The following is a 62,449-nucleotide window of genomic DNA, read 5'->3' on the forward strand; positions in this document are numbered from 1 at the left end:
GAGACGGGTTGGAGTCCCGCGTCTAATTGTCCGGGTTGGAGTCCCGAGACGGGGTTGGAGTCCCGCGTCTAATTGTTGGAGTTGGAGTCACGAGACGGGGTTGGAGTCCCGCATCTAATTGTCCGGGTTGGAGTCCCGCGTCTAATTGTCCGGGTTGGAGTCACGAGACGGGGTTGGAGTCCCGCATCCAATTGTCTCCGTAGTCTGCGTAGTGCGGAAGAAGTTCGTAACTATTGTCACAAACGAGGACACTGGAAGGTCAACTGTCATTTGTTGAAGCCTCAGCCTAATCGGGCTGCATATGGTTCTCATGCTGAAGGCGTTGGGCTAGCCGCACCCATCGCTCAAGTCAACACTCCTGGCTATTTTTGCTTGCAAGTAAAAGACTCTGATCCCGAGAGTTTGGATCCCTACCGGCCATTTATCCATGAAGGTGTAGTGTCGTTGGTAGGAAGTGAGATGAAGGTGCCAGTGACAATTCTAAGGGACACAGGGGCGGTGGACTCTTTCATTCTGTCAGGAGTACTTGCCTTGTCCGGGGAGTCTGATACAGGGGACCTTGTTCCTGTTCGTGGTATGAGTTTGGATGTCATGTTGGTTCCCGTACACAAAGTAGTGCTCTGTTGTAGTTTGTTCCAGGGTGAGGCTAAGCTGGCGGTGCGCCCAGCATTCCCAGTCCAGGGCATTGCTGTCATCCTGGGAAACGATCTGGTTGGTGCACGTGTCTGGGCAGATGTACCTCCGCCTGTGGTACAACCTGTGCCACTGCTGAGTGTAGACCCACGTGAACGTGATGTCCCTGAAGTGTTCACGACCTGCGCGGTAATGCCGACTAGGGCAGCTATAAAACCTGTGTCTCAGTCAGAGAAGGGAAATGTGGCAGCGAAATTCTCGCTGCCTCTGTCTAACCTTTCTCTGTCTAACTTTTCTCTGTCAACAGCTCTCAGTGATCTGCTTGCAGAGCAGCAGGCTGACCCCTCCCTGAAGAAGCTGTTACAACAGGTTCAACAGAGTTTCAGACTGAGGGAGAGCGACTTATTTAGACACATATGAAGGTCAGTGAAGTGTGGGTGACTTTATCCTTATCAAAAAGTTCACTTTAAGGTATCAAGGTCAATACGGCATTCTCAGATAAAAACTAGACACACATTAAATGAATAGAGACGTGATGATACACAGCTATTCCTCACGTTGAGCAACAGCAACATCCTATTGTTGATGGTATTTGGTTTGTTTAGGTCATGAGGAGGGGAAAGTATTTACACTCTTTAAACCCACAAAAGAGACACTAAAGTTTCCCTGGAAAGCATTTCAATTCACATCATCATGGTGTTGTATGATTCCCAAACTAATCTGCAAGGGCATTTGTGTTGTCTCTGTGTTTTTCTTACGCTCGCAACTGCTGACAGATGAATTTGATTCTGTGGTCTCTGCCACAGAAAGCAGCCACTGCTTTGTTAACTGCATTTTTTTTTACAGCTCATGCTCACAAATTGCATTATCAAATACTGTCCAACTCAGAAATGTGACAGACGGGATATAATCTCCACCCGAATTCTTATTCAGGTTATATAGTTTGTGCTGCATTCTGTCTGTCATGTGGTTGATTGAGTTCTGCCCTGGCAAAGCTTACCTTGGGGCGGTGAAACTGTATGTGTGCTACAAACATACATACAGTTTCCCAGAATCCCAGCTCTACGGTTTTTGTCTGTGTGTGTGTGTGTGTGTGTGCTGGCTGACAGGGAAAAAGGTAATCTCACTCTCCGCTATATAAAGGGTTGTCAGCAGAACTTCAACAACAGATCTTCCTCCACGCTCTCCTTCATCATCGTTTCTGCGACTGCTCCTCAGTAGCTATGACTTTCCCGCTGACGCTGCTGGGAGCTCTGCTCTGCTCCCTGACGGTTTCTTCTGAGGTCGTACCCATGGCAGACTTCCATGTACAGGAGGTAAGACACCTAAATGGGTGACTATGAGACTTAGTCACAATATTGATTCATGCTGCCTGTTAAATTCCTGCTCCCAACCGGCTAAAAAGGATTTGGCAAGAAAGTGACATGATTATTAAATTGTCAAAGGAAGTTATTTGATGGCATGCACAAGATTTGCTAGAATATGTAAAACAAGGAGTATTTGACTTTGACTTGTATATCCCTCCAGGACAGTTTGTTTGACAGCTATGTACTTGAGTTTGTTGTGTATTTGTCACGTTTGCAATAAGTAAGTGACATTTAGGGGGAATAATGAGGAACCAACTTTTCTAAACCTGCCATCACATTGTTGTTCACTAACTGAAGTTGTTTGTGATGACGGATGACCACTTGAAAAGACAATTGAAGTTGAATGTGCCTCTTGCTACTAAATTCAGACCACCGTGAGCGTTCCTCTCTAGATGGTGTTAATGTTTGTCTCGTGTCCGCAGATAGTAGGGAAGTGGTACCTTCTTGGAACTGCCACTAACGACGAGGGGTTTGTGAACAGCAGCGCCAGCATGAAGATGGGCACCGCGATGGTGATCCCAACTGCTGATGGGGGACTGGAACTTTCCTTCGCCCATCTCAAGTGAGTGTGAGAGGAGGGAGAGAACAGAAAGGAGGTTAAAAACTACGGTGCTCATCTCACATTTCAATGTTTTCTTTTGCAGCTCCGACGGCTCTTGTTGGAGACTGAACAACGTAGCTAAGAAGACTGATGTGCCTGGGAAGTTCACATTCATAAGTGAGCATGAGTGCACCCACACATGCGCGCACAAACACACACACACACACACACATAGAGGCATGCGTGAAACAATCATTTCTGCCATCACATGATCTCTTTCGCCCTCCCTTTGTCAGGATGGGGGGAAATGAAAGAGATGTACGTGGTCGATGTGAAGTATGACGAGTACGCACTGATTCACATCACGAGCAAGGGGAGTAATCCCAACGTTATCAACAACCTATACGGTAATGTTCTCATTAGCCATGACGCTACCCTCTGTCCTATGAATGTAATCTTCAGTACAGTACTAATATCATGTGGTCTGACAGGCCGTGCCGTGGACCTCAGTGCTGACCTGCTGGAGACGTTCAGGGAGTTCTCCTTGGAGACCGGCATCCTGCCTGAAAATATTAATTTCCTGCTCAAAAGTGGTATGTTTCATATCAATAGAGAGGTTTTATGTTGAAAACAACCTCTGATTAAGAGAGATGTTTTGCCCTACTCTCCTTACTTTGCTTTTTTCATCCCTCTTTAGACGAGTGCCCAGCTGGTTAGTGTTCTGCCACCGGTCATTGTCAAAAGGCTGTCTGAAGACTTCAACGTTGATGAATATTTTACATCAATAGAGATCACTGCTGTGAAGTCAGTTCAGTTCATCTTCCCTGCTCTCTCTGACGTTGTATGAAGAAAATCTTCCAACGCAACAAAACATGATGTAAAGCCTGGTTTCAATACACAATACTTTTCCTTTAAAGCATTAAAATGCTCTGCAGTCAGTAATGTGTCGGCTATGTTTCTTCCACAAGAAAAGTAAAATCCATCCACATACATATATACATACATATATACACATACATATACACACATACATACATACATACATACACATACATACATATATTACATATACATACATATATACATATACATACACATACATACACATACACATACATAGACACATACATATATATACATATATACATATACATACATATACATATATATATCTATACATATACATATATACATATATGTATACAAATACATATACATATAGACATATATGTATATGTATATATGTACATGTACATATATATACGTACATATGTACATATATACGTACACATGTACATATATACGTACACATATAAGTACATATATATACATATATACGTACATATATACATATATACGTACATATATACATATATACGTACATATATACATATATACGTACATATATACATATATACGTACATATATACATGTATACATATACACATATATACATATACATATATACACACATATATAAACATATACATACACATATATATATAAACATATACATACACATATATATACATACACATATATATACATACATATACATATATATATACATTTAGACGCAGAGATGAAGAGTCTTAGACACCAACATGTGACGGAGGCGGTAAAGCGCTTTTACCACACTCCAGACACTGCTGGACGACCCGAAGCCACTAAACCTTGCCAGCCGTGGGCTAGTTCCAGACGGACAAGTCGCCGTCACCCAGAAACATAGACAACCGATGCCAATGCCCCTCCCAGAGCCTGCTCCTGACTCTAGTCCACTCAGTCCGCCTGCATGCTTACAACTGCCAAAATCTGCCACCCAAAACCATGTCTCAAACCAGAAGTCTTCCCTTTGTTCGCTGAAAAACGCTCAGAACAGACACGCACGACACTCTGACCTCCCCCTTGCAATCAACCAGCCTGCAACGGAACAGGGGACACCCTGGGTACCCCAGAACAATTGGCCCCCAATTTCACAACCTTGCGCGGTGAATAATAGTAGAGCAGATTTGACCGACCAGCAAGCACGAGATCCAGCCCTTCCAACCATTCGACAGTCGAAGTTGAAACCCACGCGAAAAGGGTCCCGACAACTACCGCTGTTCGACTCGGAAGAGCTGCGAGCTCGCCATTATGTACAACCAAACTGTAAAATGAAAAAGGGTTTATTGGTACACACCTCTAGGGGACAGGAACCGGTCTGTTGGGCCATCCCAGCAGACCCAGGGGGGTGATAGTGTATGCTAACGGTATTTACAGGCATCAAACATATTATGTGTGTGCTCATTTGCAATGGTGTTGCGTGTGTCATAGAGCAAAGGTTTGAATCTCCGGTTGAGGCACTCACGCGCTTCCTGTACAAAGAAGACGCTGTGACACACAGGTGGTTTAGCTTAAACTCGTAACTACATGTGTTGTGAAGCGGGTTAGTCCGTGAGATATTGTGTAGCAACCTGCAGGAACAGCACCTTCTCTGTCATGAGAACGACTGGACTCCCACACACAGTGGCCCCAACCCTGGCGTGTGTGTGTGTGTGAAGATAACGCGTCCCTGTGCAGGACAAGGTCAACACCTCATGAAAATGAATAAAGAAAGAGGGAAAGGATTAGGCAGGGCTCACAAAACACTGAGAGGAGAGATGCGTGGACTGAGCCCTGACTTTGTGTCTGTTGCGAGGGATACTGAATCAATTCTTGTGTTTTGTGAAACCATAGATCTATGTTTTTTATGCTTTGATGCTTGACTTAATAAATTGTTAATACTTATAGATCGTCTACCGTCTTCTGTTCATCGAATATAATTCCAATCAAACGATCTGCGTGGGGTCCTTCTGAAGGTGTAGTCTTTTGGAGTCAGATTATACGGTGGGCTTTTTGCCCGAGGGTAAATCCCCAACAGCTTGGTGACCCCGACGTGATTGGTTATCGATGAGCAAGTTTTTATTTTTGAGGCGACGATGTTTTCGACCCACGGCTCCGGGACCAGCCTCTTCTGGCGCCATCTACAACTGAAAGGTAAGCAGAACTTATTGTCATATGACCAAATACTGCTGATTGAAAACACGAAATTTAGTGATGTTACGTTACGATGTCTGAAAAGTCCTGGTAAACCGATAAAAAGTGTAAGCATCATTAACAAAACCTCTGGGAGGTCGGATCTGAGATCCGAGACGGGGTTGGAGTCCAGCGTCTAATTGTCCGGGTTGGGGTCCCGCGACGGGGTTGGAGTCCGGCGTCTAATTGTTGGGGTTGGAGTCCCGCGTCTAATTGTTGGGGTTGGAGTCCCGAGACGGGGTTGGAGTCCCGCGTCTAATTGTCCGGGTTGGAGTCCCGAGATGGGGTTGGAGTCCCGCGTCTAATTGTTGGGGTTGGAGTCCCGCGTCTAATTGTCCGGGTTGGAGTCACGAGACGGGGTTGGAGTCCCGCATCCAATTGTCTGCGTAGTGCGGAAGAAATTTGTAACTATTGTCACAAACGAGGACACTGGAAGGTCAACTGTCATTTGTTGAAGCCTCAGCCTAATCGGGCTGCATATGGTTCTCATGCTGAAGGCGTTGGGCTAGCCGCACCTGTCGCTCAAGTCAACACTCCTGGCTATTTTTGCTTGCAAGTAAAAGACTCTGATCCGGAGAGTTTGGATCCCTACCGGCCATTTATCCATGAAGGTGTAGTGTCGTTGGTAGGAAGTGAGATGAAGGTGCCAGTGACAATTCTAAGGGACACAGGGGCGGTGGACTCTTTCATTCTGTCAGGAGTACTTGCCTTGTCCGGGGAGTCTGATACAGGGGACCTTGTTCCTGTTCGTGGTATGAGTTTGGATGTCATGTTGGTTCCCGTACACAAAGTAGTGCTCTGTTGTAGTTTGTTCCAGGGTGAGGCTAAGCTGGCGGTGCGCCCAGCATTCCCAGTCCAGGGCATTGCTGTCATCCTGGGAAACGATCTGGTTGGTGCACGTGTCTGGGCAGATGTACCTCCGCCTGTGGTACAACCTGTGCCACTGCTGAGTGTAGACCCACGTGAACGTGATGTCCCTGAAGTGTTCACGGCCTGCGCGGTAATGCCTACTAGGGCAGCTATAAAACCTGTGTCTCAGTCAGAGAAGGGAAATGTGGCAGCGAAATTCTCGCTGCCTCTGTCTAACCTTTCTCTGTCTAACTTTTCTCTGTCAACAGCTCTCAGTGATCTGCTTGCAGAGCAGCAGGCTGACCCCTCCCTGAAGAAGCTGTTTCAACAGGTTCAACAGAGTTTCAGACTGAGGGAGAGCGACTTATTTAGACACATATGAAGGTCAGCGAAGTGTGGGTGACTTTATCCTTATCAAAAAGTTCACTTTAAGGTATCAAGGTCAATACGGCATTCTCAGATAAAAACTAGACACACATTAAATGAATAGAGACGTGATGATACACAGCTATTCCTCACGTTGAGTAACAGCAACATCCTATTGTTGATGGTATTTGGTTTGTTTAGGTCATGAGGAGGGGAAAGTATTTACACTCTTTAAACCCACAAAAGAGACACTAAAGTTTCCCTGGAAAGCATTTCAATTCACATCATCATGGTGTTGTATGATTCCCAAACTAATCTGCAAGGGCATTTGTGTTGTCTCTGTGTTTTTCTTACGCTCGCAACTGCTGACAGATGAATTTGATTCTGTGGTCTCTGCCACAGAAAGCAGCCACTGCTTTGTTAACTGCATTTTTTTTTACAGCTCATGCTCACAAATTGCATTATCAAATACTGTCCAACTCAGAAATGTGACAGACGGGATATAATCTCCACCCGAATTCTTATTCAGGTTATATAGTTTGTGCTGCATTCTGTCTGTCATGTGGTTGATTGAGTTCTGCCCTGGCAAAGCTTACCTTGGGGCGGTGAAACTGTATGTGTGCTACAAACACACATACAGTTTCCCAGAATCCCAGCTCTAGGGTTTTTGTCTGTGTGTGTGTGTGTGTGCTGGCTGACAGGGAAAAAGGTAATTTTGGTTTGTGAACAGTTTGTGAACGGGTTTGTGAACAGCAGCGCCATCATGAACATGGGCACCGTGATGGTGATCGCAACTGCTGATGGGGAACTGGAACTTTCCTTCGCCCATCTCAAGTGAGTGTGAGAGGAGGGAGAGCACAGAAAGGAGGTTAAAAACTACGGTGCTCATCTCACATTTCAATGTTTTCTTTTGCAGCTCCGACGGCTCTTGTTGGAGACTGAACAACGTAGCTAAGAAGACTGATGTGCCTGGGAAGTTCACATACATAAGTGAGCATGAGTGCACCCACACATGCGCGCACAAACACACACACACACACACACATAGAGGCATGCGTGTAACAATAATTTCTGCCATCACATGATCTCTTTCACCCTCCCTTTGTCAGGATGGGGGGAAATGAAAGAGATGTACGTGGTCGATGCGAAGTATGACGAGTACGCACTGATTCACACCACGAGCAAGGGGAGTAATCCCAACGTTATCAACAACCTATACGGTAATGTTCTCATTAGCCATGACGCTACCCTCTGTCCTATGAATGTAATCTTCAGTACAGTACTAATATCATGTGGTCTGACAGGCCGTGCCGTGGACCTCAGTGCTGACCTGCTGGAGACGTTCAGGCAGTTCTCCTTGGAGACCGGCATCCTGCCTGAAAATATTAATTTCCTGCTCAAAAGTGGTATGTTTCATATCAATAGAGAGGTTTTATGTTGAAAACAACCTCTGATTAAGAGAGATGTTTTGCCCTACTCTCCTTACTTTGCTTTTTTCATCCCTCTTTAGGCGAGTGCCCAGCTGGTTAGTGTTCTGCCACCGGTCATTGTCAAAAGGCTGTCTGAAGACTTCAACGTTGATGAATATTTTACATCAATAGAGATCACTGCTGTGAAGTCAGTTCAGTTCATCTTCCCTGCTCTCTCTGACGTTGTATGAAGAAAATCTTCCAACGCAACAAAACATGATGTAAAGCCTGGTTTCAATACACAATACTTTTCCTTTAAAGCATTAAAATGCTCTGCAGTCAGTAATGTGTCGGCTATGTTTCTTCCACAAGAAAAGTAAAATCCATCCACATACATACATACATACATATATACATACATATATACACATACATATACATATACACATACACATACATATACACATACATATACACACATACATACATACATACATACACATACATACATATATTACATATACATACATATATACATATACATACACATACATACACATACACATACACATACATAGACACATACATATATATACATATATACATATACATACATATACATATATATATCTATACATATACATATATACATATATGTATACAAATACATATACATATATACATATATGTATATGTATATGTATATATGTACATGTACATATATATACATGTACATATATATACGTACATATGTACATATATACGTACACATGTAAGTACATATATATATATATATACGTACATATATACATATACGTACATATATACATATATACATTTATGTACATATATACATATATACGTACATATATACATATATACGTACATATATACATATATACGTACATATATACATGTATACATATACACATATATACATATACATATATACACACATATATAAACATATACATACACATATATATATAAACATATACATACACATATATATACATACACATATATATACATACATATACATATATATATATACATTTAGACCCAGAGATGAAGAGTCTTAGACACCAACATGTGACGGAGGCGGTAAAGCGCTTTTACCACACTCCAGACACTGCTGGACGACCCGAAGCCACTAAACCTTGCCAGCCGTGGGCTAGTTCCAGACGGACAAGTCGCCGTCACCCAGAAACATAGACAACCGATGCCAATGCCCCTCCCAGAGCCTGCTCCTGACTCTAGTCCACTCAGTCCGCCTGCATGCTTACAACTGCCAAAATCTGCCACCCAAAACCATGTCCCAAACCAGAAGTCTTCCCTTTGTTCGCTGAAAAACGCTCAGAACAGACACGCACGACACTCTGACCTCCCCCTTGCAATCAACCAGCCTGCAACGGAACAGGGGACACCCTGGGTACCCCAGAACAATTGGCCCCCAATTTCACAACCTTGCGCGGTGAATAATAGTAGAGCAGATTTGACCGCCCAGCAAGCACGAGATCCAGCCCTTCCAACCATTCGACAGTCGAAGTTGAAACCCACGCGAAAAGGGTCCCGACAACTACCGCTGTTCGACTCGGAAGAGCTGCGAGCTCGCCATTATGTACAACCAAACTGTAAAATGAAAAAGGGTTTATTGGTACACACCTCTAGGGGACAGGAACCGGTCTGTTGGGCCATCCCAGCAGACCCAGGGGGGTGATAGTGTAGAAATATGCTAACGGTATTTACAGGCATCAAACATATTATGTGTGTGCTCATTTGCAATGGTGTTGCGTGTGTCATAGAGCAAAGGTTTGAATCTCCGGTTGAGGCACTCACGCGCTTCCTGTACAAAGAAGACGCTGTGACACACAGGTGGTTTAGCTTAAACTCGTAACTACATGTGTTGTGAAGCGGGTTAGTCCGTGAGATATTGTGTAGCAACCTGCAGGAACAGCACCTTCTCTGTCATGAGAACGACTGGACTCCCACACACAGTGGTCCCAACCCTGGCGTGTGTGTGTGTGAAGATAACGCGTCCCTGTGCAGGACAAGGTCAACACCTCATGAAAATGAATAAAGAAAGAGGGAAAGGATTAGGCAGGGCTCACAAAACACTGAGAGGAGAGATGCGTGGACTGAGCCCTGACTTTGTGTCTGTTGCGAGGGATACTGAATCAATTCTTGTGTTTTGTGAAACCATAGATCTGTTTTTTATGCTTTGATGCTTGACTTAATAAATTGTTAATACTTATAGATCGTCTACCGTCTTCTGTTCATCGAATATAATTCCAATCAAACGATCTGCGTGGGGTCCTTCTGAAGGTGTAGTCTTTTGGAGTCAGATTATACGGTGGGCTTTTTGCCCGAGGGTAAATCCCCAACAGCTTGGTGACCCCGACGTGATTGGTTATCGATGAGCATGTTTTTATTTTTGAGGCGACGATGTTTTCGACCCACGGCTCCGGGACCAGCCTCTTCTGGCGCCATCTACAACTGAAAGGTAAGCAGAACTTGTTGTCATATGACCAAATACTGCTGATTGAACACAAGAAATTTAGTGATGTTACGTTACGATGTCTGAAAAGTCCTGGTAAACCGATAAAAAGTGTAAGCATCATTAACAAAACCTCTGGGAGGTCGGATCTGAGATCCGAGACGGGGTTGGAGTCCCGCGTCTAATTGTCCGGGTTGGAGTCTCGAGACGGGGTTGGAGTCCCGCGTCTAATTGTTGGGGTTGGAGTCCCGAGACGGGGTTGGAGTCCCGCGTCTAATTGTTGGGGTTGGAGTCCCGCGTCTAATTGTTGGGGTTGGAGTCCCGAGACGGGGTTGGAGTCCTGCGTCTAATTGTCCGGGTTGGAGTCCCGAGATGGGGTTGGAGTCCCGCGTCTAATTGTTGGGGTTGGAGTCCCGCGTCTAATTGTCCGGGTTGGAGTCACGAGACGGGGTTGGAGTCCCGCATCCAATTGTCTGCGTAGTCTGCGTAGTGCGGAAGAAGTTTGTAACTATTGTCACAAACGAGGACACTGGAAGGTCAACTGTCATTTGTTGAAGCCTCAGCCTAATCGGGCTGCATATGGTTCTCATGCTGAAGGCGTTGGGCTAGCCGCACCTGTCGCTCAAGTCAACACTCCTGGCTATTTTTGCTTGCAAGTAAAAGACTCTGATCCGGAGAGTTTGGATCCCTACCGGCCATTTATCCATGAAGGTGTAGTGTCGTTGGTAGGAAGTGAGATGAAGGTGCCAGTGACAATTCTAAGGGACACAGGGGCGGTGGACTCTTTCATTCTGTCAGGAGTACTTGCCTTGTCCGGGGAGTCTGATACAGGGGACCTTGTTCCTGTTCGTGGTATGAGTTTGGATGTCATGTTGGTTCCCGTACACAAAGTAGTGCTCTGTTGTAGTTTGTTCCAGGGTGAGGCTAAGCTGGCGGTGCGCCCAGCATTCCCAGTCCATGGCATTGCTGTCATCCTGGGAAACGATCTGGTTGGTGCACGTGTCTGGGCAGATGTACCTCCGCCTGTGGTACAACCTGTGCCACTGCTGAGTGAAGACCCACGTGAACGTGATGTCCCTGAAGTGTTCACGGCCTGCGCGGTAATGCCGACTAGGGCAGCTATAAAACCTGTGTCTCAGTCAGAGAAGGGAAATGTGGCAGCGAAATTCTCGCTGCCTCTGTCTAACTTTTCTCTGTCAACAGCTCTCAGTGATCTGCTTGCAGAGCAGCAGGCTGACCCCTCCCTGAAGAAGCTGTTTCAACAGGTTCAACAGAGTTTCAGACTGAGGGAGAGCGACTTATTTAGACACATATGAAGGTCAGTGAAGTGTGGGTGACTTTATCCTTATCAAAAAGTTCACTTTAAGGTATCAAGGTCAATACGGCATTCTCAGATAAAAACTAGACACACATTAAATGAATAGAGACGTGATGATACACAGCTATTCCTCACGTTGAGCAACAGCAACATCCTATTGTTGATGGTATTTGGTTTGTTTAGGTCATGAGGAGGGGAAAGTATTTACACTCTTTAAACCCACAAAAGAGACACTAAAGTTTCCCTGGAAAGCATTTCAATTCACATCATCATGGTGTTGTATGATTCCCAAACTAATCTGCAAGGGCATTTGTGTTGTCTCTGTGTTTTTCTTACGCTCGCAACTGCTGACAGATAAATTTGATTCTGTGGTCTCTGCCACAGAAAGCAGCCACTGCTTTGTTAACTGCATTTTTTTTACAGCTCATGCTCACAAATTGCATTATCAAATACTGTCCAACTCAGAAATGTGACAGACGGGATATAATCTCCACCCGAATTCTTATTCAGGTTATATAGTTTGTGCTGCATTCTGTCTGTCATGTGGTTGATTGAGTTCTGCCCTGGCAAAGCTTACCTTGGGGCGGTGAAACTGTATGTGTGCTACAAACACACATACAGTTTCCCAGAATCCCAGCTCTAGGGTTTTTGTCTGTGTGTGTGTGTGCTGGCTGACAGGGAAAAAGGTAATCTCACTCTCCGCTATATAAAGGGTTGTCAGCAGAACTTCAACAACAGATCTTCCTCCACGCTCTCCTTCATCATCGTTTCTGCGACTGCTCCTCAGTAGCTATGACTTTCCCGCTGACGCTGCTGGGAGCTCTGCTCTGCTCCCTGACGGTTTCTTCTGAGCTCGAACCCAAGGCAGACTTCCATGTACAGGAGGTAAGACACCTAAATGGGTGACTATGAGACTTAGTCACAATATTGATTCATGCTGCCTGTTAAATTCCTGCTCCCAACCGGCTAAAAAGGATTTGGCAAGAAAGTGACATGATTATTAAATTGTCAAAGGAAGTTATTTGATGGCATGCACAAGATTTGCTAGAATATGTAAAACAAGGAGTATTTGACTTTGACTTGTATATCCCTCCAGGACAGTTTGTTTGACAGCTATGTACTTGAGTTTGTTGTGTATTTGTCACGTTTGCAATAACTAAGTGACATTTAGGGGGAATAATGAGGAACCAACTTTTCTAAACCTGCCATCACATTGTTGTTCACTAACTGAAGTTGTTTGTGATGACGGATGACCACTTTAAAAGACAATTGAAGTTGAATGTGCCTCTTGCTACTAAATTCAGACCACCGTGAGCGTTCCTCTCTAGATGGTGTTAATGTTTGTCTCGTGTCCGCAGATAGTAGGGAAGTGGTACCTTCTTGGAATTGCCACTAACGACGAGGGGTTTGTGAACAGCAGCGCCAGCATGAAGATGGGCACCGCGATGGTGATCCAAACTGCTGATGGGGAACTGGAACTTTCCTTCGCCCATCTCAAGTGAGTGTGAGAGGAGGGAGAGAACAGAAAGGAGGTTAAAAACTACGGTGCTCATCTCACATTGCAATGTTTTCTTTTGCAGCTCCGACGGCTCTTGTTGGAGACTGAACAACGTAGCTAAGAAGACTGATGTGCCTGGGAAGTTCGCATACATAAGTGAGCATGAGTGCACCCACACATGCGCGCACAAACACACACACACACACACACATAGAGGCATGCGTGAAACAATCATTTCTGCCATCACATGATCTCTTTCGCCCTCCCTTTGTCAGGCTACGGGGAAATGAAAGAGATGTACGTGGTCGATGTGAAGTATGACGAGTACGCACTGATTCACATCACGAGCAAGGGGAGTAATCCCAACGTTATCAACAACCTATACGGTAATGTTCTCATTAGCCATGACGCTACCCTCTGTCCTATGAATGTAATCTTCAGTACAGTACTAATATCATGTGGTCTGACAGGCCGTGCCGTGGACCTCAGTGCTGACCTGCTGGAGATGTTCAGGCAGTTCTCCTTGGAGACCGGCATCCTGCCTGAAAATATTAATTTCCTGCCCAAAAGTGGTATGTTTCATATCAATAGAGAGGTTTTATGTTGAAAACAACCTCTGATTAAGAGAGATGTTTTGCCCTACTCTCCTTACTTTGCTTTTTTCATCCCTCTTTAGGCGAGTGCCCAGCTGGTTAGTGTTCTGCCACCGGTCATTGTCAAAAGGCTGTCTGAAGACTTCAACGTTGATGAATATTTTACATCAATAGAGATCACTGCTGTGAAGTCAGTTCAGTTCATCTTCCCTGCTCTCTCTGACGTTGTATGAAGAAAATCTTCCAACGCAACAAAACATGATGTAAAGCCTGGTTTCAATACACAATACTTTTCCTTTAAAGCATTAAAATGCTCTGCAGTCAGTAATGTGTCGGCTATGTTTCTTCCACAAGAAAAGTAAAATCCATCCACATACATACATACATACACATACATACATATATACACATACATATACACATACACATACATATACACACATACATACATACATACATACATACACATACATACATATATACACATACATATACACATACACATACATATACACACATACATACATACATACATACATACACATACATACATATATACACATACATATACACATACACATACATATACACACATACATACATACATACATATATACATACATATATACACATACATATACATATACACATACACATACATATACACATACATATACACACATACATACATACATACATACACATACATACATATATTACATATACATACATATATACATATACATACACATACATACACATACATAGACACATACATATATATATACATATATACATATACATACATATACATATATATATCTATACATATACATATATACATATATGTATACAAATACATATACATATATACATATATGTATATGTATATATGTACATGTACATATATATACATGTACATATATATACGTACATATGTACATATATACGTACACATATAAGTACATATATATATATATATACGTACATATATACATATACGTACATATATACATATATACATTTATGTACATATATACATATATACGTACATATATACATATATACGTACATATATACATATATACGTACATATATACATGTATACATATACACATATATACATATACATATATACACACATATATAAACATATACATACACATATATATATAAACATATACATACACATATATATACATACACATATATATACATACATATACATATATATATATATTTAGACCCAGAGATGAAGAGTCTTAGACACCAACATGTGACGGAGGCGGTAAAGCGCTTTTACCACACTCCAGACACTGCTGGACGACCCGAAGCCACTAAACCTTGCCAGCCGTGGGCTAGTTCCAGACGGACAAGTCGCCGTCACCCAGAAACATAGACAACCGATGCCAATGCCCCTCCCAGAGCCTGCTCCTGACTCTAGTCCACTCAGTCCGCCTGCATGCTTACAACTGCCAAAATCTGCCACCCAAAACCATGTCCCAAACCAGAAGTCTTCCCTTTGTTCGCTGAAAAACGCTCAGAACAGACACGCACGACACTCTGACCTCCCCCTTGCAATCAACCAGCCTGCAACGGAACAGGGGACACCCTGGATACCCCAGAACAATTGGCCCCCAATTTCACAACCTTGCGCGGTGAATAATAGTAGAGCAGATTTGACCGCCCAGCAAGCACGAGATCCAGCCCTTCCAACCATTCGACAGTCGAAGTTGAAACCCACGCGAAAAGGGTCCCGACAACTACCGCTGTTCGACTCGGAAGAGCTGCGAGCTCGCCATTATGTACAACCAAACTGTAAAATGAAAAAGGGTTTATTGGTACACACCTCTAGCGGACAGGAACCGGTCTGTTGGGCCATCCCAGCAGACCCAGGGGGGTGATAGTGTAGAAATATGCTAACGGTATTTACAGGCATTAAACATATTATGTGTGTGCTCATTTGCAATGGTGTTGCGTGTGTCATAGAGCAAAGGTTTGAATCTCCGGTTGAGGCACTCACGCGCTTCCCGTACAAAGAAGACGCTGTGACACACAGGTGGTTTAGCTTAAACTCGTAACTACATGTGTTGTGAAGCGGGTTAGTCCGTGAGATATTGTGTAGCAACCTGCAGGAACAGCACCTTCTCTGTCATGAGAACGACTGGACTCCCACACACAGTGGTCCCAACCCTGGCGTGTGTGTGTGTGAAGATAACGCGTCCCTGTGCAGGACAAGGTCAACACCTCATGAAAATGAATAAAGAAAGAGGGAAAGGATTAGGCAGGGCTCACAAAACACTGAGAGGAGAGATGCGTGGACTGAGCCCTGACTTTGTGTCTGTTGCGAGGGATACTGAATCAATTCTTGTGTTTTGTGAAACCATAGATCTGTTTTTTATGCTTTGATGCTTGACTTAATAAATTGTTAATACTTATAGATCGTCTACCGTCTTCTGTTCATCGAATATAATTCCAATCAAACGATCTGCGTGGGGTCCTTCTGAAGGTGTAGTCTTTTGGAGTCAGATTATACGGTGTGCTTTTTGCCCGAGGGTAAATCCCCAACAGCTTGGTGACCCCGACGTGATTGGTTATCGATGAGCAAGTTTTTATTTTTGAGGCGACGATGTTTTCGACCCACGGCTCCGGGACCAGCCTCTTCTGGCGCCATCTACAACTGAAAGGTAAGCAGAACTTATTGTCATATGACCAAATACTGCTGATTGAAAACACGAAATTTAGTGATGTTACGTTACGATGTCTGAAAAGTCCTGGTAAACCGATAAAAAGTGTAAGCATCATTAACAAAACCTCTCGGAGGTCGGATCTGAGATCCGAGACGGGGTTGGAGTCCCGCGTCTAATTGTTGGGGTTGGAGTCCCGAGACGGGGTTGGAGTCCAGCGTCTAATTGTTGGGGTTGGAGTCCCGCGTCTAATTGTCCGGGTTGGAGTCCCGAGACGGGGTTGGAGTCCCGCGTCTAATTGTCCGGGTTGGAGTCCCGAGACGGGGTTGGAGTCCCGCGTCTAATTGTCCGGGTTGGAGTCACGAGACGGGTTGGAGTCCCGCGTCTAATTGTCCGGGTTGGAGTCCCGAGACGGGGTTGGAGTCCCGCGTCTAATTGTTGGAGTTGGAGTCACGAGACGGGGTTGGAGTCCCGCATCTAATTGTCCGGGTTGGAGTCCCGCGTCTAATTGTCCGGGTTGGAGTCACGAGACGGGGTTGGAGTCCCGCATCCAATTGTCTCCGTAGTCTGCGTAGTGCGGAAGAAGTTCGTAACTATTGTCACAAACGAGGACACTGGAAGGTCAACTGTCATTTGTTGAAGCCTCAGCCTAATCGGGCTGCATATGGTTCTCATGCTGAAGGCGTTGGGCTAGCCGCACCCATCGCTCAAGTCAACACTCCTGGCTATTTTTGCTTGCAAGTAAAAGACTCTGATCCCGAGAGTTTGGATCCCTACCGGCCATTTATCCATGAAGGTGTAGTGTCGTTGGTAGGAAGTGAGATGAAGGTGCCAGTGACAATTCTAAGGGACACAGGGGCGGTGGACTCTTTCATTCTGTCAGGAGTACTTGCCTTGTCCGGGGAGTCTGATACAGGGGACCTTGTTCCTGTTCGTGGTATGAGTTTGGATGTCATGTTGGTTCCCGTACACAAAGTAGTGCTCTGTTGTAGTTTGTTCCAGGGTGAGGCTAAGCTGGCGGTGCGCCCAGCATTCCCAGTCCAGGGCATTGCTGTCATCCTGGGAAACGATCTGGTTGGTGCACGTGTCTGGGCAGATGTACCTCCGCCTGTGGTACAACCTGTGCCACTGCTGAGTGTAGACCCACGTGAACGTGATGTCCCTGAAGTGTTCACGACCTGCGCGGTAATGCCGACTAGGGCAGCTATAAAACCTGTGTCTCAGTCAGAGAAGGGAAATGTGGCAGCGAAATTCTCGCTGCCTCTGTCTAACCTTTCTCTGTCTAACTTTTCTCTGTCAACAGCTCTCAGTGATCTGCTTGCAGAGCAGCAGGCTGACCCCTCCCTGAAGAAGCTGTTACAACAGGTTCAACAGAGTTTCAGACTGAGGGAGAGCGACTTATTTAGACACATATGAAGGTCAGTGAAGTGTGGGTGACTTTATCCTTATCAAAAAGTTCACTTTAAGGTATCAAGGTCAATACGGCATTCTCAGATAAAAACTAGACACACATTAAATGAATAGAGACGTGATGATACACAGCTATTCCTCACGTTGAGCAACAGCAACATCCTATTGTTGATGGTATTTGGTTTGTTTAGGTCATGAGGAGGGGAAAGTATTTACACTCTTTAAACCCACAAAAGAGACACTAAAGTTTCCCTGGAAAGCATTTCAATTCACATCATCATGGTGTTGTATGATTCCCAAACTAATCTGCAAGGGCATTTGTGTTGTCTCTGTGTTTTTCTTACGCTCGCAACTGCTGACAGATAAATTTGATTCTGTGGTCTCTGCCACAGAAAGCACTGGAAGGCGGCCACTGCTTTGTTAACTGCATTTTTTTTACAGCTCATGCTCACAAATTGCATTATCAAATACTGTCCAACTCAGAAATGTGACAGACGGGATATAATCTCCACCCGAATTCGTATTCAGGTTATATAGTTTGTGCTGCATTCTGTCTGTCATGTGGTTGATTGAGTTCTGCCCTGGCAAAGCTTACCTTGGGGCGGTGAAACTGTATGTGTGCTACAAACACACATACAGTTTCCCAGAATCCCAGCTCTAGGGTTTTTGTCTGTGTGTGTGTGTGCTGGCTGACAGGGAAAAAGGTAATCTCACTCTCCGCTATATAAAGGGTTGTCAGCAGAACTTCAACAACAGATCTTCCTCCACGCTCTCCTTCATCATCGTTTCTGCGACTGCTCCTCAGTAGCTATGACTTTCCCGCTGACGCTGCTGGGAGCTCTGCTCTGCTCCCTGACGGTTTCTTCTGAGGTCGAACCCAAGGCAGACTTCCATGTACAGGAGGTAAGACACCTAAATGGGTGACTATGAGACTTAGTCACAATATTGATTCATGCTGCCTGTTAAATTCCTGCTCCCAACCGGCTAAAAAGGATTTGGCAAGAAAGTGACATGATTATTAAATTGTCAAAGGAAGTTATTTGATGGCATGCACAAGATTTGCTAGAATATGTAAAACAAGGAGTATTTGACTTTGACTTGTATATCCCTCCAGGACAGTTTGTTTGACAGCTATGTACTTGAGTTTGTTGTGTATTTGTCACGTTTGCAATAAGTAAGTGACATTTAGGGGGAATAATGAGGAACCAACTTTTCTAAACCTGCCATCACATTGTTGTTCACTAACTGAAGTTGTTTGTGATGACGGATGACCACTTGAAAAGACAATTGAAGTTGAATGTGCCTCTTGCTACTAAATTCAGACCACCGTGAGCGTTCCTCTCTAGATGGTGTTAACGTTTGTCTCGTGTCCGCAGTCAGCAGGGAAGTGGTACCTTCTTGGAACTGCCACTAACGACGAGGAGCTTTTGAACAGCAGCGCCAGCATGAAGATGGGCACCATGATGGTGATCCCAACTGCTGATGGGGAACTGGAAACTTCCTCCGCCCATCTCAAGTGAGTGTGAGAGGAGGGTGAGAACAGAAAGGAGGTTAAAAACTACGGTGCTCATCTCACATTTTAATGTTTTCTTTTGCAGCTCCGACGGCTCTTGTAGGAGACTGAACAACGTAGCTAAGAAGACTGATGTGCCTGGGAAGTTCGCATACATAAGTGAGCATGAGTGCACCCACACATGCGCGCACAAACACACACACACACACACACACACATAGAGGCATGCGTGAAACAATAATTTCTGCCATCACATGATCTCTTTCGCCCTCCCTTTGTCAGCCTTTGGGGAAATGACAGAGATGTACGTGGTCGATGTGAAGTATGACGAGTACGCACTGATTCACATCACGAGCAAGGGGAGTAATCCCAACGTTCTCAACAAACTATATGGTAATGTTCTCATTAGCCATGACGCTACCCTCTGTCCTATGAATGTAATCTTCAGTACAGTACTAATATCATGTGGTCTGACAGGCCGTGCCGTGGACCTCAGTGCTGACCTGCTGGAGACGTTCAGGGAGTTCTCCTTGGAGACCGGCATCCTGCCTGAAAATATTGCTTTCCTGCCCAAAAATGGTACGTTTCATATCAATAGAGAGGTTTTATGTTGAAAACAACCTCTGATTAAGAGAGATGTTTTGCCCTACTCTCCTTACTTTGCTTTTTTCATCCCTCTTTAGCCGAGTGCCCAGCTGCTTAGTGTTCTGCCACCGGTCATTGTCAAAAGGCTGTCTGAAGACTTCAACGTTGATGAATATTTTACATCAATAGAGATCACTGCTGTGAAGTCAGTTCAGTTCATCTTCCCTGCTCTCTCTGACGTTGTATGAAGAAAATCTTCCAACGCAACAAAACATGATGTAAAGCCTGGTTTCAATACACAATACTTTTCCTTTAAAGAATTAAAATGCTCTACAGTCAGTAATGTGTCGGCTATGTTTCTTCCACAAGAAAAGTAAAATCCATCCCCATACATACACATACATACATATATTACATATACATACATATATACATATACATACACATACATACATATATACATACACATACACATACATATATATACATATATACATATACATACATATACATATATATATCTATACATATACATATATACATATATGTATACAAATAGATATACATATATACATATATGTATATGTATATATGTACATGTACATATATATACATGTACATATATATACATGTACACATATGTACATATATACATACACATATATATATACGTACACATATATATATACGTACACATATAAGTACATATATATATATATATATATACGTACATATATACATATACGTACATATATACATATATGTACATATATACATATATACGTACATATATACATATATATGTACATATATACATATATACGTACATATATACATGTATACATATACACATATATACATATACATATATACACACATATATAAACATATACATACACATATATATATAAACATATACATACACATATATATACATACATATACATACATATATATATACATTTAGACCCAGAGATGAAGAGTCTTAGACACCAACATGTGACGGAGGCGGTAAAGCGCTTTTACCACACTCCAGACACTGCTGGACGACCCGAAGCCACTAAACCTTGCCAGCCGTGGGCTAGTTCCAGACGGACAAGTCGCCGTCACCCAGAAACATAGACAACCGATGCCAATGCCCCTCCCAGAGCCTGCTCCTGACTCTAGTCCACTCAGTCCGCCTGCATGCTTACAACTGCCAAAATCTGCCACCCAAAACCATGTCCCAAACCAGAAGTCTTCCCTTTGTTTGCTGAAAAACGCTCAGAACAGACACGCACGACACTCTGACCTCCCCCTTGCAATCAACCAGCCTGCAACGGAACAGGGGACACCCTGGGTACCCCAGAACAATTGGCCCCCAATTTCACAACCTTGCGCGGTGAATAATAGTAGAGCAGATTTGACCGCCCAGCAAGCACGAGATCCAGCCCTTCCAACCATTCGACAGTCGAAGTTGAAACCCACGCGAAAAGGGTCCCGACAACTACCGCTGTTCGACTCGGAAGAGCTGCGAGCTCGCCATTATGTACAACCAAACTGTAAAATGAAAAAGGGTTTATTGGTACACACCTCTAGGGGACAGGAACCGGTCTGTTGGGCCATCCCAGCAGACCCAGGGGGGTGATAGTGTAGAAATATGCTAACGGTATTTACAGGCATTAAACAGCTGTCAACAGCTCTCAGTGATCTGCTTGCAGAGCAGCAGGCTGACCCCTCCCTGAAGAAGCTGTTTCAACAGGTTCAACAGAGTTTCAGACTGAGGGAGAGCGACTTATTTAGACACATATGAAGGTCAGTGAAGTGTGGGTGACTTTATCCTTATCAAAAAGTTCACTTTAAGGTATCAAGGTCAATACGGCATTCTCAGATAAAAACTAGACACACATTAAATGAATAGAGACGTGATGATACACAGCTATTCCTCACGTTGAGTAACAGCAACATCCTATTGTTGATGGTATTTGGTTTGTTTAGGTCATGAGGAGGGGAAAGTATTTACACTCTTTAAACCCACAAAAGAGACACTAAAGTTTCCCTGGAAAGCATTTCAATTCACATCATCATGGTGTTGTATGATTCCCAAACTAATCTGCAAGGGCATTTGTGTTGTCTCTGTGTTTTTCTTACGCTCGCAACTGCTGACAGATAAATTTGATTCTGTGGTCTCTGCCACAGAAAGCACTGGAAGGCGGCCACTGCTTTGTTAACTGCATTTTTTTTACAGCTCATGCTCACAAATTGCATTATCAAATACTGTCCAACTCAGAAATGTGACAGACGGGATATAATCTCCACCCGAATTCGTATTCAGGTTATATAGTTTGTGCTGCATTCTGTCTGTCATGTGGTTGATTGAGTTCTGCCCTGGCAAAGCTTACCTTGGGGCGGTGAAACTGTATGTGTGCTACAAACACACATACAGTTTCCCAGAATCCCAGCTCTAGGGTTTTTGTCTGTGTGTGTGTGTGCTGGCTGACAGGGAAAAAGGTAATCTCACTCTCCGCTATATAAAGGGTTGTCAGCAGAACTTCAACAACAGATCTTCCTCCACGCTCTCCTTCATCATCGTTTCTGCGACTGCTCCTCAGTAGCTATGACTTTCCCGCTGACGCTGCTGGGAGCTCTGCTCTGCTCCCTGACGGTTTCTTCTGAGGTCGAACCCAAGGCAGACTTCCATGTACAGGAGGTAAGACACCTAAATGGGTGACTATGAGACTTAGTCACAATATTGATTCATGCTGCCTGTTAAATTCCTGCTCCCAACCGGCTAAAAAGGATTTGGCAAGAAAGTGACATGATTATTAAATTGTCAAAGGAAGTTATTTGATGGCATGCACAAGATTTGCTAGAATATGTAAAACAAGGAGTATTTGACTTTGACTTGTATATCCCTCCAGGACAGTTTGTTTGACAGCTATGTACTTGAGTTTGTTGTGTATTTGTCACGTTTGCAATAAGTAAGTGACATTTAGGGGGAATAATGAGGAACCAACTTTTCTAAACCTGCCATCACATTGTTGTTCACTAACTGAAGTTGTTTGTGATGACGGATGACCACTTTAAAAGACAATTGAAGTTGAATGTGCCTCTTGCTACTAAATTCAGACCACCGTGAGCGTTCCTCTCTAGATGGTGTTAACGTTTGTCTCGTGTCCGCAGATAGTAGGGAAGTGGTACCTTCTTGGATTTGCCACTAACGCCGAGGGGCTTTTGAACAGCAGCGCCAGCATGAAGATGGGCACCATGATGGTGATCGCAACTGCTGATGGGGAACTGGAAACTTCCTCCGCCCATCTCAAGTGAGTGTGAGAGGAGGGAGAGAACAGAAAGGAGGTTAAAAACTACGGTGCTCATCTCACATTTCAATGTTTTCTTTTGCAGCTCCGACGGCTCTTGTTGGAGACTGAACAACGTAGCTAAGAAGACTGATGTGCCTGGGAAGTTCGCATACATAAGTGAGCATGAGTGCACCCACACATGCGCGCACAAACACACACACACACACACACACACACACACATACAGGCATGCGTGAAACAATAATTTCTGCTATCACATGATCTCTTTCACCCTCCCTTTGTCAGCCTTTGGGGAAATGACAGAGCTGTACATGGTCGATGTGAAGTATGACGAGTACGCACTGATTCACATCACGAGCAAGGGGAGTAATCCCAACGTTCTCAACAAACTATATGGTAATGTTCTCATTAGCCATGACGCTACCCTCTGTCCTATGAATGTAATCTTCAGTACAGTACTAATATCATGTGGTCTGACAGGCCGTGCCGTGGACCTCAGTGCTGACCTGCTGGAGATGTTCAGGCAGTTCTCCTTGGAGACCGGCATCCTGCCTGAAAATATTGCTTTCCTGCCCAAAAATGGTACGTTTCATATCAATAGAGAGGTTTTATGTTGAAAACAACCTCTGATTAAGAGAGATGTTTTGCCCTACTCTCCTTACTTTGCTTTTTTCATCCCTCTTTAGACGAGTGCCCAGCTGGTTAGTGTTCTGCCACCGGTCATTGTCAAAAGGCTGTCTGAAGACTTCAACGTTGATGAATATTTTACATCAATAGAGAGCACTGCTGTGAAGTCAGTTCAGTTCATCTTCCCTGCTCTCTCTGACGTTGTATGAAGAAAATCTTCCAACACAACAAAACATGATGTAAAGCCTGGTTTCAATACACAATACTTTTCCTTTAAAGCATTAAAATGCTCTGCAGTCAGTAATGTGTCGGCTATGTTTCTTCCACAAGGACACACACACACACACACACACACACACACACACACACACACACACACACACACACACACACACACACACACACACACACACACACACACACACACACACACACACACACACACACACACACACACACACACACACACACACACACACACACACACACACACACACACACACACACACACACACACACACACACACACACACACACACACACACACACACACACACACACACACACACACACACACACACACACACACGGCTAAAATACTTTGCTTTTATTATCTTTTTTAACAAATACGTTGAAGTACATCCATAACAACACAGTTCAGATTTCCGTTTTATCAAGTGTTTACATCTACACGCTTTGTACAGATTGGTATACAAAACAATAATTTACGTCCCATAGAAGTCTAGTTACACTTAACTATACAACAACTTGTAAATGAAATAAATATAAAAACAGGAATAATCACAGGTGATAACAAAAATGTAAAAAGCCATAATACAAGTACACCACCAGCACCTGTCTTCTGAAGTTGCATCTAAAAAGATATACATTTTCCCTTTCTACTGGCAAAGGTACATCTGTGAGTTCAATCCATAATTTCATAACAGCAGCACCAGTTACACGGTATGATTCCTATTTAGGCCAGATAGTTATATTTGGACACTGATGTGAACTTTGTTTTTTTAACACAGCCTAATGTCGGTATCATACCGACATTTGTAGATGAGGTTTTCTTCTGTGATTTAACAGATATGTCAATTCATGTGAGAAACAAGTTTGTTTATGGAAAAAGAAACTGCTTGTCATCAGTAATAATTGTGAATAAAGTTTTTTCCAAATCAATGGGATTTCCCCCTCTAGGTAGCATTAATGGATTAGAACTACCGTCAGTCAGGGCTTCATCTCTGCTGCTTCTGAACAACGTACAGTACACTTACTGACTTGAGACGGACATATCATAGGTTTATGATAATCAAGTGACGGGGGAACGATGGCATCGTGATATCGTTTCACTGTGAACTGAAGGATCGTAGACCGCTGTGCAGAGAGGGATCGTTGCTTTTCTCCGAGTGCCGCACACAGCCCGCCTTGTGTTTTTAGCAACACAACCAAAAGCACTATGTTACAGAGTGGTGGGGTTGGAGCTCCAGGAAGCACAACAGATGTTTGTTTGTCATTCACTCTTCCTCTCATACAGACACACACATGACTCGATTACTGCATCCATCGTGATCTGTACCAAGATGGCAAGTGCTACTGGGAACAGTTTGCTAATTCAATTTTAAGTACATTTTAACAAAATAATGCAAATGTTTTTTGCAAATCACACTTCAGTTTTGAGACAAATAATTAGGACCATCGTGATTGACAACTGATTGCTGCCTGCAAAAAAATAAAAAGTATATCTACAAAAGAGACATCTGCACAATCTGCCATGCACACTGTCACCAGCAACGGGACATGCAGTTAAAAGTGCAAGTCTACAGAAGGGTCCTGTTGCTATCTCGGAGAGAGCGTTAATGTTATGTACACGTGTATACATTTCTGAACACACATTAGGCTGAGGATCAAAAAAGAAGAAAAACAACAGAACAGACTAAGTGCAGCACGCACACACGCGCCACATCGTTTCAATGTGACGGGTGGCGCGCTGAGGGTGCAGAGATTGGGGTGTGATGGTTACTTCGACATTGTTCTTGGTTGTGGCACAGTATTTGGCTCAGTCAGAGTCAGTCTGCCTGCACCACATCCTTGTGGTGGCGCATGATATGCTGGTTCTTCTCCGAGGGTCGCCGGAAGCCTTTCGAACAGATCTCGCAGCGGTGCGGATAGTCTTTCGTGTGAATGGAAATCACGTGTCGCTTGAAACCCGAAGCATCCCCGGTGCTGTAGTCGCAGTACTGGCACTGGTAGATTCGCCTTTCTTTTTGTCCTTTACCGATAACTACTGTCACACTGCTGGCTAAGCTGGCTGCGCTGACTCTGCCGGCCGGGCCGGCGGCGCTGGACGCGCTGGACGCAGACTTTTTAGGCGTCGCAACAGGAGTGTGCGTCTCTGTCCTCTTTGGCTCACTCTTTTCAGGAGAGGCCTGTTGCTCCTTAGTGTGGACAGACAAGATATGGCGACTGAGAATAAAAGGGTCTGCAATTTTGAAGTTGCAGTGCCGGCACTGGTGGAGTTTCTTGGTGCGATGGGCTACCGAGTGCTTCTTCAGTTCAGACGGCCGGTGGAAGCCTTTACCACAGATGGCACATTTGTGTGGATAGTCCTTGGTGTGAACAGATATGATATGGCGTTTCAGGTCACTGGAGTTGGAACTTTTGTGATCACAGTGGGCACAATGGTGGGTCTTATTCTCCTCGTGCGTTAGTCCGTGCTGAATTAGCTCCTCCTCCTCGGCGAAGGTCTGGAAGCAGCGCTCACATTTGTACGGCATCTCTTTGCTATGCTTCGTCTTGATGTGGGTCTTGAGATTGGAGGAATCGGCCGACTTGTAGTCGCAGTAAAGGCAGGAATACGGCTTCTCGCCCGTGTGCGTGCGCATGTGTTTCTTCAACTCCGAAGGATGTCGAAAGCCTTTTCCACATTCCACACAGATGTGGGGGAAGCTTTTGCTGTGAACCGCCAACAAGTGCCGGTTGAGCAGCCCTTGCTCGGCCGTTTCATAGTCACAGAACTTGCATTTATGCATCTTGTTTGGCGTCGCAGGCGGCTGGCTCTTGGGCTCTCGATGGTGGTGCTGCAGTCGGTGAGAAAACAGCGCCGCCTGCTGGTGGAACTCCTTGCCGCACATTTCACACTCGAACGGGGCCTTGCTGCTCAGCGCGTGCACCTCCATATGGTTGTGGAGGCTGGCTTTCTTGTTGGTGGTGAAGTCACAGTCTGTACACTGGTACTTTTTCCTCGTCAGAACTTCCTGGTGGTGATTCTTGGTGTGGCGTTTCAGGAAGCCTCGTGACTTGAACTTTTTACCACAAAGCATGCAGGGGTAAACCGTCAGAGGCTGACCGTACGGGCCGATGATGATGGCTGCAGAGAAAAATGAGAAAGAGGGAGACGCAAATGACAACATAAACAGGTTCGTCAAGTAAACTGTTGGTCTCGTTAAAATGGTAATATGAACCATATATTCCTTATCAATAACAATCAAATAAAAACAATTGATAGCACTAATCTAATCACTCTTGAAGGTTGTTCAAAGATTGTTCTGGGATTGCAGATATTTAAGATTAATACCATCTGGAATCAGGAAATTCATACAATTGTAAACCAAAAAATGGAAAATCAACAACAAGGAAGATTTAGCCGAGTGCAGCAGCACATATCATGCACCATATTGAGAGGTTCTCAGTATTAGAAGCTAAGCTAACTGTCACAAAGGAACACAATAAACAGCTGATACGCGTGTGAAGGACATAAGCTATGTAATCACCATCTTAAGTGAAGTGCTTATGTAAAAATACTGATTCTCCAGCTCGGGGAAAGGGTTGCTGTGACATACAGCAATTAAAATGTATCTATGTGACTAATTAATAGAACTTTATTACATCTATTTGGGGTAAACTAATTGTTATATTTATCGGGTAATAAAAAAATGAATCTTCTTGTTATGATTGAAAAATAATTGTTAGGTGTAGCCCTACTTCTACATAATCATTATGCATGTACTACAGTGAATAAGTGGGATACCTGCAACACATTAATCATCCAGTGCTGGGGCATCTTAATATTTTTCTAAATTATCAGGATAAACTGGTAGAAGGCAACTGAAATATGCTCATTAAATGTTGGTTGCACCGGCTACAGTCACGTTAAAGTCACAAGCTGCAAACCACAACAAATGCAATGCGTTGCTTTCTTTTCTTTTTCCTGTATTAAAACGCTAAATGTTTTTGTTTGACTGCTGGTTAAACTGCACATTTAAAGTGTGGGTAAAGTAATTTGTTTGTAATCACAAGCTAGAAAATAACCGCTGAAAAACTATGAAAAGAATACAGTACTGAATTCTGAAATTAGACGGTTTAACCGCTTTCCACCATTTGTGTGTTGTGGATTTTTTGGGAGGGCCTGACCTCATGGCTCGATGACTCCCTGGAGCCATCCTCAGCATGACCAAAGCTAGAGCATCAGTGGTTCTGCTGCTCGATCGGGAGTTACAACACGATGTACATAACACGGCCGACAATTAGCTCGCTAGCTATGCCCACCAACCGCAGACAACTTCCAGATACGTGAACTTTGCGTTGCTCTTACCTGTCTGTACCTGGCGAGGCTCCGACCTCCTCTTGCTCTTGTTACGTTGTCTGCCGATTTCATCCACCCCGTCGGATTCATCGATGTGCAGCAGTGCACTGGCGGCACCGTTTCTGTTTTCACAACTCTCGCTATCCTCCGCACCTGTGAGACCGACACAACGCCTTTAACACGGAAATAAACAACACCAGCATCTGTAAAAGCTTAAGCCAAGAAACTCAGAGGCAAGAAACTCAGGTTGATGCACAGGCTGCCAGTGTTGTTTTTTTAAAGCAATTTAATAGACAGGGGTGCTGACCATAAGCAGCTGCCCAGGCCACAGGCATGAAGTCCTTGCTTAGAGACACGCTGTCATACGAGCGGTCGTGAGTTACTGGCTCTTCGCCTCCTACCACCACCTCCATATAAACCTCATCGGTCACCTTGGACCCACCTGTAGATGAGCCCAACATGTACAAAACCAAAACACTAGTCATGTTTAGTTTCATGACAGTCAAGCCCCCGTCGTTAGATCCAAGAGCTCACCGTGGTTTCCTTGATTGTGATGAGAATCCCCGACTGACATGTAAACCATCTTCTCTCGGAGCGTTTGGCCTGAAGACTCCGTTAACGCCACGCTCTCCGCGTCTCCATCGCTGATGTCAACCGATTCTCCTGCAGAATTTAAAACACAACTTCTAAATCCTCAACATTTTTGGAAAATCAGTCACAAAATTATATTTGTCAGCCTGTGGAAAACTGAGGCTTCAAACTATTTCCAGGGTATCCACAGGGTTTCACCAAGTTACATTTAAGACCTTTAAATACCTCTTTAACAAGACAAATTAGTACTTGTTTTAAATGTCAGCAGTGAGCTAGATAGGAGCAGACTGTATTTTAATTAATTTGGTATACGTCAGTGGTGTCACGGATCACCCCTCACGGTTCGGATCACTCGAGTATTTTTTTTCTTTACAGTGTAATCATCATAGTGTGTAATAAAGTTATACTGCTGCTGTTCCTTTTCAAGTAACAAGTCCCCGAATATCAATGCAGAGTGTCAGTGAACAGATATAAAGCAGTAGTGTGTTCACGTGAACGGAGCAGGTTAGAAGCATTTAACGGTGAAGTCATGGCGAGCAGAGGAACGTCAGAAGCCACGGCGTCATTTAAGTCGCAAGTTTGGGAACATTTTGTCTTCCCTGTAACGTATAATGACGGATGAGGGTGGTGGACGAAACCGTTACGGTATGTAGGCGTTATTTAAAGAGAAAGACACGCGATAACGGCAAAACATCGGCATGTCCACACATATGAAGAGCCACCATCCCGTCTGTCAGCGACGGGGGACACTCCGGTGTAGAAAACAAAGTTAAAATGCTTGAGCCACGCTACGAAATCCACTCACGCACCCACTTCAGTGTGAAGCTGTTCCAGGCCTCTATGAGAAGGAAAAGACTGTAGAGACTGCTTTCACCACGGCAGAGTGATTCTTAGTCCGGTGCTGTAGACACGCCCCCTCTGTGAGAGTCACACAGACACACACCTGGGGCAGGTGCTGACAGAAGTGTCAGAGTGGAAGCTAGACAGGCCCAATAATATTCCAGTCACTACAGAAAGGTCGACCCTCTCCCCAGACAATGGAGATCTTCTCATCTTTTTGAAAATAATGTCACAGTAATGGTAAACATTATTGTGTATTTGAATGGCATAACCTGACAGGAAGTAAACATAGACCCAAGTTGTTGCTGAGCAGTTCAGTTCAGTGTAAACAGTGGAAGCTAGCTCACTGGCTGTTTCTTTCTTTCAATATTGATGAAAGGACGAGGATATCAACATACCTCATGTTGCACTTAAACTTAACAGAATTCTTGAATGTATTATTTTTTATTTATTTATTTAATTTTGTTTCAAATTGGACATCTTCAATATTTTTGTTTTCATGTAAGACTATAGCCCAAAGTTCTTTGCTTTAAGTGTTCTTGAAGTTCTTTAATTAATAAATGGAAAGCAAAAGTTATATTTGTCTCCTCCCATTTTCTTTGTTGATCCGAAAAATTATCCGAACCGTGACTCCTGAACCGTGAGGTTTGTGATCTGTTACACCCCTAGTATACGTATATTCTTACACCATCTAAAAGCCCTTTCAGAAACAAAACCCAAATCTAATATTGTATCCTGTGGGAATCACTGGTATTCAGGCTATAATTAGTCACTTTGTTATTCTAATAGAGGTTTAAGCTTAACCGGTACTCACCCATGTCATCCTCCCCAGAATCAGCCTTGAAGATGTACACCTTTATCACTTCCTGCCCATCCTCATCCTTCTCCACCTCCTGGTCCTCCACAGCTCCCTCCACTGTTACCTCCGTTCCATCCTCTGATACCATTTTTCCCGCTTCGTCCACTAGCGAAAGGGACACACACATCACAGTTCATTAAAGACATGCAAGTGTGTGAGATCTGCCAGCCATGAGCTGGTGACGGCGTTTATTCTACAACATGTGACAACTTAATACTTCATCACTATTCATGTTTAATGAACATAAAGCTTGGATATAGTTTCACCATTTCAGTACATCAATGAACTATAAGTCAAAAGTTCTTCAAACAACAAAGGCACATTTAAACTCAATCCAACCACAGCAGAGACGTAAACTTACAGGATATCATGAGATAGTCTCCACACCCATCTTGGTCGTCGTCCTGCTGCTCCGAGTCCAGCCCATCTTCAGGGATGTCCCCCATGGCGACACCTTCCTCGTCCCCCTCAAGAGCCATCACGCAGGTTTCAACGGCGACATCTTCATCTTCATCACAGTGCACATACTCAGAAACCACGTCCTCCACAGCATCCTGGATGACTAGCTCGTCTGGGGCAAACCTGTGAACTGCCATGCCTTCCCCCTCGCCTTCGGACACCAACACAGTCTCTTGAAGCTCCACAACAAACTCCTGCCCGCCGGCACCACCCTCATCTGGAAGAAACAGGATCACCCAGTCAATCAGATGATTGTGTTTGGATGTTTCCTGCTGACATAATGCAACCACAACATCTCATACCAAACAACACGTGTCCCATTATCTGGTTAATCAAAGAACCACTACCATGCGGTGTTACCGTGAACTCACATACCCCCAAAAACAAAGACAGATTCAATATAAGCATGGTCAATTACCCGATCCGTGTAATATTATTTTGGGCTCTTCAGAATGTATTGCAAGCCTGGAGACATCCTCATCCATTGTCCTCACACTGCATTTGTTACTGAACAGCTGAAAGCAGATGACAGAGGTTTAGATATTTGGTGATAAAAACTGTTGGAAACCACGCATAACAGAAGAACCGTGCAAACTCAAAAATCTCCATAGATAAGTTAGGCATTACCATCCTGTTACTCACCAAAGTAACTTACTAAATCCTCAGTTATTATTTAATACATGTATCGTCATTTTCCTTCAATATGATGCTCCTTAAAAGCAGACTGGACCAATGCACTGCAGCAGGTGACTTAAGTCAACTAACTGTATAACATAGAATATGTACTGACAAGTTATTTTTCTTTGTACTGTGTGTGTTACAACTGTGAATCTCAAGCAATTGAATCTGCATCCAAAACTCATGAACGCTCATGGTCCATGTGATTTTAAACTATTTGAAATTGTATAACAGAAAAACACTACCGGTACTTATTATTCATTGAATCAGCACTAGTATTCAATATCCTTCCATAATAAGACATGTATTTGTATAATACATATTGTATTAATATGAGGTAATTGCTAGTTGAAGCCATAGGAACTTATGTTTAATATCCCACTATGCTCTGTTGTGGGTTCCTCTGTTCCTCTGTAGAGAGCCTCATTTGTTTTGGCTTTTTATTCCACACAAACAAAGATAGAAAATAAGGACACCTGATATTGTAAAGAAATGCCCTGGAGAGAAATCTGGCCTCGCAGGCAAATAGAGCATTTCTAGAGGGGAAACACTCAACTGATTAAATTACGATTAAAGAAGATAGTTTTCCAGTGTTAGCTTGTGCCGGCAGCAAAGGACAGCAAGTGAAATGGCAAATTTGTCACTACCATAGCGACCAAAACTAAAGAAATACTTCAGCCCAATTGGCACCAACATACCTTCACCATGGAGATACAGGTGAGATGGCATGTGATAAAAATGTCTCCCTGTCACACACACACACACACGGGGATGCAGAGATGTAAACAGTGGTGTGGATGATGCTGCCAGGGTGCCATTTAATTTACACTGAACGTACCATCCCCCACCTCCAGGTGGAAAATGATGGCATGGCTGTGAGGCGTTGTGGCGCACAACAGTGCATCAAGTGTGGTGAAAGATGCCGCCAACACATTAAAACCTACCATTGTGATCGGGCTGAGTTAGATACTCATTCATGTCTGACTAAACCTACGGTTACCGTTTACGGTAATGTCTTCAACTGACCACTGGAGCAGCGTTGCCACTGAATACACACGCACAGCCCCGATTGACGCGGCCAAAACACAGAGATTGCACAGACATGTTTTTAGTGACATAAAACTATGAAATAGTCAGGGATGTTACGTTAGTTCTACACTGAAGCGGCTCTGTAGTAGCCAGCTAGCGGGAAAATTGCTAAACACACACACACACACATACACACACGTTTTCCACAACAGATTTTCATTAGACAGCCGTTAGCGTCCGCCATTTTGTTAGCTTGATGTCTGGACGAATGCTAATTTTAACACAGATTTAAAATACCCCTTTAGCGATGAGGAATGGTAAATGCGCTTATGTAGAAGGCTGTAATGCACATGTACTGTTAAATTAAAAACAAATAACGTGAGCCAACGACGACTGGCGCCTACAAAAAACCCGCTCCTTTAAGCGGGCTGGCTAGCTAACCGGATAGGCCTGAATTACCAATTACGGCCTCTGTTAAGGCCCGGGCCTGAGAAGAAAAGGCCCAACCCTTTGCGGCCTCTCGGTGACAATGAAGAAATAAATTAAAATACCACATGCATGCAAAAACAAAGAAACACGCACACATGCAAACATAACTCTGCAAACGGGAGAAAAAAACGACCCGCGTACCAGATGTATGCTGTAGGGATGGCCTCCGTCCGCACCTCGGCTTCCCGGGCCGCCTGGTTCCCCCAGACTCGGGCAGGATTCAGTCGGGAATTTTGTGTTATTTGGGCGGGCCGGAGAGGCGCAGAGAAGGAGGGGTTATGGGTTGTTTCTGGAGCTCCGCTGAAAGCAAAGCAGGACGTCTGGAGCCAGATCTTGTCATGCTACAGCCCCCCGCTCCTCCAGCTCCGAGGCCGCCGTCAGCACGACACGTCACAGCCCGATAGCAGCAGGAAAATGCGGAAGGGTTGTGGTGGAAATCACACTGGCAGGCACCAAACAGGCCATAATCTGAGGACGGCTGTTCAGACGGGGTTTCGTCAAAACGTGCAGTGTGGCGTTAATTTTAATTAGTTTATGCCCCGAGGTTGGTTTAGCTAGTAATGGGTCGAGGACTGCTTCGGTTCCCCAAACAGCAGACTTGTATGCGACGGAGAGGTGGACAATAAAAAGTGATTAAACTATGACCTCCAGACGGAGAGTATCCAACATTTAAACAAACCGCTGACTAGTTTTCCACCCTGTCACAGTATCAGTTTAATAGCAAATGTAGTTTAAACCCAATTGTTTCTTCACAACAACCTCAACCTCCTGGTCAAAAATAAGGAGTGGTTTTGGAATTATTTTTAATAAAAAAGATAATTTAATTGCAAGTTAATGACTGTACTTTAATAGAGTATTTCACTTTTAATAGAGTATCTACATTTTTACTGAACTACATTGATCTGACAGTTTATTTACAAATTCATATAGGCTATTATATACAAAGTGTTTATCTACTTTCAACACATTTGTTTTAAAATCAAACATTTAACAAATGTGGAATAGTTCAAATTAGCCCCCAGTTAATAGTAGTAATAATCAAATATCACAATATATAATACATAGTACTGACAGGGACCATTCTGCTGCATAATTGTGTTCCTTTAAATACATTTGGCTGATAATACTACTTTATAAAGCAACATATTCAAAACCAGACTTTTGCTTTAATTTTTACTTAAAGGATCTCAGACCTTCCACCACTGATAATGAACTACTGGCACATGAGTTATTTTAAGTTATTTTAAAAAGTATGGCTTTATTGTAATGGCAATACAAAATATGATTGATAAACAAAAACTTTGTGGCTTTTCTCAAATGTTTACATAATTTTACTGTTACAGGCCTCTGAGTGTATAGTAAGAATATTCCCAAACCTCATGTGTTCATCCACTGATCAGCAAAGATTCAGATGCACTCAAATGAGCAGAAACCACTTAATTATCAAAGACAGATTTACTGACCAAACAAAACATGATTATTGCAAATACCAACAGTCAGTACGAGTCAATACACAGAAAACTCCATCTGGCAGTTATTTTCAGAGGAGAGATCCGCTGCTCCTCTTCGCTTGTAGAACTCACGAGTCTTTGAGTTGTTTTGTGCTACGAAGATGCTGCTACAGCGAGTCTTTACTGCTGTCTACTGGTGGAAAAGAAAAGGACATATGAAGTATTGAATACAGTCTGTCACTTGAGAAGCTTTAACTGTACGTTGGTAATGGTACCTCACTTAGAACCTTCATGATTTGTGAACCAATGCCGAAACCTGGTGAAAAATGAACTGTGAAGAGTACAAATAACACTTAGTTCATAAGAGTGTGTGTAAACATGCCCCTTAAGACTTTCTCTGTAACTCATTAACCTCAACCCTCATTACATGACAGCACTTGAGGAAAATCTTACCACAAAACTTCTCCTGTATGATGTATCATACCTTTCCAATCCAAAGTTCATATGTGAAGTCGTACAAAGCCAATCACAGTGTGCCCTAGAGGAAAACACCATGAGTGAAGGGTTGAATTTTAAGCGTTGACCTATTCCTTAAGGAATACGACTTCTAAATTGTAAAGTTGTGTGTTAAGAGAAATGTTTTTACCTTCTGAACTCTGCTCTTTTGGGACTTCAGCAATAAAACAGTAGGATGATCATCAAAGCTGTCTTCAACTAGATCTAGTGGGAAATTGATTTTATGAGAATGTATGAAGATTTAAAACATTACAAGTTAAAAGGTGAAAGTACCTTTCTTGGTCAGCGTGACTTTGTCCTCCATCTCCATGAATTTTGCAAAATCCTAAAAGGCAAAAAGAAACAAGAAAGCGGTAGAATCATAACAGTTTTCTTTTCAAATGGCCCAATCTTCCTATTGTTGGGTGTTCACCTGAACAATAAACTGGTTCACAAATGCACTTCACAAAAAGGGACAGAGCCGACTCTATCTGCGGAAGAGACTCAGGTCTTTGGGAGTGCAGGGAGCACTCCCGAGGACCTTTTCCGGAGTGGTCTGCTGGGGCAGCAGCATCTCGACTGCTGACAGGAAGAGACTCAACAGGCTGGTTAAGAAGGCCAGCTGTGTCCCGGGATGTCCTGCACCCGCAGTGTGTGAAGGACAGATACCACAGGTCCTTCCTTCCTCATACTGCACAATCAACACTGCTCCCAATACATGCACATGCCATTAACAGGAAAATGACTGCATGTTGTTGTTTACTATCTCCTTCAACTGCGGAAAATTAAAAATGTCCCCACTGTGGGACTGATAAACGATTATTTTATTTTAGCTAGTTAAAATATTAGGCTTTAGCATTCGGCTTCCCTGAAAGAGTCGCATGATGTCGGAGATAACGTTGGTTTCAGCTTTCCGAATTATAGAACTGGCCTGTGATGTGGCGACATCTTTGTTGTGATGATTAATGAGGAAAGCAGCTGGAAGTCAAATGTTTTGAGACGTTGTGTTGATACTCCAGACGGCCTCGCACAGTGACGCTTGGATATAAACAGAATCAGAATTTCAAATTTGGTAGCTTCCCTTTCGATGATATTCTGCCGACTGTTTGGTGTGATCAAATGACAGCATTTCTTTTAGGGACACTGGATAGTTAGTGTCTAGTTTTCAGCAATCGTGTGTCTGCTACTATGTACAAACCATAATCCTCCCTCACAAACATGACATTTCAGTTGCAAAGCCTAATCAGGCAATCATAATCTCCTCAAAAAGTTTGGTCATTTTTATACAAGTGCTAGTTGGACATTTCTTGTTCGCAGTATTCTTAAATTAGTGTTATAAGCTTAGCGAACGTCCAGAAATGATATAACCTCCATTACTTTTCAGAATACCACATGTTATTTTCATTTGTCATCTACGTTCAGTTAATGTTCCCCACACGCAAAACCTCAGCCCAGGCATGTTGTTTGATACGTTTCTCCCTTTTATTACTACACTTCCATTCTCCTGTTCCCTCATTATTTAGGACAAGGCAGTAAAGCGATGTTGTTTGTCATTTATTTAAATTTGAATAAACCCTTTAATAAACCCGCAGCTGTGTTTACCGCACATACACATCGCAGCAAATTCAAAATGGATAACTGGTCCAGCAAGTATGCTAATATGTCGGATGACTCTTTGTTAGTTGTTGCTCCAGTTTGAGCGGTCACCCGATGAAACCAACAGAGTAGACAGACAGCGTTTTATTAAAACACGTTTTATTTGGACTTTCAGTAAGTGAAGGATTTCACAGACTTGGGCGACAGGAACGCAGATCAGTTCAGTTTATCAAAATACTTCAGCTTGCCTGAAGGGTCGGGAATGATCTGTGGGAGAGAATTCATTAAATTAGTGCACAATGAGTGATAGAAATATACTATGTGTATGCTCTGAATCAGGCTGTGACTAATGCAGATCCATGACAACAAACTAGCCCTGCTTTCCGTGTGTTTCCCGAATATTAGTAAATCTCCTGTGAGGCCACAAACTAAATAGTCATGCTCACGGTCCATTTCTCTGAACCTGAAATGTAAATGCTTTTTGCAAAACTGGACACAAAGAGACTGATTTGCAAACACGTGGTTCTCGATCCGAGATCGTCGATCTGTCGTTGAACAACACTAGTTAATGACCAAGGATCCAAATCAGCCAGTGATACTCACTGTGTCACTGCCAGGCTTCCATCCGGCTGGACAAACTGTAAGACAATGACACAATTGCAGTCAGCACAAGTAAAATAGCTAAAAAAATAAAATCACTGAGATACACACTGAAAACCGGCTCTACATTTCCTCGTTAAAATGAGCTCGTCGTACCTTCTCCGTGTTTGTCAGTGTACTGGAAGGCCTGCACGAGCCGCAGAGTCTCATCCACAGATCTTCCCACCGGAAGATCGTTCATGGTGATCTGCCTCAAGGTGCCTTTGTCATCAATGATGAAGAGTCCTCTGAGAGAGAGACGGACAGTTAAGTGAGACTTCGACGCGGTGGTTAAAATAACTAGCTAAGTTATGAAGCACATTGCAGAAGCATCAAATGTCATTCGTATACATTTTAAAGTGTTTCATACCTACAACTTATCGGCTATTGTTCTCTCAGAGTGGCGCAACATTGTTTCATGAAGTTAATCGCCCAAAAAAACGTAGAGAACGGCCACAACAGTGAAAGTGAAACCGTACCTCAGTGTGTGTCCCTGGTCCTCCAGGTAAACTCCGTAGTCTTTGGCAATCTGGTGAGTGAGGTCAGACAGCAGAGGTATTCTCATCGGTCCAAGTCCACCCTGCTTTCTGGGCGTATTGATCCTGTTAATAACAAGAAAATATAAAGCTATGTTCTGAGTGTACAATTCATATACATGACTCACACCTTAATGTCCGCTTGAACCACCTAAAATTAATTTTGTGAAATTCCAAAGTATTTAGATAATTATTCCACTTAAGTCTACTTCAGGACATCTTTTATTATTAGGTTTTGTCTTAAGTCTGAGTGCATCTTGTGGGTGTAACGGGGACACAATCTTACCAGGCCAGGTGGGTGAACTGGGAGTCGATAGAGCAGGCGACCACCTCTGTGTTGATGGCTTTAAACTCGTTCATGCGATCACTGAATGCAATGATCTCAGTGGGGCAGACAAATGTGCTGCAAAAGTCGGAGCAAGCACACATTTACATGAGGACCGACTGTTGTGCAACAACACAAATGAAGTGATTATGTCACGTGTGTCTCACAAGTGTTACTCACAAGTCCAGAGGATAGAAGAAGAAGACGAGATATTTGCCGTTGTAGTCCGACAGCTTCGTCTCCTTGAATTCACCATTAATGACGGCTGTTCCTTCCCAGTGCGGCGCAGGCTTTGAAACTTAGGTAGCAAGAAAAATATGTGGATTGATGAAACCAGGAATTATTACTGTAACTTTAAAACATCCATGATATGTGTTTAGATGCTGCAAATGACTACATGTAACATGGTTATATCAACATAAATATGCAGGGAAAAATGAAAGATTACAGTCGTGTTTTAGCCTTTAAATGGCACATGAAGACTGATAATCTTCAGTATTTTTCATTTATCAAGCCATAAGTATTTTAGGGGTATACTGTATATCTAAACTGAACAGTACAGTATAATTCTCTTTATATTACTTTCAATTCTGTATCTTTATTTGTATTCTTTATGTTTGTATTCATATTTTGTTCTGCATCGTTATGTCCCATATGGCTCAGTATTACGCACGGTTGCTCTCTTTGTATTATTGTCTTATACCTACATGCTATTTGAAATGTTTGTTTTCTCTAAGATGATATATTTTGGTCTCTATTCCAGTCCAAGAGTAAGGTCAATTTAGTAAAATAACTATACTAGAATAGAAAAAGTATATCACAGCGACATAAGAATAAAAACAGGAAAAAATATAAAATGTATAAGAAGCAATACTCACACCAGTGTCTAATAAAACTAAAATAGAGAAGTAATATTGGCAATGACATTGAAAAGTAATAAGTTATATTGAAAGTAATATTGCACGCGAAATGGATATTTCTGTTCTCTTATAGATGTTAAAATCTTTACCGTCCTGCCCTTCTTTGCAGTTTTCCTATCTGACATAATATCCCATCATTCATTTGAAGACTGCTCTTCTTTCATTGCATATTACAAGTAGAAGTGCGTCTCTATTTCAGTGGGCAACATAGAGCAGGTGAACAAGAGCGCACCTGCTGGTATCTATAAGTCTATTACAATGTATAATGTAAACACTTACAGGACTGCATATGAACGTATACATGTGTATACGTGAGTTTTATTGACGCCTCTGATGGTTTTCTAAATTATCAGCAGTGTTGGTCATGTGTCGATGGGGCGGAGGGAGACGCAATCCAATGAATTTTACACAATGACGTGTCCTTAAAAAAAAAAACATCTGCTTACAAGTCAGGCCTCCTGTCTGAATGACACAAACATCTTAAAACTGTTAACTAAGCATTAAATAATAATACACAGCCAATAAAACACGAGCACAAGCTGCAGAAGGACGGACACTAGCTGTCTGTAAATTGCATTGTCCCGACAGCAGGACGGATCACCACGCTGAAGCTGCAGGAAGAACAACAATATCACTGCGCACTTTCGTTACGCAGACACCAACTTTCCACCTCTGGATGAACTCACGAGACAAAACTTACTCTTGGCTTTGCTGAGGTGCAGGGAATGGTCGGACACTGGCACGCGGAAAGCCTCTCCGGGATAGACGTGTCCTCCCGCGTAGTTGTGACACTGGGAGTTTTTCACATTAGCGCCTTCGTCTGCAGATGTAGTGGTGAGGAGGAGGAGAGCGGCGCAGAGCGCGCGGAAAAGCTCCTTCTGTATATTAGTGTGCAAGAGAAACTCCATCGCGTCGTCGCTTTGAGCGCACCCGACCAGTGAATGGGGAATGTGTTTCAGAAGCCTTTTGGGCAGGATTTAAGGAGTCTTCTTCCTCCGCTTCCTCCTCTTCTTCTCGATCCAGGTTTTGCAGCAGCTTACATCCTTGTAGTTGCATTACTGCCATCTTCTGGCGCTACTTAGCTCCCGACGCCCCACTTCCTCTTTTGACCCACTTCCCTTAAAAATAAATAAAACTGTCTGGCCACAATTCCGCAAACCTTTTTTTCCTTAGGTCCATGTCTCAGTGCATAATCTACTTTTAAATACTTGACATTCATCACAAACAAGTTGTTTAGCTTCCATTACTGTCCTTACTTTTTCTAATTATTTCTTTATCTAGTTTTATCTGAAATATTATTATTAATTCTCTTCACTTTTGTCGATATTTGATCTTTATTCTTAATTGAAGTCACCTGACATGGGACTTAATACTTAAAAAAATATTCAAATGTCCAAAAAATAGTAAAAGTTGAGAAAAAGAAGAGTACAAAAACCTCAGTATCTTACAGTCTCTTTATTACAGGGACACACATAAAACAAAGGTTTCCATGCAGTGTTTGCCTGCGTCGATGTAACAGTTTACTACACCAAATACTCCCACTGTGGGTATTTCCAGCTGTACCAAGACTGATACTGACATTTAAAAGTTTAGTGCATCTTCTTATTTGACTAAATACTTTTGACATTACAAAGAAAAGACCCTTCCCTGCTGCACCTCTTTAAAGGGTTTCACGCATTGTTGCAATGTTTAAGAATACTAATAACTGAAAATTACCATAGCAGCTTGCTGCTAGCAGTGTGATATGAAGGTTTCTATTTTGCAACCCGAGCTGTCAGTCATTTTTCTTTTTTTTTTAAACAATGTGTTTAAGTACTTGACAAGAAAAAAACAGACTGAAGTTTAAAATATCCAATTTGAGCCAATAATGTACCACGGCTGATGTGGTCAAATAGCACAAGACATTTAAGTAGCCCATAAAGCTACTTAACCAAACATCCCTCTTTGATTTGGAAACTTGATGTGCACAGAGAAGCTCATCTGATGAATGCAGTCTGACTAAAAGCAATCATGTTTAAATTCACCATTTTTTGGAGGAAACGGATGTTTCAGCTTGTGGTAACTTGAGTGCGACTGTAACTATTTACACACATGTACATCAGAAAATGAAAAAGAGCTTCTCCGAGTGTACGATAGTGAGCGGTTTATGTTTGAGTCATGAAACGCAACCTAAAGCAACTGAGCACCAGAGTGTGTGAACACACTCGCTGAACGAGTCTTCAACCATCTGACTTTTAGATGCACAGTCAGCTGCTCGGCTTGGAGCGTGACACAAAGAAGAAGACGCATTCGTCCTCCGAACAACACGAGATTTGCCAGGCACGTTTGGTTTGGCAAGACAAATTTAAATATTTCAAACCTTTCCCTCGGTATTCCCTACCCTCTCTCACATACAGTATTTTGAAAGAAAAATAAATGGTCTTTAAGCTGCTGTCTTTTATAGTCTTTGTAACAAGGGGTTAAATAATAATTAAAAAAAAAAAAAAGACAAGAACTAGTTAACTCAAACTGAATGATTTATCACGTACACTTGAGTATAAAGAGTACAAAGCCGATTTTTACAGAACAGTGTCTTTATGAGATGAACAGCGATGGATAGACCTCAAAGGTGACCAGAGAAAACCATCAAACAAGCAGATTTACAATCTACTAAATGTATTCACTTAGGGCCAGATTTACAAAACCTTCTGACTAAATGCTTAATGTTAAGATTCCTTAAAATAGCTTCAGTAACGTATTGAGCTTCCCTCTAAAATAAATGTAATTCCTCACAGGTATTGATTCATATCGTTTGGTGCATGTACTTCATACAGGAGGTGAAGACTTTAAATAATCCACCAACGTCAGGGATGGTGATTGTAATTACGAAAGCTATACAACAGCTGAGTTGGCTACTAAGTTAATATTTTTACTAAAACTATAAATATAAATAAATATGGGACAGGATTTCATGACACTATGGAACACTGTGGCAAAGAAACTGACTTTAGGGTGTTTTGTACACTGAAACCGTTGAGTATCCAGTTTAGTGTCTTTGTTAATCTTAGTTTTATCCTCACAACATTTTTGTGAATGTGGCCCAACTGTTAAACTGTACAGTATCGAAATAAATGTACTTGATGGTTCGAGCTCTGGGTCCGAGGCACCATTTTATGGTACATTGTATGATGTGTGTGTGTGTGTGTGTGTGGGAGGGGCAGCTAATACATTACTGGGTGAATGACGTAATGAAAAGAGTGGGTGATAAAACTTTAGCCAACAGACTTCAGCTTGGTCCACGGGTTGGTGCTGCGCACCTCCAGCGGTGGGTTGTTGTGAAACATATGGTTGCACAATTCTTCCAGTGGGGGCTCAGGATCCGTGGTGGCAAACTGAGCAGCATCTTCAATTTCCTTCCTCACCGACACGTCAATCTCCTACAGACGCATTGAGACACAAGATTATAGTCATTTGCTGTCGGACTTTTTAGTGTACAGCAAAGGAAACGTGGTTAAGCAGGTGTACTGTTCAATTAGAAAAAATACTAAATCATATATATCATTTTAATATACATTTAGGGAAAATTTTAATAGGTCTTTGATTCAAAATCGAAAGAATTCTTTTTAAATCATTAGGGATGATACAGATATGTCAGCTCTTCAGTGACAACTTGCCGTAGCAGCATATTTATTTGTATCGAACAAACTGAAGATATTTGCTACCTTGAGCTCCTCCACGCTGGCCATGTTGTTGCTGAGCATGCGGTCCTTCAGCAAGGAGATGGGGTCGCTCTTACCACGGACCTCCTGGATCTCATCACGCGTGCGGTAGCTGAGAGGGGAGAGATTGGTGCAGGGATGTTGTGGGGCTGCACTAATACAATATATTCTTTTAAACCAGACACCAAAATGCAAGTGCTACAACTTCATGATTTGAAAATCTGGGTATAGCAAGTCCACTCCAGCGGGAAGGAGGATACATGGAGACTACTGTGGGACAGTGGCAGAAGCAAGGGGCAGCAGCACAGTGAAGACGAGATTGGGAGGTCAGATTATTAATCAATTAAGAAGTGCTGTACAGATATTACACGTGTAGTAATTAGTTACAGCAAATACTTACATTTTAACAAATAAAAAATGACAAAAGATGATCCTTTACCTGACACCAGGGTCACTCATACTGTGTCCATGGTAGCGGTAGGTCTGAAGCTCCATGAGAATGGGACCCTGATGAAAAGTAGCACAAAAATAACTGATGACTACCTGACGATCTAACGTCCCGCTTGATATAATTCAATGTTTTCAACTCACCTTCCCAGCTCGGCAGTGATCCGCTGCGAGCTTGGTTGCTTCCCGAACACACAGGACATCCATCCCATCCACCTGGACACAAGAACAAATCCCCCAAATGTCCTTGAATTATGATGTAATCCTTTCAGGAAACACATTATAGTCATTTTATATAACAACGATAACAACACCCACTAACCAACACTTTCTAAAATCAAGTTTCACATCTCAAAAAAATTATAAAATGAGTTTGTATGAAGGGCATTGTGTCGTTTATGGACATAAATACATATCTTGCGCAAACAGATTTTTTTTTTTTGGGGGGGGGGGGGGTTAAAAGAGTAAACCCAGTACCCGGAGACCGGGGATGTAGTCTCCTCTCTTGTAGTAGTCGGTGCTGGCTGCAGACCTCTCCACTGAGGTGCCCATGGCATACCGGTTGTTCTCACAGATGAAGATGGCGGGCAGCTTCCACAGTGCTGCCATATTGTAAGTTTCGAAAATCTGACCCTGTGAAAGACAGAAAGCATGTCTGTTAACGTAGCACAACTGTATGATGGCGCTTTGTTTCGATAGATTTATTCAGATCTTAAACACGGCTGTTTAGACAGACAGCTTAGGAAGCGTCTTATTTGATCTTTTTGGAGAGTTTTACTATTTCACTCCTTATAACAAACTTTATGTTCCATAAGGAGACTTATTTCAATGTAATGTATTTATCAATAAACTTGCTAATCGACTGTTTTCCTGTTTCCCTTGAAGATGATGAGCAGGTTAGAGCACAGCGGAACGGTACAGTAGTAAAGTAAAACCTTCACTGCTAAAGAAAGACGGCCCCCTACTTGTGAACGAAGCTGATGTTGATGTCGTCCATTAATTAAACATTGCTCGACTAAAACCTCTTTCTGTGCAATACCTGGTTGGCAGCGCCGTCACCGTAGAGACTGACACTCAGCTCATTGTTGCCCAGATACTTGCAGGCCAGAGCCACACCAGCACCCAGGGGAACCTGAGGAGAATTCAGAGACGTCTCAGGTTACATGATATAAATCTTAATGTAGAAGGGCCTGTGTCAACGTAGCGATTTTTTTTCTGAGGGCCAGCGGTTTTATTTTCCACTGGTTTTATTTTCCAGAGAGCGTTTGTGACCGTCTAGAGAAGAAGCGCTGCACCCAGCATCTTTGTTTTCCTGAGCACTCTGGGTGTTTTTGTGCAGCCGCTTCGAGATCCTCTTGTTGAAAATCTCTGAACTTATCAGAAAAGCGCTGGTCACGTCATTGTAGTAGAAAATGGAGGAAAGCGCTTGTTTTGGCAATGTTTGTACAATGTACATGTCCCACAGACACTATCATAACAAAGATCGAAAAGCCCATCTGAGGGAGCTGATTGGCTGGGCGGACACTTTCCGTAATGTTGCCGGAGAGTCTCATGCTTTCATCACAACATGCTATATCGACACAGGCCCTGAAGCTCTATTTTAAAAAACATCATAAGAAGCTGCTTCAACAAACACGGAATCTTATGTTCTTGTGATTCGTTTGGCGCTCACATAACGTGGTCTGGGTGCTGCGTCAAGTTCAGTGTTAACTTATGAATGATAGAACGGATAATCAACAATTTGTTGTTTGTTTCTTGCCACAATATTTCTACAAAGTTTGTGACTGAATTTCAGAAAACCAGATCTACTACTTACACCTGCTTATAAGGCATACATCACACTGACATATTGTTAAGACATGCAGATCTATGTTCCAAATCATTTCTGTGACATACCTGCGCTCCAACAATTCCATTTCCTCCATAGAAGTTTTTAGTGTACATGTGCATAGAGCCTCCTTTGCCCTTTGCAATTCCGCTTCTTCTGCCTGGAAATTAAAAAACCTCTCAGAATCAACAGTGATGGAGCTCAAAACTCATCTCAGAATCTAAAATGTCTCAGCATTGCACACTGACCGGTGAGCTCAGCCATGATCTGCTTCACAGTCCCTCCTCTGGTGTACGTGTAGCCGTGGGCGCGGTACGCAGTGATCAGGTGGTCAGTCAAATTAATTCCTGCTTCGATACCAACTGCACAGGCTTCCTACAAGGACAGAAAAAACAAATAAATCAGATACTAATCGTCAGTTTTAAAGTAATATGTGATATCCGGTTGCATTTTAAAAACAGACTTTAATGCCATTATATGTTCTTTCCAGAGCAGCAAACATAAATATTACTCTAACATAGAAGTGAAACTCTAGCATCTAGTCTCTACCTGGCCGTCATACAAGTGGCAGAACCCTCTGATGATCTTCTGCTTGTACAGCTGATCTGCTTTCAGCTCCATACGCCTGATGGTCTGCATGACGCGGTAGTACTGCAGACCCTCGTCACGAGTCATAACCACTTGAGTGGCCGGAGCCTCATCCAGCTTGTGGATGTCACATTTCTAGAGGGAAGAAAATATCCATAAAACACACAACCTGCCATGTGCGTTGATCAGTATAGCAGAAAAAAAACAACAACTTACCTTTATTTCAAATGTGGCCTCGGTTGTGTAGTCGGCGTACGTGCGCGCTGACACGACCGCTGCAGCTCCCTGCCGTGGGAAACAAAGATTTTTACAGCAACACTAGAGTCAAAAAACGACTTCGGAGTTTCAATATTGACACAAAACAATACTTTATTTCTTACTGTAGAATATATGCATTCTGTGAAAAGGCTTTTTTTCCATTCAACAAAATAAGTCAAAAGTGGTAGATAGATAAAGACGAATAGATACTTTATTAATCCCAGAAGGGGACATTTTTTCGCAAAAGCAGCATTTATGGTACAGGTAAAGCAATAAAATATATTAAAAATATAAAAATATAAAAATGCACAATATAAGTATTCAATGAAATATAATAATATTAAAATTAACTAATTAATTAAATGTAATAAACAGCTGTAGTGGAGCTTTGTCTAGCTTTGTCTAAACAGAATATGGATTTAAATCAGGACCTTTATGACAAACAATAGGTAAACAACAGTATGAGTCTGACCAGACATTTGATGGCAGCTTTCAGTAATTGACATTCTGCACATAACACATTTGGGTTGGTACCAAAAAGAGTAGCGAGGGTTGATACCCAGATCTAACATCTGCTACCGTTTAGTGAGACTAAACTGACGTTACGCAAAATGTGCGCTATGGATAAAATACGTGACACGGCACTTAAAACCCAAACCGTGGAAGCTATCATTAAGAGTTTTGATTAATTAATGTGCAGACTTCAGCTCTGTTAGCTAAACAAGCTATCACTCGGCCTCACAAGGTCAGGACAGCGATGCCAGTTGTTTTGGGTGAACGCTGGAGGTCTCAGAGGGAGACTGTCATGCAGTGCTCGGCTAACACCGTCCGTTGTTTAAATTGTATGTACTCACATTTCTCTGAGCACAAGTCCTCAGCACGTTAGAGATATTGGTCAGCATCTTTCCTGAGCTAACTCACAACAAGCCACACAGGAAACGGCTCCGTCCTTCTGTCAAGCTATGGCCTTCCGGCTCCGCTTTTCTTCTTCTTCTTCTTTGTTGGTTTTAAGCGCGTGCAGTTCACTGCTTCCTCGCTCTGGACGGAGGAGTCGCTACATCTCCTGATGGCACACATCCTTGGACACAGGGAGTATAGTCTGAAGAAAATAAATTAAATATTTTTTTAGCAATTTGGCTTCAATATTTACTCTCCCCCCGCAGAGTCTTAAATAATAAGTATCCACTCCCAACTTGGCCACTTCTCAAACAGGAAATACAGCTGGCAGTGAAGCATCACACATACAGAACGGTGTCCATCACTCCACATTCATTACATTTCCCATCCTTGTGTTTCATCCACAGGGCCCTTGACTTGATATCATCTCCCCTATCTAACTTGACTAAACTATGACTGTTGACTTGGTTGAATGGTAAATCGACTGTCTGTCCATTTCCTCCTCCTCCTCCCACTCTCTCTGCCATTTCTACTTATTCCATTTCTGTATATACCACTCGTTTCTGCCAAAAGAAACTCTGACACCAATTTCTCCCTACCTTAATGCTGCCTTGGGCATTCTGTTATCTCATTTCCCTCTATACCCATAACCCGCATTGCATCAGTGCCTCTCCGGCCTATAAATCTGTGTCAGGATTTTCTCCACCAGGTCTGGCCTTCGCCCTCAATCTCTCCCAGCTGAGTACAATCCCGGAAGCAGCACAGTCTGAACACAAGACTGCCCCCACTGCTCTCCTTATATCCAAATAGCATTAATATGGAGTCAATTATAGAGAGTGCCAGCCTAAATCCCCTTTGGTAAGGTGGGAAAACCCTCCTCTCAATATAAACTAGCACACCATTTACTCCATTTTTTTACACAACACTGATGGGAGGGCAATGAGACCGAGGCCATATTGCTGGGCCTGCTGGAGAGAAGCGAGGCACAGGAGCACCAGAATCTGGACTGATCTGTCAGACCCCTGTTGCAATGAAATGAGAGGCTTTCTAAAGGGGATGTGGTGCACGGAAACACTACCACTTTTGTCCAGGGACTGCCAAAATCGACACAAAATGAAAGCTCCTTGTAGCTTTAAGAAGGCCGGGGTCTCGAGGGAGCCCAACCGGAACATTTGAAATAAATTGTGACTGTTAGAATAGATATCCGCACAATTAGATCTATGCAGAGTACACTTTATTTGAGCTTTCGGTCCAAAATACTTTCATCAGAGCAGAGTTATCCTGCAGTTAAATAGTGTGGCACCATATTCTGTAACCCATCAGATTCTGTGACCTGATTAGAGATTTCAGAAATAACAAGAGCCTTCAGGTCACAGCTGCTTTATTGTCCTGTCAAATTTATTTTTAAAGCTTAACCTCATATTTGTGCATATTCTTAAACCCATGTCTTATCTGACTCACAGTAAACCTGGGATGTACTTCAACAGAAGGAATACAAGTTGTTTTTTGGACTACATAGAAAATAATGCTGACATGTGTAGTCTGCAGTGCACTTTAGATGATGGGCACTTAAAGACAATATTACATTCACTCAATGCAGAGAGTTGGAAGAATGGGGATCATTTTGGGGCCCCGCAGCTCATTTCTGCCCCAAAGCCCTGAACCATGTGACCACTGCAAAGGCTTTTATCATGGTCAGATACTATCCAAGCTACCATTCAAACAGGTGAATACATCTAAATGCTGTGGATGGTTCACAAAGCTGTGATAGCAGAATGGTGCTTGGTGTTCAGACCATGTGTGTGCACCGCTAACCCTTAGCCGTCAATATTTGTTCGATCAATGAGCCTTTTTTTTATTCATGATCGATCTTTTAAAAAATGCAAACAGCAAATGCAACTGCACTGCTACTAATAACAACAACATCAACAACAATAATGATATAATAACAATTAATAACAACAATAATTATTATTTACAGTATTTTTTCAAATATCGTCAAGTGAGATTTAATAGTGAGGGGGACTAATCGAGACTTCTTTCAAGGTAATCTGTGGTTAACTTCTTGTGTGTTGTGATAAAATCAAGTTAGGAAACAGTTAATTGTTGCATTAATGTTGCAAATTGTTGCATTAATGTACAGAGTTCAAACTCGGCCTATAGGCGAGCACGCAGTGATTCTGCGTGTTGTCCATCTGCCTGTTGTTGCATTAAAGCCAGCTAAATTTGGTTTGAGCTGCTCGCACAGAGGAAGCCCCCCCCCCCCCCTCCCTCCCCATCCACGGGTGAATTGCTGATGGCTCGTGTATCAGGGCGGGCTTATACGCTGCGACACACAGTGTGGTCGGTCGGTACACTCGATTGTGTGCGCATCATCGTCTCCGCTCCAGCCCCTGCATCTCTCTCCTCCATTCACACACACACACACACATAATGCTCTCGTGTCCTGCTCGTCGTCTCCAGCCTGCACAATGACCTTCGGACCAGTTGAATGGTGCGTGGTTGTTTCTTCCTGCTGTGGCTGCCGCGGAGGGCAACGTTAACCTGTGCTGCATTGACATCACTGCGGACTGTTTTGGGTGACAGCACGTCCATTCATTCGAGTGTATTGTTCCTGTGACAGCTGCTATGGCGAAAACAGCCACATCATCCAGGGAAATAGCAGGTGAGCTTGATGTGACGTTTGTTAGGTTTGGTATCATCGCGCTGTCGGGATCTGTTGTGTTTGCTCCTCGATTTCGAGCAGACTCATGAATGACGCAATTGACAAATCCACTGCTTTTGTGCATGATGCAGGCTGTGCGGTCATGATCCGGCACCACTGTTTTGTTTATTCTCTGAGGCTCTGAGCAGTTTGTTTTCAATGGAAGCAGGTCTAAAATGTGCACTTTTTAATTTCCTTTAGAAGAAACGCAAAACCCCAGGCGTTTTGTTTTTTATCACGAGCGAAAGTGAGCAAAACAGAACTGGGGTGCATCTTTTGTGTGATTCTGTCCTCTGCCATACATTTACTCATGGGGATATCAGCATTACAGATTTAAATGACTTTCAAGCAAAATCAGGCTATGTGTGCAGCCGCCTTTTGGTGATGACGCAACTCAATCGGATAAAAGGGTTCAAATGGGTAGAGAGGACGGCTGGGTTGTTTCCTATGACACAGACCCATGGATTATACTGTGTATTTAGTTTGAGCATCAAATCATTTTGGGATGACTTTGTGGGTTGAAGGACTGGGTCACTGTCTCAAATTGCATTTACCCTCTACTCTCTGAAAGAAGGAAAATCTCCCTGCAGATTGATAATCAAATTTGACACAATTATGAGTAACTCTATCCAGACAGGAGAAAAGACTTTCCTCTGTCACATTAGCTGCTCCGTTGAGAAAGTACTGGAGGCATTTTATGTTGGAACTCTTCAAGAACAAAATCATCAGTGTTTCACTTTTTGTATATGGAAGCATCTTGTGCGCATTATTTTGTTTGTACAGCTTTGTATATTTACAATAACAAGGTTAATGTTACAGAATAATGTCTGGACAGCTCTATAAAATAAATACATCACAGAGTATGAGGGATATTCCCCTCACAATAAAAGCGACTGTAAATGTCACACTGTTAGTGCTGTAGAAATCAATAATATGTCATCTTGGAAAATGATAAATGTTACAAGTTAAGCATGATGAATATGTTAAGTTCAGTCAGTAGAGCATACAAGTTTAGGTCAAGTGAAAAAACAGCTCTCCTGACATCAGCTAAACCACATTTAAAAGATTAGCGTGGAGGATTTAGAGGAATTTATTCGCAGAAATAAAATACAACATCACTGTGTTTTCATTGTTGTGAAACTAAGAATTGTGTTTTTGTTAGCTTAGAATGAGCCTTCGTTTCTACATATGGGAGCGGGTCATCTTCATGGAGTCCGCCATGTTGCACCGTCATGTTTCTACAGTAGCCCAGAACGGACAAACCAAACACCGGCTCTTGAGGGAGTCTTTTGTGTTTTTTTACGTTACCTGAAGGCCATCAAAGTTCTCCGACATGCACGCTTGCAAAGGGAGATGTGAGCGGAGCGGTTCAGTTGGTTGCATTCTGCAGCCTCACCACTACATGCCACGAAATTCTACACACTGGTCCTTTAAGAGGGCCTCGGTGTTGTCTGCTCGGTTTTAATATACACAATAAAAGCCCTGACTGAAAAGAGAAAAATTCACTTGATTAAGTGAGGCAGTTACTATGACAGTCCCATATTGATTCAGCACATTTTAAACGTCGTTTTATTTCTGTTACGTGGCAATTTAGTGGCACGTCCAAGATTTAGATTATTTGGAGACTGTTATCAACTCTTAATCACCATATTACAGAATAGATGTGTCTAATACTTTTATCCTGTGATCTCACTCTGGTTTCCTTCATCTTCTATCTTCAACCATTTACAAGCATTGTGATATTGATGTGAGAATAGCAGCTTGCTGTTTCGATCAATGCTCCTTGTATTCTTCTGTTTGTTTTGTGCGTTAGGTGAAAAGATGGCACCACCGTCCATCACTCTACTTCCTGACAAGAGATCTCCGACAAACGGTCACAGCTCTCCAGCCCGAACTGGAAAAACTAGTGAGTAATCCTCTCCAGCTTTTGTCACACGATGTGCTCTTTCCTTCCAACTGCTTTCATCTGGATGAAAATGACTGACTTCGCAGTTATTTGGATGATTACACGATTAATAAACACCATTATATGACTCTGTAGGCCTATACAACAATCAGGACTGCTCTGTTGTCAAGCAACATTAAACCGAAAGAGGCATTCAGCATGTGTGGAGTGACTATCACATCAAGGACAGCTTCCTCCCCTCTCCTGCATATTGCTGCAGTCTGCCCTTGGCATGGGGCTTCTCCGGCTTTTTGCAACACAATGCATTTAACATAGAGCAGCCCCACACAGAGATGACAAAATGTTTCCCTCTTCTGGTGTCAAAGCAGCACTGCAGGTCAGTGCTCATTCCTCTTTAGACCAGGCTGACTGTGCTCTCTCTCCTTCTGTCATGGTGATCCCAGCTCCATCTAACACAGAGAAGAAGCCGCAAATAAATGGACATGCGTCGCCTTCACACATCAACAACAACCATGCAGGTAAACAAAGTAAGTCTCTATGTTTTGCTGACTTTTCTCTCTTTCTGCTTTCCATGTTTTTTCTTTTGTTGTTCTCTGACATCATTGTCCATCTTTCAGTGGTGGAGGGTTATATGACGACAGACGACAGGATGCGATTAGCCAAAGAGAGACGTGAGGAGCGGGAGAAAAGCCTGGGTAGGCTAATGTCATTTTCTTGTGCAAATAAACAGGCTGATTTGTTTGAACTGAGAAAATCTGAAATGCCTTTAAATTCTTGTTCCTGCTGGGATTATGTTTCCCTGCAACATTCTTTTCTCCACAGTTGAATTGGTTGTGGAAGGACTTTGCTAGCCAGTAGAAGTTGAGTTCACTGGCTTTTTGATATGATGAGCTCTGTCACTTGAGACAATGGGACAGTAACATAGGAAAGTCCACCAAAGTAGGTCATGTAATCATGCAGTCCCAGCAGTTGCCTCATGATGACAAGGGTTTCTAGCTACATGACAGTCTCGCGTGTGCATTGACAGATACAAAACTCACTACACACATAGAAGTTCAGATAATACTGAAGGATGTGATTAAAGAGTGTTTAGTTCCATGAAAAATACACTGAAAATTATTTTGAAGAGAGAGATAAAAATGTATCAAATTCTTGTTGCAAAATAGTAAAACATCTTTTATTTCTTCCGTGGTATATATTCTGAACTTTACAATACCAGCCAAATAGTAAAAAGCCACCCGGCAACCACGCGGGAGCATGAACTCAGATTTCTGTCCATGAAACCTGGAGCATAATCTATCGTGTCTCTTTCAGTGGCCAGGGACGGGCTGATCAGGGAGAAGGAGCGCAGAGCTCGGCTGCAGTACGAACGCACAGTGGAGGAACGCTGGAGGCGGCTGGACGAGCAGAGGCAGAAAGAGGAGCTCCGCAGAACTGCAGTGGAGGAGAAGAGGAGGCAGCAGCTCGAGGAGGACAGGGTCAGCTGACTTAACAAAAATCACAATGAATTCTAATCTAAGTATATATTGCCTGTCTCATTTGTGATTGTGTGTGTGTGAAAGATACATAGAAAGATCGTTCAAGTGCCTCATCCCTGGCAGTGTGTAGAAATGACAAAAAAAAAAAAATAGTGAGGTGACAGTGTTCCAAAGAAAACCTCTGCTGTGTTGCGTTCAGGAGCGACTGGAGGCCCTGATGAAACGCTCTCTGGAGCGCAGCCTTCAGCTGGAGCAGAGGACCAAACGCTGGAGCAGAGGCTGCCCAGCAGGAGCAGGTACGAAAGAGCTGACAGCTGCAAACAGAGGTGGTTTGGGATACAAGAGGCATGGATGCAAGACCTGAATGGCCTGAAGCAGCAGGATATGGGAGAACAGTTTTTTCCAGAGGGATTGCATTTTGCTGTACTTCTGTGAGACACCATGACACAGTATGCGTGTGTGTATGTGTGCTATAGGTTTGTGTGAGTGTGTGTGTGTGTGTGTGTGTGTGTGTGTGTGTGCAAAGGAGAGCCTTTCTCATGGCCTGATCATTGCTGATAGCCTGGCTGCTGAAGTATGCATGAGCAGAAATGTGTTCCTGGTTTCCCACAAAGACGGGATGGCGTTACATATCTGCACTGGTGTCCATGTAGCACTAAATCACACCTTTTAAACTGTGGTGGATGATTGACATAATGGAGGTGGGAAAACAACACTGAAATTATCTGTGCGCACAGTGACATTTACGATAGCCGCTGGGGAGTCACCACAGTTGGAGATTTCCACAGCCTACTCATCGTAGCTTTAAATCAGACCAACATAAGGCATTACATCACACCATCCCTGCTGGTATGTTAACTCCCATCCAGGTCTTGACAGCTGGATGAGGAATTGCCCAGATAAACTGTTCATAACGCTCTGTCTGCTCTGCTCTGCTCCGCCCGCTGCCTGTAGGTGACAGTGAGAATGCCCCACTCCCTTTCTCTGCTGCCTCCGTCTTTTCCCATGGCATTGCCTCCCCCCTTCCTGCTGTCAGCGAATCTGGTAAAGTTAAGCCCCCCCCCCCCCCCTGACCCTCCCAAATATATCACCCCTCCTGTTCAACCAACAGTTACCATGTTTGTGTTTGTCTGCCTTTTGGCAAGCTGAAACTTAGACCAAAGGCAAACATGTTCTTCCTGTGATGCATGCATGTTAAGCTGCCCTGTTGTTGAGCCTCTGTGCACGTGAGATATGAAGTACTTCTGCAGGCTTAGGCTCTGCTATGTTTGCTGTGTTTGTGCTCTGCTGCAGTGGCTTTATTTTGAGCCGCTGTCACAAAATGGAATAGAAACACTGTGTGGAGACAGGCTTCGGTGCAGGAGCATTTACATATCCAAAATATAATGTAACCTCTTATTCAGGCAAAAACAAGCGGAAACATTTCCATCTTCCTAATGTTCTCGAGGGACTTTTATTCTTCCCTCTCTTGAGAGGCAAACTCTGCATTATGTCTGCAAGCGGACCAGCATGCAGGAAAAAGAGGACAATAAGAAAATGCATCGGCTGAATCTTTTCAGCAGTAACATGTTTTCCTCCGTTCATTTGTCCCCTTCGGCCTGGCTTTCCTATATGTTTGCTTTAGTTAGAACACATGTTCAGTACACATGACTCTCTTTCAAATTTCCCTCGAAGTCAAACTGCGGATTAGTTTCCCCAGATTAGTAACCTCTCACAAATTACAAACAGGCTGAAGGACAACTGATCAGAATGACTTGAAAATCTCAATGATCCTGAACACGAGAAGTATTATTTTCAGCTTGTAGGTGAGTCAGAAGTATTCCGGGACCCTGGAGCAGACGGTTCGGGGGATTAATTGCACATGACCTAGAATAGACATAAAACAGACACAGAGATTACTCTTTACAGATGGTGACAGATGGATGAGAAGTTACAAGAGATGGCAATGAGATCGTCGTTCTGTGCGTAGGGCCTTTGCTTTTGTGATTGTGAGTTTGAAAAAAGGTCTGTGTGTGTGTGTTTTTTCCATTTGCTGTCATTGTTTTGGGTGTGGCAAAGAGAGATGTGTGTGCTTGCATGACACACTGCATAGCAGCATACAGACTCAGGATTAATTCCTAAAGATAGCAGTGGCATTAACACGCCCCATTATATCTGACGGTTGGCTGCATCGTTGGCTGCAACAGACTGGCAGTTAAAAGACAAAGACGTGTTCAACAGCAGACCCTCAGTCAGTTCTAATCCAATTCTGGGAAATCAATGTTTTCTTTTTGGCAGAATCAGATCAAAACTGTGTCCCTCCAGGACAGAGGTGCTGACTGGGCGTTGACCTGGACAGCGTTCCTCTTCGAAATATTTTCGAGATTTGAGCTTCAAGTTTGCAGGTTTTCTACCCAAAAAGCTGATTAGCACAACTTCAGCCACAGAAGATAAAACGTATCACTCAGTGGACCATGGATGACTGTATCTTATATACATTTATACCTTCTGACTTGCAACAGACCTGCCAACTGACTTTGGCTGCAAAACATGAGTCTGTAAGCTTCGGCTGGGTGCAGCACACACTGTCCAGTCAAGCCCTCCATAGCTACTGTATTAGCACCTCTCTGTCACTTTGAGATTTGATAAGAATGGTGTTTGTCGTCATGTAGCGCCCTGCAGCCCTCACAGGTCACCTTTCCGCGGCTCCCTGAACCCCACAGATCACAACAGAGCTGGACTTCAGGGAGGCTCTCAGTCCACTCCCAATACCCCCAAGGTCAGACCTCATACATGTGCTCTACCTTGGTATACTGTATGTATTCCAACATCTGTAAGAATCAAACACTGATGAATACGAGCTGCAAAATGTATTCAGTCCCTCTAACACTGCTTACAGAAAGAGCGGCTGCGCAGAGAGAGAAGAACTGCATCTCCAGGTTGTGGATCCCCTTTGAGAAGATCCGAATCCCCTGCGAGTGTCACCAGGCACTTGGCTTCCCCTACTACCTCAAAGTAAGATTGTTTGTTTGGTAAAAGGCGGGAAAACGCTGCTGTCAGCAGGGAGCATTATTTTCACATATCTCTCCTGTCATGAAACACTTCATTCTTAAGCCAAAAATCTATCTGTGTGCAGGCTGGCATCTAAAATGCGTTCCCATTCTCCGAGCAATGCACATCAGTACCATTACTCTCCTACAAGACAACGTTCAAACCTGTCACCAGATGATAGGAAACCAGAAGACAAGACGCTGGAGAGACACGGAGAACAGTCCAAAGCGGCGAGAAAGAATACCGACATCAACAGCACGAATCCATCTTCACAAGATATGAAAAATGTGGTCAACGCTGAAATCACTAAATCCAGACCATCTCAAGGAGAAACCTTGGATAAGCATCTCAGAGCTGACACATCTGAAAAAAACCAGTCCCCTGACAGAAAGGACCACATGTCTCCCAATGTGGATTTCTCAGAGAAGAAGATGCAAAGCAACGCTCAGGATGGAGACAAGAAAAAAGGTGGACTTCATTCAAGTGACGGCAGAGTATTTGTAACCTTACACTGCATTAAGATTTTGAAGCACACTTGGATGATCTTACCCCAGTCTTTTCTGTGTGTTTGACAGAATCAGCGCCATGTGCGTCCACGGGGAAAGTGGCAGCTGGCATGACAAACGCAGAGGAGGCTACCAGGCTGCTGGCAGAGCGAAGGCGTCAGGCGCGAGCTCAGAAAGAACTGGAAGAGAAAAAGCGGGAGGAAGAGGAACGGTGAGTTCATTGAAGAAATTATGAGTGAGAGGCTGCAATGCTTTGTCTCTGGGATTTAAGTCTTTGAATGTTTTCAACAAGTGTATGTACCATCAGATACAGGGAAGAGCAGCTGAAGAAGCATCTCGCACAGGAGCGGCAACAGCAGGAGGCAAAGACTCAACAACTGAAGGAAAAGGGGAAACATGAGGAAGAGCTTAACAAGCTGAAACAAGAAGAGGACAAACGAAAGAAGGAGGAGCAGGAGAAGGAGCTCCAGAGCCAGATGGACAAAGAGGTGAGAGACGATAAGAGGCAGTTGTTTTTTGCCCTGTCACTGTATTGATTGGATTTCGATTTTTGGTAGTTTCTATGTGAATTTCAGGATAATCTTTGGACCGTCGTGTAAATTATGCTCTGACTTAACAGAAAGGAAAAGCCCAAGTCCAAGCTCAGGAGGACGCAGAGCGACAGCGGCAAGACAGAGAACTGCAGGCGCAACAGGAAGAGGAGGAGAGGCAACTGAGAAAAAAGGTCATTTTAAACAGAAACATCCTGAGGACAGTCACAGCACTCATTGCACGTTGACTGCATGTTGCACTTGAACGATTGGAAACTCTGAATTCTGGAAAGTTCACACAGTGATTGATTGTTCATGTGTTTTTTTCGCAGAGAATCGAGGAGATCATGAAGAGAACGAGGAAGGGTGAAGCTGACTTGAAGGTACTGTGAGAGACGCCCCCTGTTCTCGTACAGTAGTCCGGCTGCCTTTAAGCACCTGCTGATCATGTGATTTTTCAACTTTCATTCATTAAGACTCTGACTTTCTGTTGTTATCATCTTTATTAAATTATTTTGTTGGTGATACTTTGGTTTTGTGTCCTGATTACCACAAACATTGACTTGATCGTGTCTGTTCTGCATTGAATCAGAAGGAGGAGCAGGTGGAGACGAAGCCTGTCTCACCACCAGGTTAGTATGTTACTCAGTCACCCTGCCAATACTTACGTTTGCTTGCTGCCCCTGCTTTCTCTACCCCGCTCTGTATGCCTTGCAGCTGTAAAAATGCAAACAGGGCATGTGTAGGTTATGATGGGATTCATGAACTGGCTTATTTAGGGCATGCACTGCAGTAATGTACATTTTTATGACTTTGCTTGTGTGAAATCTCAGTAGAGGAGACACGCCAATATTTTTTTCCAGCATTCTTGTTATTTTCTTGTTATGCAATAATTCGAATGCATTGGCAGAAGGATGAACAGCTATACGTATGACCCTTTTCTACATCAACCAAGCAACTTGTTTGTTCTTTGGGCCATTCATTTGAAACCATCTGGTGGAGGATATACACTATTTTGTATAATATGGAGCAGCAGCCAAGGACTTTCCTCTTGGTGCTGACAGGGCACCTTTTAAAGTCCAGCAGTGTCCTGGGAGCTGACTGTAAAATTAGCCGCTCTTGAAAACGTCCTTGGAAGATTCCTTCAGGGACTGCTCTGCGAAATGTGAGCCTCACGCTTTATTTGGAGTGTCCTGTGTTAAATCTCAAATGATTTGGGTTTGACAAATGAGCCAAAGTCAATATTTAGCATGAACTTGTCCAGTAATTATTCTATTAATATGGGGCATCCGATATTACTGCTAGCGGGAATAGACTCAAATGAAATCCAGTTGGTGTTAAACGGACAGTCCAAATAAAGTGAAGCCCACCGTGATGTTTTTCATTCTCCGCAGGTGAAGTGAATACTGTTGAAACTAACGCTCAGGTGAATGAGCAAACGATCAAAAAGGTTGAGTTTCAGGTTGAAGAGCAGGTCAGCATGAAGGAAAGTGTCCTGGGGAAGAGAGAAGCAGCAGCACAGATGGACAATCAGAAGAGTTTGCAAGTTAAAAACAACACCAGTCAAGTGACACCAACACACAGTGTTCCTGACACGAGACCGGACACCAAACAAACCAGTGACGAGCAGGGCAGCCAACTGAACAGAGAGGCCAAAGCCTGTGTCCTCAAGCAGCAGGAGAGAGTGGTGGAAATGAATGTAAACAAGCAGCACAGAGCACATGTTAGAGCCGCAGACCAAACTAATAAAAAGACGACAGCAGATGCTAAAGTCAACCAAAGGGAGGGCGGTATGATGAATGGAGCGGTGAGGAGTGAAGGAAGTGCCTCGAAGAGAAGCCATCTAACTGCTGAGGTAAGCAAACAGCAAAGCCTGCATGTGTCGGCAGCTGCTAAAAGAGGGGAGGTCATCAGACCCTCTGTGGGGCCCCTGTCGCTGGGACACCTATCACCACCAATCATCAAGCTGGAGCCCCTAGGTGTGAAGAATATGGGGTCATGTGATGAGGTGCAGTCCATGGAGGTGAGGTGAGTCATCAGGGAACCCTGTATTATTATTATTAAAGAGGTACTGACCACATTACACACGTGGTCTTCGAGGACACAAATATTACATGTAATTGCTTTCTTTATTATGATATTCCAGCCCCGTTTCAAAGGAGGAACTGATTTCAATCCCAAAGTTCTCGCCAGTCAACGAAATCCAGCACAGCAGCGTGAGCAACACCCGGGCTCTCGAAGACCTGATCGACCTGACAGGCAGCATCACCTATCCCAAAATGTCCTCTGAAGGCAACGTCGGCGACGGCAACAAGAACCTCATTGAGGGTGTTGTTAGTCCCATGGCGGACTCAAAGCACATTGGGATGTCGTCTCCGTCCTCAAATGAATTTAGCATCCAGTAGTCCGTTACTAATAATCTCTCTCTCTCTCTCTCTCTCTCTCTCTCTCTCTCTCTCTCTCTCTCTCTCTCTCTCTCTCTCTCTCTCTCTCTGTCACACAATTACACTCACGGGACGTCACATTCTGAGTGTGTATCACTACATTTATGGGAATAGAGCCATAGACATTGACTTCAAATAAACTGCAAACAATGACATGCAATATAAAGAAAACAAATGTTCGATATTCTAATCACGTAGCAACTGACAATTTGAAAGTATGTGTGAAAGATTTTGTTTAATCGACACAAGTACGTTTGCTGGATGAGCACATGTGACAGAGGGTCAGGGAGAGAAGCTGTGTCTGGACTTGTGAAATAATTATGAAAAAAGACAGGGTTTTAAATAATATAGATATTTAGGAAAAACACACCATTGCTAATGTATGGTGAGAATCTCTAATATTCTCTGCACAGATTCCTCACTGGGTCTTCAGTCTCAGTGCAGGAGTACCAAAGCTCAGAGCATTGACGACAGCGTTTGTACCTCTAACTTTCCACATGCCCTCTTAAGCCTTTAAATCGAATGCAATGTTGCTGGGAAAGGCATGACTATTTCATTTTCCTGTTAGCCTCATTTTTAATACTTCCAAAATGTCTCTCCAAGGTTATATTGTTCGTGCATGTGTTGATGATTGATTTGGCTGGAATATAAAGGATGTATCTGGCTAACTAGACTCCAGCAGGACTCCAGCAAGGTCTGACCGCGGGATTGTTATGAGATGATTTTAATCTTTAACTGGGACTTTTCGAACTGCACGTAAGTGTGGAGGATGATTCCAAAGCTGTCGACTTGAATATTCGAACATTGAGAAAATCAGGCATCAACCCTAAATGATGGCACATACCTATACTACATGTTTGCTGCAGACTAGAGTGAACACTTGGACTCTATTGTGAATGTACAGTAATTGCATTCATAAAAACGTATTTAACGTCGGTGATTCCATGGATTTCCAGCGATGAAAATAGTGACAGCTGAGCAGCTTCATGTCATTTAAAAAGTTGTCTTTAGGTGAGCCTCGCTATGCAAAGGGTTTCCAAGGCACAGCGCTAATGGGTGCATTAATCTATTAGACATGCAGTAAAGTACATAGATTCCAATCAATAGAAATCTGGCGGTTGATGTGTAAGACTGAATTGCACTGTGGCAGGAATGTTTGCCTAACAATCAACTTGTAAGTGTGCCCTGTAGCTATAAAGAAGCTGTTAAAGTTTTGTTCTCCCTCCATCATCTGTGTGGTCCTGTGTGGAAATTATCCAGCCGGCTCCTTTAACTTCTTGAGATTCATAAAATGACAGATCATTTTTTTATTTTCTGTGTCTACATGTGATTGCAGTAGAGATGCCTTGTGAGGGGCCGATTAGTTGCTGTTTTTTTGTTGTGCAAACCATTTTACAGCTTTCTGACTGTGTACCTTTTCTGTTTAAGCTACTGGGATTGTTGTGTGGGACCTGTACTTGAACCCTGGTTGGAAACACTTAACATGTGCCATGCTGCAGAAAACAATTGTACCAATAGCGCATACACATTATTATTCATCATAAAGGGGCATTTCAATTTGTGTTCCTCAGACAATACATCATCTGGAAAAACAGGCGATTTAATCTTCTTAAATTAAGTTGCGTTATATGTTGCATACAATATTTGAAAGCGAGGATTGGCTGTTTATTTGCATTTTCAAACACTGCTGTTTCACATTGACTTAACTTATGCTTTTTTTTTTAAAAGGGGACTAATTTGAAAGAAAAGCAAACGAGGATAAATAAATGTTACAGTGTATACAACCACTTCAAAAAGTACTCAAGTTTGCTCACGCCCATATTTCAGAAGTCTTTCACAGTCAGCTTAACTCTTTAAATGATGTAATTAGACTTTGTGCATGGTTAGCATGGTCATAACAATGTTATCCGAAACAATAAAATGTGAAATTGGGAAGCCTGTGTTTTTGTTTGTGTGTTCATGTGTGTTTGTGTTATTAAGCAATTAAAAAGGGGAGACGTTAATGGCATCGGGCACAAAAACATAAAGTGAAGAGATGGAAGACTTCAGAGAAATCACACCAACAGATGTATTGTTGTTGTCCTTAAACACAACAAGCTAAAACCAAAGCTGTCTTTGGTACAACAGCCCTGCAATAAATCCTGCAGCATATCCTCATTAACTTTTTGTTCAACGGTTGAAGGGGAGGTGTTGTTTCAATAAGAGATGTGTCTAAACTACAGTCTACCAGTCTATTTAATTTTTTATTATTTTTTATTTTATTTTTGTAATTTTCTCTGTGTAGATAATTTATTGACCCTTCGGTCACATTTTGTTTTTTATGCTTTTAAATGTCTGCTCTGTTAAGCACTTTGTGATACTACTGTCTGTGAAAAGCGCTATATAAATAAAATT

General features: G+C 43.0%; 8 protein-coding genes across 11 annotated transcripts; 5 read left to right on the forward strand and 3 right to left on the reverse strand.

Moving 5' to 3' along the window:
• Window positions 1-946: 946 nt before the first annotated feature.
• Window positions 947-8,554, forward strand: LOC306788539 (lipocalin-like). Of its 2 annotated transcripts, none has more exons than XM_079284097.1 (7): window positions 947-1,055; window positions 1,743-1,949; window positions 2,423-2,562; window positions 7,727-7,800; window positions 7,920-8,030; window positions 8,115-8,216; window positions 8,321-8,554. In XM_079284097.1, exons 2-7 carry the CDS (start codon window positions 1,857-1,859, stop codon window positions 8,338-8,340), a joined length of 540 nt encoding a protein of 179 aa, XP_079140223.1. In that variant the 5' UTR covers window positions 947-1,055; window positions 1,743-1,856; the 3' UTR covers window positions 8,341-8,554. The 2 variants fall into 2 exon arrangements, with proteins under 2 accessions (XP_079140223.1, XP_079140222.1); XM_079284096.1 differs by lacking the exons at window positions 7,727-7,800; window positions 7,920-8,030; window positions 8,115-8,216; window positions 8,321-8,554 and adding exons at window positions 2,645-2,718; window positions 2,838-2,948; window positions 3,033-3,134; window positions 3,239-3,473.
• A 4,228-nt stretch (window positions 8,555-12,782) lies between these two features.
• LOC306788186 (lipocalin-like) lies at window positions 12,783-14,443 on the forward strand. Its single transcript, XM_079283586.1, has 6 exons — window positions 12,783-12,919; window positions 13,393-13,532; window positions 13,615-13,688; window positions 13,808-13,918; window positions 14,003-14,104; window positions 14,209-14,443. The coding sequence occupies exons 1-6, from the start codon at window positions 12,827-12,829 to the stop codon at window positions 14,226-14,228; spliced, it is 540 nt and encodes a 179-aa protein (XP_079139712.1). The 5' UTR covers window positions 12,783-12,826; the 3' UTR covers window positions 14,229-14,443.
• A 4,458-nt stretch (window positions 14,444-18,901) lies between these two features.
• On the forward strand, window positions 18,902-20,659 carry LOC306788351 (lipocalin-like). Its single transcript, XM_079283845.1, has 6 exons — window positions 18,902-19,125; window positions 19,599-19,738; window positions 19,821-19,894; window positions 20,018-20,128; window positions 20,213-20,314; window positions 20,419-20,659. The coding sequence occupies exons 1-6, from the start codon at window positions 19,033-19,035 to the stop codon at window positions 20,436-20,438; spliced, it is 540 nt and encodes a 179-aa protein (XP_079139971.1). The 5' UTR covers window positions 18,902-19,032; the 3' UTR covers window positions 20,439-20,659.
• Window positions 20,660-22,822: 2,163 nt separating this feature from the next.
• LOC306788648 (lipocalin-like) lies at window positions 22,823-24,543 on the forward strand. Its single transcript, XM_079284237.1, has 6 exons — window positions 22,823-23,009; window positions 23,483-23,622; window positions 23,705-23,778; window positions 23,908-24,018; window positions 24,103-24,204; window positions 24,309-24,543. The coding sequence occupies exons 1-6, from the start codon at window positions 22,917-22,919 to the stop codon at window positions 24,326-24,328; spliced, it is 540 nt and encodes a 179-aa protein (XP_079140363.1). The 5' UTR covers window positions 22,823-22,916; the 3' UTR covers window positions 24,329-24,543.
• A 305-nt stretch (window positions 24,544-24,848) lies between these two features.
• LOC306787701 (zinc finger Y-chromosomal protein) lies at window positions 24,849-34,245 on the reverse strand. 3 transcript variants are annotated; one of them, XM_079282933.1, is made up of 7 exons: window positions 33,921-34,245; window positions 32,002-32,098; window positions 31,486-31,800; window positions 31,080-31,229; window positions 29,369-29,497; window positions 28,844-28,987; window positions 24,849-27,619 (listed from the first exon to the last, which is right to left on the reverse strand). In XM_079282933.1, exons 2-7 carry the CDS (start codon window positions 32,066-32,068, stop codon window positions 26,319-26,321), a joined length of 2,106 nt encoding a protein of 701 aa, XP_079139059.1. In that variant the 5' UTR covers window positions 32,069-32,098; window positions 33,921-34,245; the 3' UTR covers window positions 24,849-26,318. The 3 variants fall into 3 exon arrangements, with proteins under 3 accessions (XP_079139059.1, XP_079139061.1, XP_079139060.1); XM_079282935.1 differs by having other exon boundaries at window positions 32,002-32,090; window positions 33,921-34,110; XM_079282934.1 differs by lacking the exon at window positions 32,002-32,098 and having other exon boundaries at window positions 33,921-34,024.
• A 3,218-nt stretch (window positions 34,246-37,463) lies between these two features.
• Window positions 37,464-40,759, reverse strand: prdx4 (peroxiredoxin 4). The gene is made up of 7 exons (XM_079283505.1): window positions 40,442-40,759; window positions 39,002-39,119; window positions 38,783-38,899; window positions 38,440-38,562; window positions 38,078-38,208; window positions 37,925-37,959; window positions 37,464-37,588 (listed from the first exon to the last, which is right to left on the reverse strand). Exons 1-7 carry the CDS (start codon window positions 40,647-40,649, stop codon window positions 37,538-37,540), a joined length of 783 nt encoding a protein of 260 aa, XP_079139631.1. The 5' UTR covers window positions 40,650-40,759; the 3' UTR covers window positions 37,464-37,537.
• Window positions 40,760-41,181: 422 nt separating this feature from the next.
• On the reverse strand, window positions 41,182-47,552 carry pdha1a (pyruvate dehydrogenase E1 subunit alpha 1a). The gene is made up of 11 exons (XM_079284199.1): window positions 47,415-47,552; window positions 46,519-46,587; window positions 46,264-46,437; window positions 45,963-46,089; window positions 45,783-45,874; window positions 44,926-45,018; window positions 44,364-44,519; window positions 44,031-44,102; window positions 43,879-43,946; window positions 43,443-43,551; window positions 41,182-43,157 (listed from the first exon to the last, which is right to left on the reverse strand). The coding sequence occupies exons 1-11, from the start codon at window positions 47,460-47,462 to the stop codon at window positions 42,993-42,995; spliced, it is 1,173 nt and encodes a 390-aa protein (XP_079140325.1). The 5' UTR covers window positions 47,463-47,552; the 3' UTR covers window positions 41,182-42,992.
• Window positions 47,553-50,042: 2,490 nt separating this feature from the next.
• Window positions 50,043-60,043, forward strand: map7d2a (MAP7 domain containing 2a). Its single transcript, XM_079283319.1, has 17 exons — window positions 50,043-50,122; window positions 51,975-52,067; window positions 52,511-52,594; window positions 52,685-52,762; window positions 53,382-53,545; window positions 53,745-53,841; window positions 54,500-54,589; window positions 56,197-56,303; window positions 56,424-56,539; window positions 56,661-57,043; window positions 57,151-57,292; window positions 57,389-57,569; window positions 57,701-57,805; window positions 57,944-57,994; window positions 58,204-58,243; window positions 59,006-59,639; window positions 59,758-60,043. The coding sequence occupies exons 1-17, from the start codon at window positions 50,086-50,088 to the stop codon at window positions 60,014-60,016; spliced, it is 2,661 nt and encodes an 886-aa protein (XP_079139445.1). The 5' UTR covers window positions 50,043-50,085; the 3' UTR covers window positions 60,017-60,043.
• Window positions 60,044-62,449: the final 2,406 nt, after the last annotated feature.

This window comes from Melanostigma gelatinosum, assembly GCF_949748355.1.
Source record: "Melanostigma gelatinosum genome assembly, chromosome: 14".
Lineage (NCBI taxonomy): Eukaryota > Metazoa > Chordata > Actinopteri > Perciformes > Zoarcidae > Melanostigma > Melanostigma gelatinosum.

Coding starts and splice junctions, on each gene's coding strand:
- map7d2a (XM_079283319.1), top strand. CDS start 50,086: ATGGCGAAAACAGCCACATCATCCAGGGAAATAGCAG. Junction 57,293..57,388: donor AAGCGGGAGGAAGAGGAACG/GTGAGTTCATTG, acceptor ATGTACCATCAG/ATACAGGGAAGAGCAGCTGA. Junction 57,570..57,700: donor AGAGCCAGATGGACAAAGAG/GTGAGAGACGAT, acceptor CTGACTTAACAG/AAAGGAAAAGCCCAAGTCCA.
- LOC306787701 (XM_079282933.1), bottom strand. CDS start 32,068: ATGGATGAGGATGTCTCCAGGCTTGCAATACATTCTGAAGAGCCCAAA. Junction 31,801..32,001: donor AATAATATTACACGGATCGG/GTAATTGACCAT, acceptor TGTTTCTTCCAG/ATGAGGGTGGTGCCGGCGGG. Junction 27,620..28,843: donor GCCTCGCCAGGTACAGACAG/GTAAGAGCAACG, acceptor TTTTCTCTGCAG/CCATCATCATCGGCCCGTAC.
- LOC306788648 (XM_079284237.1), top strand. CDS start 22,917: ATGACTTTCCCGCTGACGCTGCTGGGAGCTCTGCTCTGCTCCCTGACG. Junction 23,623..23,704: donor ACTTCCTCCGCCCATCTCAA/GTGAGTGTGAGA, acceptor TTTCTTTTGCAG/CTCCGACGGCTCTTGTTGGA. Junction 24,205..24,308: donor TGCTTTCCTGCCCAAAAATG/GTACGTTTCATA, acceptor ATCCCTCTTTAG/ACGAGTGCCCAGCTGGTTAG.
- LOC306788539 (XM_079284097.1), top strand. CDS start 1,857: ATGACTTTCCCGCTGACGCTGCTGGGAGCTCTGCTCTGCTCCCTGACG. Junction 1,950..2,422: donor CAGACTTCCATGTACAGGAG/GTAAGACACCTA, acceptor TCGTGTCCGCAG/ATAGTAGGGAAGTGGTACCT. Junction 8,031..8,114: donor CGTTATCAACAACCTATACG/GTAATGTTCTCA, acceptor GTGGTCTGACAG/GCCGTGCCGTGGACCTCAGT.
- LOC306788351 (XM_079283845.1), top strand. CDS start 19,033: ATGACTTTCCCGCTGACGCTGCTGGGAGCTCTGCTCTGCTCCCTGACG. Junction 19,126..19,598: donor CAGACTTCCATGTACAGGAG/GTAAGACACCTA, acceptor TCGTGTCCGCAG/TCAGCAGGGAAGTGGTACCT. Junction 19,739..19,820: donor ACTTCCTCCGCCCATCTCAA/GTGAGTGTGAGA, acceptor TTTCTTTTGCAG/CTCCGACGGCTCTTGTAGGA.
- pdha1a (XM_079284199.1), bottom strand. CDS start 47,462: ATGCTGACCAATATCTCTAACGTGCTGAGGACTTGTGCTCAGAGAAAT. Junction 45,019..45,782: donor ATGGAATTGTTGGAGCGCAG/GTATGTCACAGA, acceptor AATTCTCCTCAG/GTTCCCCTGGGTGCTGGTGT. Junction 43,158..43,442: donor CCAGCGTGGAGGAGCTCAAG/GTAGCAAATATC, acceptor ATGCGTCTGTAG/GAGATTGACGTGTCGGTGAG.
- LOC306788186 (XM_079283586.1), top strand. CDS start 12,827: ATGACTTTCCCGCTGACGCTGCTGGGAGCTCTGCTCTGCTCCCTGACG. Junction 12,920..13,392: donor CAGACTTCCATGTACAGGAG/GTAAGACACCTA, acceptor TCGTGTCCGCAG/ATAGTAGGGAAGTGGTACCT. Junction 13,919..14,002: donor CGTTATCAACAACCTATACG/GTAATGTTCTCA, acceptor GTGGTCTGACAG/GCCGTGCCGTGGACCTCAGT.
- prdx4 (XM_079283505.1), bottom strand. CDS start 40,649: ATGGAGTTTCTCTTGCACACTAATATACAGAAGGAGCTTTTCCGCGCG. Junction 39,120..40,441: donor GCACCTCAGCAAAGCCAAGA/GTAAGTTTTGTC, acceptor TTGCTACCTAAG/TTTCAAAGCCTGCGCCGCAC. Junction 38,563..38,782: donor CAGTTCACCCACCTGGCCTG/GTAAGATTGTGT, acceptor TGTTATTAACAG/GATCAATACGCCCAGAAAGC.